Source organism: Excalfactoria chinensis, chromosome 1 (assembly GCF_039878825.1).
Source record: "Excalfactoria chinensis isolate bCotChi1 chromosome 1, bCotChi1.hap2, whole genome shotgun sequence".
Classification (NCBI taxonomy): Eukaryota; Metazoa; Chordata; class Aves; order Galliformes; family Phasianidae; genus Excalfactoria; species Excalfactoria chinensis.
In genome coordinates, this window is record NC_092825.1 from 140,823,987 (window position 1) to 140,896,075 (window position 72,089).

General features: G+C 36.5%; 1 protein-coding gene across 1 annotated transcript; it reads right to left on the reverse strand.

Annotated features, from left to right (window-relative positions):
- Window positions 1-45,249: 45,249 nt before the first annotated feature.
- SLITRK5 (SLIT and NTRK like family member 5) lies at window positions 45,250-52,746 on the reverse strand. The gene is made up of 3 exons (XM_072350325.1): window positions 52,615-52,746; window positions 51,076-51,170; window positions 45,250-50,059 (listed from the first exon to the last, which is right to left on the reverse strand). The coding sequence occupies exon 3, from the start codon at window positions 50,049-50,051 to the stop codon at window positions 47,184-47,186; it is 2,868 nt and encodes a 955-aa protein (XP_072206426.1). The 5' UTR covers window positions 50,052-50,059; window positions 51,076-51,170; window positions 52,615-52,746; the 3' UTR covers window positions 45,250-47,183.
- Between the last annotated feature and the right edge of the window lie 19,343 nt (window positions 52,747-72,089).

Consider the following 72,089-nt stretch of genomic DNA (forward strand, 5'->3'; position numbering starts at 1 on the left):
GATTACATGTTTTCTTTTAATTTTTATGCATTGGAAACTGCAGGAAAATCCAAATGAAAGTAATTAAAGAATTCTAAGAATTGATGATGAAATTCTATTTGTTTCTGGGGAGAGACTGACTACCATTCCACTGGAAATAAGATTCATACTGACTTCATCAGAAGTATCAGTTATTTTACCTTTAGTCTTTTTCTGTGAACAAATGAACCAGAAGGAAGTAAAATAAACAACACTGGGGGAAACGTGTATATATATATATGTAATATATATATATAATATTATATATATATATATGTAAAAGAAACAAAACAGCAAAAAATATAGATATATATATGTGTATATATATACATTGCTTTATTTTGTTTCTTTTCATCTTCAGGATTTGGCTAGGTAGCAGAACTACATAGTTGACCACAGATAACTTTTGAGGGGGTTCCTCTATAGAATCATAGAATCCTTAGAGTTGGAAGGGACCTCTGAAGGCAATATAGTCTAGCTCCTCTGCAATTAATAGAGATATGCACAACTAGATCTGGTTGCCCAGATCCTAATCCAGCCTGGCCTTGAAAGTCTCCAGGGACAGGGCATCAAGTGCATCACTGTTCTACTGCCTCACCACCCTCACTCTAAATGATTTTTTCCTTATATCCAACCTAAATCTACCCTCATTTAATTTGAAAACAATTTCCCTTGTTCTATCACAACAGACCCTGCTAAAGAGTCTTTCCACTTCCTTCCTGTAGCTCCCCTTTAGATACTGAAAGATCACTATCAGGTTGCCATGCTCTTTTCCAGGCTGAACAGCCCCAGCACTCTCCACCTGTCTTTGTAGGAGAGGTCTCCCATCCCTTTGGATCATTTTTGTGTACATCTTCTGAACATGCAAAATGTCTTGGTGTTTAACAGTTTATGTTTAATATAGTTTAATAGTTCATGTTTTTTCTTCAGTGTCTGTGCTCAGTCAAGTTAGAGAGCTCTCTTAGTCTCTTGTAGCATCAAAATAGTGTGTTTTTATTGTGTTCAGCATACATCTTATATACCATTCACTTACAAGCAAGACATTCCTGTTCCTCAAACAGTTCCTCTAATCAATTAATTGGTCCTAGCTTTTTCCAAACAACAGTGATAAAGGATGAAAAGTTTCTTAAGAGTAATAGGATTAACAATGCATATCAATGGAACCTCCTGTCTACCCGTAGAAGCAAACAGACACTGCTTGCTCTTGTCTCACACTCTGGTCTTCCAGGGTTTCACAGTGATAAGGTCTACCAAAGAGTCTGATAAGCTCTTTGGTGACTTGCTCACAGTTACATCTACCCCCACACTTCAGCACTGTATAGAAAACAGCAAAGATTTCTGGCTGAAAGCTATTACATATCAAAGCCTTTTACACAACATGAAGCAAGGCTTTTGAATTCAAGTGCCAATTACCCTATTAGTGTGTTCAAGTGCCTGCTGTTAAAAGTTCAAAGGCAATGTTGCCCTTATCAATTAAAGTTTAGTATTCTGGAAAGAGGTGCAGTGGTGGTTAATCTCTGCCACTGGAAGATGACATTTATTTAATTCATATTTTATTCATACTTCTACCTGCTTTGCCATGATACTACAAGGTTTTACTTTGTATTACATTTACTCATCTACTTTATCCATCTGCTAACGTTTATCACTGTAGTTAGAAAATGTTTGCATTTGCTTTTTTGTTTTTGCTTCTCAACACAGACAGGAGAATAGATAAGATAAAATATGGATTTTTAGGACAACTATTCTACTGTACCTACATGCATGCTTAGATCTATCATATAATATAAGGGGTTGCTCATTTTGTTCTTTTAGTTCTCAATTTTTTTTAATGATTAATTACAGTTTATAAATATGTTTTTTGTTTGGTTTTGTTTGTTTGTTTGTTGTTTTTGTTTTCTTTTGTTTTTGTTTTGTTTTGGGGTTTTTTTGTAAGCTTCTTCTATAGCATAGGGCCAGGCCTTATTTTGTTACTTGCCAAAATGCGAGTGCAGCTCTATCAGCTTGCTAAGAATAGCATTCAAAAATCAAGAGGCATTTCTGCACTCATAATCACTCAGTACAAGTTATATTTGTCAACTTACTGGCTTAGCTACAATTACAAAGTGATTTCTTCTCCCTTTGTTCCTAAGTAGGTATTCAGTTTGATTAGTATAACCAGTAGAATTAATTGCCATGTAGGAAGAGCAATCACTGCAATAATGTGTTGGCCAGTTAACTCATTCATAATCATCTGTATTTATTCTCTCGTGAAACAAAATGCTAAAAGAGATGAGAAGTGAATCAGAATCCTAAAAATTAAATGCACCATTAAATTAACTTTAAGTGTTTTCGTATTTTTGACTAAAATATATAAGAAAATGTATAATCTTATTGTATCCTTTTGCTGTTTTCCTTCTAAACCAAACAAAATCCCTCAAAAGTGGTTATTTCATCCCCAGAATCAGTGTCTAATATCTTTCAGAGAATCATAGACTCATTATGTCCCTAAGGTTCGAAAAGACCTACAAGATTATCCAGTCCAACCATTCACATATCACCAGTAGTTCTCACTAAACCATGTCCCTCAACACAGCATCCAAACATTCCTTGAAAACCTCCAGGAACAGTGACTACACTGCCTCCCTGGAAAGCCCATTCCATAACTTGACCACCCTTTTGGAAAAGTAGAATTTACTAGTGTCCAGCCTGAATGTCTCCTGGCATGACTTGAGGCCATTCCCTCTAGTCCTGTCACTAATTACATGAGAGAAGAGGCCAACACCCAACACCCAGCTCACTAAAACATGCCTTTAGGTAGTTGTAGAGAGCTATAAGGTATCTACTGAGCCTCCTCTTCTCCAGACTGAACAATCTCAGCTCCCGCAGATGCTCCTTATGAGGCCAGTGCTTCAGACCCATCACCAGCTTCTTTACCCTTATCTGGACATGCTCCAAGGCCTCAATGTCTTTCTTGCAGTGAGGGGCCCAAAACTGAACAGAGTACTCAAGGTGTGGCCTCACCAGTGCTTATAAAGAGGGACAATTACTTCCCTTTTCCTGCTAGCAATACTATTTCTGATAAAATCCAGGATGCCACTGGCTTTCTTATCCACCTGTGCTGACTCAGGTTCAGCTGAGCATCAACCAATGCCCTGAGGTCTGTTTCCTCCACACAGTCTTCCAGCCACTCCGCCCCAAGCCTGTAGTGTTGCCTGGGGTTGTGGCCAAAGTACGGGATCTGACAATTGGTCTTGTTGAACCTCATCTCATTGGTTTCAACCCAGCTATCCAGCCTGTCCAGATCACTCTGTAGGGCCTGGCTATCCCCAGGCAGATTGACACTTCCTGCTAACTTGTTGTTATATGTAAACTTACTGAGGAGACACACAATGTCCTCACCCGGGTCATTAATAAAGATATTAAAGAGGACAGGCCCCAGCACCAACCCCTGGGGAACACCTCTCATGACTGGTCACCAACTGAGTTTAACTCAGGCCCTCCAGACAGCTTCTTAACCAGCAAGAGTGCACTTGTCCAAGACATGCGCTGTCTGCTTCTGCAGGAGAATACTGTGGGAGACAGTGTCAAAGGCTTTGATGAAATCTAGGTAGACCACACGAACAGCCTTTCCCTCATCCACCAGGCAGGTCACTAGATCATAGAAGAAGATCAGTTTGGTCAAGCAGGACCTGCCCTTCATGAACCCATACTGCCTGATCACACAGTTGTCCTGCAAATGCCATGTGATTGCCCTCAAGACAATCTGCTCCATAACCATCCTTGGCACTAAGGTCAGGCTGACAGGCCTCTAGATCCTCAGATCCTCCTTACAACCCTTCTTATAGATGGGAGTTCCACTGGCAGGTCTTCAGTTTTCTGGGACCTCTGCAAATGACCAGAAATGCTGATAAATGATCGAAAGTGGTTTGGCTACCAGCTCCACCAGTTCCCTCAGCACTCTCGGACAGATCTCATCTGGCCCCATGGACTTGTGGCAGTCCAAGCAGAAAAGAGTAGCTCTCTGACTGTTTCCTCTTGAATCACGGGGAGTTTATTCCATTTCATATCTGAGACTTCCTGGTCAGAGTGTAGAGTAGCCTGAGGATAACTGGCCTGACTTTAAAAGATAGGCATAAAGAAGGCATTCAGAACCTCAGACTTTTCTTTATGTGTTTCCAGCCACATCCAATAAAGGATAGCGATTCTCCTTGGTCCTCTTTGTAAAAGAGTTTCTTGTTCCCTTTTTCCCCAGTGGCCAAATTGATTTCAAGCTGGGCTATTGCCTTTCTAATTCTCCCCCTGCACATCATAATAACTTCTTTGTACTCTACCTGAGTTGCCCATCCTGTCTTCCACAGGAGGTAGATTCTGTTTTTCTCCTGGAGTCTCAGGAAGAGCTCCTTGTTCATCCACACTGGTCTTCTTCCATGCCAGTTTATCTTGTGACTCAGGGGGATAGCCTGTTCCTGCACCTTTAAAAGACTTCCTTCTTGAGGAGCAACCAGTCTTCCTGGACCCCTTTACCCTTCAGTACTGAATCCCAAGGGACCCTCACTACTAGTCCCCTGAACAACTCATGTCCACCCCTCGGAATTCTAAGGTAGTAGTTCTGCTGTCCCCTCTCCTGGCTCCACAAAGGATCAACAACTTTACCATTTCATGGTCACACTGTCCAAGATGGCCCCTGACCTCCACATCTCCTACCAGACCTTCTCTGTGAATAGCAAGTCTACCAGGGCACCTCCCCTGGTAGGCTCTCTCACCAGCTGCAAAAGAAAGTTATCTTCCATATGCTCCAGAACCCTCCAAGACTTCTTCTGCACTGTGTTGTATTCCCCACATATGTCAGGGCAGTTTATGTTCCCTATTAGGATAAGGGTTGATGTTAACACAACTTCTGTTGTTTGCTCATAGAACACCTCATCCACCTCTTCATCCTGGTTAGGCGGTCTATAACAGACTCCCACCAGGATGTTTGCCATGTCAGCCCTTTTCATGATCTTTACCCATAGAGATTCAGCCTTATCATCCACAGCTGCAAGCTCAATTGCATCAAAACCCTCTCTAACATAGAGGGCCACACAACCACCCCTCCTTCCTTGCCTATGCTTTCTGAAGGGCTTGTAGACATCCATTTCAGTACTCCAGTCATGGGAGCAATCCCTGGAATGGCAACTAAATCATCATTTGCCTGCCACACCATGGCTTTCAGCTCCTCTTGTTTGTTGCCCATGCTGTGTGTACTGGTGTAGATGCACTTCCGCTGAGCCCCTTGTTTCACCCCTGGTGAAACACTACCTTAGGTTCACCTCTAGAAGACCTGGTTTTATTCCCTTCCCCCTTCTTATCTAGTTTAAAGTCCTCTCTACAAGGTCTGCAAGTTTGGTGTAGGTGCTGCTTAACTAAAACTTCTTTGTGCACATTTTAGACTGAATGATATCCCTCACAATTTCCTTTTTCCTTCATTGGAAATTGAACATTTCACATTGAAATACTGCAATATAAATGAGTCCCCCCAAAATTTTATTTTCCATGCTTCAATTAGAAGTTTCTGATAGTTGTTCATTACTTTACACTATATAATACTTATAAATTATGAGAGGTGAAATCATCTTATGCATGAAAATTTCCTATTAAGATTAAACAACAATGTGAACATGACCTGTACTTCTGATACTGATTTTTTACACTACATGATGACAGTTTTTATGAGCACAGCTGTGATTTTAATATCTTGTCACATCTCTATTTTAGGTTTTGGTTATTTTGGGCTTATTTTCAAAGGAATGTTTTGTTTATTTATTTATTTATTTATTGAAAAGCAAACAGCAAAACAAATAAAAACCCACATTCAAAAAAAAAAAAGATAAAATAAAGAAATAAAGATTAGTGAGAATTAGTGGAAAATTAAATACTAACCATATTCGGGACCAAGTGAACCTCATGAGGTTCAACAATTCCAGGTACAAGGTCTTGCACCTGTGTTGAGGCAACCCTCTTTATAAATACAAGCTAAGGAATGAAAGTATTGAGTATCCAGCACCTGACCACTCTCTGAAAGAAAAAGAACCCAGCACTTGGCCTTGGTGAACCTCATCCCATTCACCTCAGCCCAGCAATCCAGGCTATTCAGATCCTGGGCTACACTGAAAGAAGTATGGCCAGGGTGAAGGATGGTGATCCTTCCCCTCTATTCTGTGCCAGTGAGGCCTCATCTGGCATACCATATATAGGTTTGTAGTTCTCAGTACAGAAGTGACATAGACCTGTTTGAACACACCTGGAGGAGAGCCACAAAAATGATCCAAGTGATGGAAGACCTCTTCTACAAAGACAGGCCGAGAGTGCTGGAGCTGTTCAGCCTGGAAAAGAGAAGGCTGCAAGGTAACTTGATAGTAGCTTTTCAGTATCTAAAGGGGAGATACAGGAAAGAAGTGGATGGAATCTAACAGGGTCTGTTGTGATAGAACAGGGGAAAGAGTTTCAAGCTCAAACAGGGCCTACTTAGGGTGGGTGTAAGGAAAAACCCTTTTACAGTGAGGGAGGTGAGGCAATGGAACAGGTTGCCCAGAGATGTGTTGGATGTCATGCCTCTGGAGAGTTTCAAGGCCAGGATGAATTAGGACCTAGACAACCTGATCTAGCTGTGCATGTCCCTGTTCATTGCAAGGGAGATGGACTAGATGATCTTCAGTGGTCCCTTCCAACTGTGAGGATTCTATGATTCTGTGTTTACATTCCATTAGCCTACAAATGATCTGACATTTAATTAGCTGTAGTCCTTATGGCATAAGCATATCTTCATCTATGAATATTTTTTAAGAAATTGCTGTTACACAAATTCAAGTGAAACTTCAAATGATGGGGGAGTGTTGGAATGAAAATTGTGTTGGTAATTACTGAAGCATCTATGCATGACCTGCTTCTTTCTGTAGGTAGCTGAGAAGGGAAATCATAGAGAGATGTGGGTGGGTTTCTAAGGTTACAGTTAATCAACGTCTTACTACTTCATTTGCAGTGACTTGTGATATTAATAGCTCTGTGACTGGCTAAGTCTTTTTTGCACATATAGCCAAATAATTTATTTTCAACATTTTCTGTGAGTTCAAAATTTGGTTTTGATCAGTTGTTTCTATTTCTTTGTTTCCTTGTTGTTCCTCTAGCTAATCTGAAGTAATTTCAGTAGTTTTGGTACCACAGTACAAAATAAATACTAAAATAAATATAAAGATGAAAAAGAAAAAAAAAAAAAATAACAAATATGGAGCACTCAGTCAACTTAAGGAAGGTAATACAAGCATGTAAAACCAGCAATTATATTTTCTCTTAGAAATGAGTTCTGCATAAATTTATTATCGATTTAATTCCATACATTAATGGTTTACATTAAAAACATCAGTTTGATGTGTTCACCCTGTTACCTGTTATTCATTGATGTGTAATTCAAACTACTGAGGAGATCGGGGTTTTATTATTTGTTTGTTTGTTTGTTTGTTTTAGTTCTTGTTTGATTGTTGTTTGTTTTTTTTTTTTATCTTTGAGTGAGCAGACATAAAAGTATTTAAAGTTCTAAGGAAACTTACTTTCTTTTTTATTAGAAGTTGTATGTAATTGGTTCCTTTGTCACTAAAAGGCTATAAGCACAAACACTGTTTTCAACATCATTTTATAGTTCTGCTGAGAAAAATGCTGAAATATGTGAACAATTTTTCTGGTGGTTTTTTTTTTTTTTGTTTGTTTGTTTTGTTTGTTTGTTTGTTTTTGTTTTGTTTTTGTTTTGTTTTTAATATAGTACTAGGTAGCTTTAAATTTTGGAAATATTACACTTGAATTTACCTAACAATGTTACAACTTTCCTTGTACAGTTTGGCTATCTTTAGCAATATTGTTACTATATGTATTTTTACTGCTTACCTGTCACATGCCTAATAATATGCCTTGCTTCTTTCTAAATTTGGAATCTGTAGAAAATACCCAAAACCCAGGTTTAGTAAGTATATTGCTTAATTCAGAAGGTGATTGCAGAATAAATGCATGTCAAATAAACTTTTGACCCATATTCTTTTAAAAAATCATAGAAATAGAAAAATATCATTAGCAATATTATATCAACAATTTTATGTATTTTATTGCCTCTATGAACAATATATTTTACCATTTATTTTACCTCACTGATTTTTGGATTATGAAGAGACAAACCCTAACTGTTTTTTTAAGTTTATAATATCAAAAAAAAAAGGTTATAAAAAACACTGAGTGCACAGGCTGGAGAATGTAGTTCTAGATGTTTAGCAAGATTATGTTTAACAAAAAATATCACTTAAAGTAGAATTTCCTCTGAAGTTGCATTTCTTAAAGCAGATATACATATGTAATGTGGCGTGTTCAGGAACCTATATTAGAAATCTTTTCTTCCTTCTATTTACTGTAACTTCAAAGTTATAATCTGGCTCAGATCTTAAGGATGCAGAAGTACCTTGCTCCCAGGGAAATTAACATGTTTCTTTAAAGAACATTAATTTTCCTTTTTGGTAGGTTAGGCCATAAAAAATAAGAAAGGTGCATAATTAAAAATCCAATATTTAGTATTTAAAATTATTTTTTATTTCAGAGTATGTGAAACTTCACTACTCATTTAGTAGGCAGGATAACATAATTTTATTTCCATTTCCATGCTTTAATTTTACTGAGTACTAAGAAGTCGAAAACAAGAATGTATGACCTGTTATTCCCATATTCAATTTTCAGTTCCACTTAAAATATCTGTTAATTCACTTCTTGTAACATCCATAAATAAGTATTCTTCATTTCTCTTGCAGTGTGACTTGAATTTCCCACACTTCAGCTTGTTTCTGTTCATTTTCATCCAGTCACTGTGTGTCTCCAAGAGCACTCTACTACAACTGTCTTCCTGCCTTCACTTGTGAAGTGTAGAAAAAAATAATATTGTTAACTACCATTAGTTTTCCATTCTTGACAGAGAATTTGACCTCATTTTATTTGATTTGTGCTTCAGTCTCCTAGCCACCTTGATAGTCTTCCCCTGGACTCAAATCAGTATAGCAATGTCTTTGTTGTACTAAGGAACACCAAACCTTAACAGCACTGAAGACAAAACACACAAGTGCCAAAGAAAGGTGAAGAATCATTTCCTTCACCTGATCTTGTTAACACAAACCAGATGCTGTTGGACTGCTTTGCCACAAAGACTCACTGCTATCTCACATTCAACTCTGACCACCATGATCCTCCATCCCATTTCCTGGAAAAATGACTTTTTGCCAGTTCCCATAATGTACCACTGCATAGAATTATTTTTGGTTCAGGTGCAGGGTTTTGTATTTCCATTGGCTGAATGGCATAAGTTCTTGTCAGACCATTTTTTACGGGCTGTTGACAATGCCTTGCCTTTCAGGCTGTCCACTGTCAACTGGTATCATGAGCTGGTGAATTTGCTGATTGTACAGGCTGTCCTATTTTCTAGATGAATAATAAACCATTACTGGCCTCAACACATGACATCAGTAACAGACCACCAGCTAGATGTGGTAATATGCCCTTTTGATTTCAGTGGTGTTCATACTTTTCTCCTCACTTTATAGTCTACTTATATGTCAGGTCCATGTCACTGAGAATGAGTGGATTACCTGAGGGTTGATGGGGCACATGTTATTGAATATCTTTAAAGAACAGTAACAAAATTAATAAACAAAGCCAAGTTGTAGGCATACATAAAAAGATTTTTGACCAAGAAATTCCTTAAGAAGCTTAAGGACTAAATCAATGGAAATTTCCTTAAATTCTTCAAGGAAAATAACCATTTCCCACATACTGTGTGGAATAATCTCCAACACAAATGCATACTGACTACCACCTGGCTGAATGCCAGTTCAAATGAAAAGGACTTGCGAGTTAAAATGAATGGATAAAAAACATCACTAGTAAGGCACACTGTTACATAGGCAAAATTATACCCTACTACTCAGAGGAAAGTATTATCTTTTTCCATTCAGTGTCAGTGAGACTGCAGTTCAGACACTGCTGCTTTTCTTGCCATTCTTAATTCCAGGAAGATATGGAGAAAAGGGAAGGTGTCTAAAAATAACATTTATTTTAAAAGAAGTGAGAATGCTAAGAAGTGTTTTAAAAGCTGCATGAATCTTTTATTTCCTTAAAGTTTCAGGAAATCAAAGAGACACTGTCAATGAGACTGAATAAGTATAAAATATTAGAAAAAAACTGTTTATTAATTGATCACTAAGCACTAGAACAGGCTAACCAAAGAGGGTGTGGTAACCTCATGCTTACAGACTTTTAAGACTTGTCAAGACTAAGACTGCAAAAAAAAAGTAACGTTTTTATATGAGCTCCTTTCTTAAGCTAGAGAGAGGATGGTTTCCTAGGTATACCAAACTCATAGCTTTTGGTTCCATAACTCTAAAGAAATTATTGGATAAAATTCATAAATAATACAGGAAGCAGAAACTAGGTTCTACATTATTCCTCCTAATAAATTGTTACATTATATAGTACTGGTTACTGTCTATTTTCTATTCCTTTTAACAAATGTATATTGAACTAAATCACAGTGATGAACTTTACTATTAAAAACAACTTTAGCTTAATCAACTCTCATGGAGTTATCTAGAGAAAATCTATGCCCATGACAGGAGGCAGCAGGCCATAGGCTCCCCAGTCCAAAAATGGGAAGGGTAGGGAGATGGGAGCTGGGCCTAAAAAGAGAACAGCAGCAAAACTCTAAGGAGGAAACTTAGTTTTACTAAATATGGTATTGGAATGTAAGGTAACACAATATAATACAATATAATTGGAACTGAGGCTAATAAATCAAATAAAATGATAAAGAGAGTGTCCAGGACCAAAAATCTTACTTGAATTGAAGGTTCACAGCTGGGGAGTATACTCACACGCTACCAGGCAGTGAGTGAGAAAGAGCCTGAGAGCAAAATCCCATGACTCCTTCCTGTCTTCCTCTCTGAATTGGAAGTCCTCTGGTGTATGTAGTTCTTCTTCTCTTCTGAGAACCAGGTATCCAGAAAGTTGTCAGTCCACGGAACTGGAGTATGAACACTTTAATTTTCCATGCTTTACATTATGTTATGACATGCAATACCAATAACAAAATTATAAAACCATGACATCAACTAATATTCTAGCGATCAGAACACAAGCCCAAGATATTTGGATATAAATAATCCTATGCTAATAGGGAAACTAAGCAATTCTTAAAGAATTTAATTTGCTTTTATAAAACATGTGAAAATGTAGATGAATTAAATTATTATTCCAAGTACATTAGGGAGTTCTAACAGTAGTATTAGGGAAATTCTTACACTTTGAGCATTATTGGTCATCCTCTGAGAATACAAAGGCCTATGGCAATTTGTACACAAGTACTCATAAATTATTTAGGCATATCTAGCACTGATATGCTTGGTATCGTCAAAACAGGGACAGATGTCCAGTAATTAAATGTTTTGTGCTAAAAAACAGCATGGTGCCTGTCAGATTAGAAAGTTGTTGAGCTGTTCCCAGGCACATAGCCTGGAAGTTGGGCACATAGATTCAATTGCAATACCATGTTAGTAAAATAAAACATATATAGGTTTAAATATATACATGGTTTTGAGAATAGAGGTCCTTAATGGCTCCACTAAAAATTAAAAGAAAGCAGCAAAATTGAAAGCTGATAAACATATTCACACCATATGTTTTAGGAATCTAATTTTATACACTCGTGTCAGCAGCCTAAACTCTGTTCTGTTGCTTGAAAACACTTTCTGGAGGAGTCTCTACGTAGGCTGTTTCTTGTGCTTATATATGCTCTAACTTCAGTACTTACATGTAAAATCCTTTTTTATATATAGGATAAATAAATAAATAAATAAATAAAGATAAATGGCACAGACAGGAATAGACCAAGGTTTCAGGCTGTGCCTCTCTAGTTCCCCAGTCACTGAGCTGTATTATCGCTTGAGGATTTTTTCATCTACCTCAAGACTATATTTTTTATCTGCATTTTTATAAGAACAAAAGGATCTGTGTTGAACAAAGTAAGTCTGTACATAATGCTGACTACTGACTGAGAGGGACATAACTAAAAAAAGATGTTGCATCTGCTGTTTCTTATACTTCTTGTGTCCTCCCCTTTCCTCTGATCCCAACTCACTGGAGTTATTCACTCTATATTTTTCACATTGTGAAAAAGAGAATGAGATCAGAGTGATGTCTTTTTTTTTTTTTTTTTTTTTTTTTTTTTTTCCTATTTGAACACGGTATCAGTGAGACGCTGATGAAGATATGTTTTTGCCTTGCAAAAACTTCATTTAAGTTTAATTTGATGGGACAAGGGTAGGAATATCTATTACAGTCCATGGACTACAGGTGTCTACATGATTCATGCTCTGTCTGGCTTCTTGCCTTCCAGAATTGAGTGAGTTTTCTATGTGTTTTACAGAATATCTGAAGGTTAGATATCATACAGCTTTGTAAATGGTTTTGGGACATCATTCAGTCAGTTAGTGATGATGAGATGATTAGGGCAAAACTAAAGTTTGAACAACGGAATGCTGTCTGCTTTTAAGATCCTAATGGGAAGAGTTTGTCTGAATTTGCCTATTGATTTCCTGGGTAGTCCCACATGACTCCAAACTGTTTATCCAAAATAATCATGAAATCATAGAACATCATAATTTGGAATGTACTCACAAAGATCATCATTTCTAAATACTAATGCAACCTTGATGTCTTTCTAAACTGTACTGGTCATCCTGTCCAATGTTTGAATATTTTAAGACATAGCAGTTGGTACTAGATGTCTACACTTAGTCTTTGTGTCATCTGAGACATTGCATCTATAACAATTATCATGAAGCTGGCAATTCTCACACAGGCCTTAGGGAGGACTCACGTTTTTCCAGAATGGCATCTGAATACCAGCCAGGAGTACACTAAGGTCTCCTCAAATAAATTAAATCCTTCTACTTACAAAATAAATGATACGAATTCAGCTAAAAGGAACACAATCATTGGAAAGCTCTGAAGAATTCATTGCGTTGAGTAGAAATTTGACACAGTTGTCTATACGTAATGTATTTAGGGAAGATGATAGTTTTGATAGGGATTTACTTTAGAGGTGGTCTCTATCAGATCTGACCTGTGCCGATTGTATGTGGTTCCAGCTGGCTCAACTAAGCTGAACCCATAAGCCAATATGGTGGCACTTCTCTGAAAAATATATTTAAATTCAAAACACTGACTGCACAGTCAGTGAAGAGTGAGGGGGAAAAAAACAAGAAACAACCCTGGGAAAAAAAAAAAAAAAAAAAAAAAAATCAGGTCAGAGAAGAAGCAGAGGAAGAATACTCCAAACTACAGAGCAGATATTTTCCTCCAGCCCATGGAGAAGAACATTCCAGAGCAGGTACCTACATGACAGTCTTTGGAGGACTTTAAAGCAGGTGGCTATTTCCTGGAGGAACTGTGGGACAGGAACTGCTGCCCACAGAAATTACTTTCTTTGGAGCAGAGGAAAAGTTTAAGGGGGAAGGGGAAAATAAGAGAGCTGTTCTGTATTCATCATTATCACTCATTCTCCACCAGAGAGGTTGAGTCTTGGAAAAAAGGATGAGTAAGGCGAAAGTGTTCTGGTTTTGTCTTAATTTCTCAGTGTCCAAATCTATTTAACTAACTTTCTAGTCTCTAGATCTCACATGGACATTTTACATATCTATCACTTACATGTATCTATCTTGGATATGAAAATATGTCTGACTAAAATATGTCTGATGAATGCTATCCCTTGCAAGGGACAATAGAAAGGTATAGAAGCATTCCTTCTTGGAATCAGATTCAGTTGACCTACAAGGGCAAGACAGATAACCATTTTGAGAATCTAGAAATTAAGAATTTTATTAGGACTAGTGTCATTCATCATCTCTGCAGATGCATCTTCTGTAATGGTATGGCAAAAGTTGTATTAATATACTTCAACATATATTTTAAAAAAGTAAGAACATTTGTTTTGAAGATTTGATTTTGTTACAAAAGCATCAGTGAAACTGGGAGCAACTCCAATTCCCATATGAGTCCATACTCAAGCAGAAACACTTTCTTCAGGAACTTTTCCAAGCTGTCAAAATTTACCTAGCCAAGATTACACTATCAAGATGTCAGGTGAAGTTCTTAGGGGAGGGAAGGGGGGTGAAAAAAAAATGACTTGTTTGTAGCACATCTTTGAGTGATTAGACTCTTCAAATGACTGTGTACAAAATACTGCTGAAGAATTTTAATTGTATCAAAAGATAAACTGCAAAAGGTATCAGAGAAAAGAGAGACTTTGAGCTGTGTGAGAAAACAAAGGAAGTTCTTGTTCTCATTACACTTAACAGGAAATGAAAGAAAGTGCTGTCAATATTCTAAGAACAATTTATTTTATTTTATTTATTTATTTATTTATTTTTAAGAAAAGCAACGTGGATTACCTGTGCTGTAATGTACTGCAGTGCTGGTCTCACATGAAGAGAAGAGGAAGTGTAGTAGTCTTTTAGTATACCAGCACTGTTTTTGACTTGCAGAGGAACCTTTAACAAGAAAATGCCTGTCTGCTAATAAAGTCTCATGAGGACTTTGATTAACTTCCTTCTAGTTGAATTTTGGCATATCATTTCTTAAAACTGGAATACTAAGTAGCTGATATATTGTTTTCTCATCTTTTCCTCTGGTCTGTAGTCAATATAAGCTGTATACAAATTCCAGATTCAACAATTACAGAATAATTAACTTATAGGGAACATTAATTTACAATCCCATCAATTGGAGACTGATTTATAATTTAAAGTGCTTAAATAAAAAAATAAAAATAAAAATAAAAATAAAAATAAAAATAAAAATAAAAATAAAAATAAAAATAAAAATAAAAATAAAAATAAAAATAAAAATAAAAAGCTATGTGAAATTTAACAAGAAAGTAATTAAACCTGTCAGATTCGGTCTGATTAGGATGTAGATTAATATGATACTACAGCAATATTTTTTAAAACAAAAATATATCATTTTCAATAGAAGAAGAAATATAAGACATACAATTGTATACAGCATCCATAAAGTCATTATTTGAGTGCCTTTTGTTCATATTTTATGAAAGCTGCAAAGAATGAAATAACTTGAAATATTTAAAGCATTATTAGATGTCTTTCTGATATGTGTTTATTTAAGAAAAATCTATTGGCTAAGTACAGAAAGATATCAGTTTAGATAGTATAATCATGTAATGCCTACATAGTTTGAAAATCCTACTTTTATTTTATTTTTTCTCCTATTTTATTAGCCTAATCCAATGTCTTTTGAAATTGCAGAGTATTTCTACTATGTTCAGGCTATTGACTTGTCTCCAGTAAAAGTCATCCTTTCACATTTTGTAACACAATCAAAAGCACTGATACAAAAGCGATCATATGAAAAGATTTAAAAATATTTTTTATTTACAGGATCCAATGATTCTTAGAGTTACTTCAGATCCAATCTTCTAGTACCAATGTGCTACTTCTTTACTATCAATTTCTGACTAGTTTAACTAGGTAACATTATTTCAGTAATGTTATTTGCTGATAAATTGTTGCTTCAATAACATCTGAAGCAACTGAACTGTGTGTGCCCTGGAGAGCTCTTATTATTGCTTGGTGGGTTTTTGTGTTGTTTTGTTTGTTTGTTTGTTTGTTTTGTTTTTTTCTCCACTGTGTGGGTTGTTTTTTCTATCAGAAAATATCGGGAGATACTTTTTTCTCTCTTTCTGCACAGTTTTCAGTGTTAGCTACGATGACTATGAAGACTATTTTGATGTGAAACAGTTAAACATAGACTGGTCTGGCATACTACAGCATAGACCTAGGAACCTGCTTCAGGTCCAGATCTCATTCAGCTTGTAGAAATAAGAAAAAACTGTGTGTGTCCTGGAGAGCTCTTATTATTGCTTGGTGTTTGTTTGTTTGTTTGTTTGTTTAGATCTGTCTATTTTACCTGCTACATTATTTTCTAAAATAATATCATTAATGTGTCCAAAGTGGTGTACTGAGAACCAATTTCAAGTTCTTGCCACAGTTTTCCATAGGTACTCCATGTGATAACATCAGGAGCTGGGACGGCTGCTAAGAAACTACAGTTCCCAGTACTAATGGGAAATGCAGTTTCCAGTGTGCTCCAGTCCTTCCTGTGTGGTTTCCAGGATTAAATGTTGTAGCAATGTGAGAGCATCCCTTTTATCTGCTCTTTCCCAAGCTTTCACAGCATTTAGGAGATATCTCTCCCATTTGTTTGATTTGTCACTCTTTTTTGTTGGTGGTGGTGGTTGTGTTTTGGTTTTTTTCTTTGTTTTGTTTTTTGTTTTCTTTTGTTTGTTTTCTTTTAGATACTGTATTATATCACATTCCTTTTCCATTTTTAGCAAAATAGTATCTCTTAATCAATTGACTCCTCATGTCTCTTGCATCTTCCCACAAGGGAAGGGGTAGGGAGGGTCTAGATTCCCTGTCATGGCCCAAAAGGTTCTCAACTCATGGCAGGGATGTTGTCTTCCTTTGTCCCAAGTTCATTTTAGAGAAAAAGCCAAATGTGCAGCAGCTTCTAGATATGCAAACAAAAAATATGCCACCTATAGGAGTGAAATTCTGGCAGCGTAAAAATGGCTGGTGTAATAGAAACCTGGAATACACTGCAAATATTTTCACACAGTTTAGTTACAGCTTCTAACAGCTACATCACTCAGCATTTTGACTGTACACAAGTTATATCAACAGCATTTTAACACTGATTTTACTAGAATAAAGCTTGAATCTGAAGTTGACTACATTGCTTAATAGAAGAAATAGTGAAGCCTATTAGCCATCTACACAGTTTAGAGTTTATTCTGGACAAGTTGTGCTTGGAGAGGATCAAAATGTCAATAGAGCAGGAAATAGAAGTTAACCAGAGTGGGATGTCAAGCACCGGATCTTACTGGTACTTTTTCATTTGGTGGTATAAGGGCTCCCCTCAGTCTCCTTGTCCCCAGAATAAACAGCCCCAGCTTCCTTAGCCTCTCCTCATAGGGTTGTTCTCCAAGCCCTTCATGAGCCTCATTGCCCTTCTCTGGATCTGCTCCAGTACCTCCATGTCTTTCCTGTGCTGAGGTGCCCAAAACTGAATGCAGTACTCGAGGTGAGGCCTCACCAATGCCGAGTACAGGGGCAGGATGACTTCCCTTGTCCTGCTCACCACACCATTTCTGATACAAGCCAGGATGCCATTGGCCTTCTTGGTCACCTGGGCACACTGCTGGCTCATATTCAGCCAACTGTGCATCTTTACACCAAGGTCCCTTTCCGTCTGGGAGCTTTCCAGCCACACCTCCCAAAGCCTGGGGTTGTTGTGACTAAAATGCAGGACCTGAGACTTGTTCTTATTGAAACTCATACCATTAACCTTGGCCCATCGATCAAGTTTATCCGGATCCCTCTGTAGTGCCCTTCTCCCCTCGGGCAGATAGCACTCCCTTGGAAGATATGGAAGTTTGTTCAAATAAGCCTTTTCTCTATGGAGAAACAGGCACACAGCAGTGTAATATAACAGTAGACTAGACAGTGATTGCATATCCTCAAGCAAATCAATTAACTTCTCCAAGTGTCAGTGTTCCATCTATAAAAAGGATTACTAGTCAATTCCAGCAGCATAACTGAGTATGTATCATGGAGACTCACCTATACTAAAACAAAATTGACATGGCAAAATACACACACTTCTACAGGTCCTTCCTTCAACTGTGTCCACACTAGACAAGTAGTCTAAACAAACAAGAAAAAATGTTAAATTGAAGTTATTTGCAGTCAGTTCTACAAATCAATTAAATACCCAAATACATTATGTTAACAATAAAATATTATCCGCTGATACAGTTATGGTATCATTGAAGGCCACTAGGTTGATCAGACAGGGTTTGCACTTTGTGAAGCCCTGCTGGCTGTCCTGTATCACATCCCCATCTTCCATGGGCATTTAGCATAGCCTCTAACAAGATGTGCACCATGATCTTCTCTAGCACAGGGATGAAGTTGAATGTTTGGTAATCATCGTTTCTTCCTTTCTTAAAAATGAGTGCAATATTGACTTTTCTCCAGTCACAAGAGAATTCATCTGATTGTCACGGCTTTTCAGATACCATTGAGAGTCACTTGGTGACCACATCAGCCAATTTCCTCAGGACTTTGGATGCTTAGATTTCTCAGGTGGTCACAAACCTGATCTTCACTTACAGTGGGATTAACTTTGCTTCCCCCAACCTCACTTTCCAAACCATTCTCTTGAGGCTGTGTGAAGAGTAGTTGCCAGTGTAGACTGAGGTAAAAGCATCGTTGAGTCTCTCAGCCTTCTACTCATCCATTGTTAGCAGCCTTTCTGTATTGCTCATTATGTGAGTTTGCCTTCTTGGACATTCCTTTTCTGGTTGAGGTACCTCTAGAAACCTTTCTTGTTATTCTTGGTGTGTTTACTTCAAGCTGGGCCTTGGCTTTACTGACTCCATCCTTACATGGTCTAGAAGAACCCTTATACTCTTCCCAGGGTACTGGTCCCTGTTCTCTTTTGCATTTTCTTCTTGTTCTTCAGTTTGTCCAGCAAATCCCAGTTCATTTATGCCAGTCTCTTGCCGTCCTTTTCTGGCTTCCTCCACGTGGGGATGGAGAGATTTTATGCCCTAAGGAAAGTTTCCTTTAAAGTATGCCAGCTCTGCCCCATTCACTTGTCCTTAAGTATGGATTATCCTTAAGTACTAGGTGGTTTTGATGAGCAGAGAGATGATCATCCCTCTGTACTCAGCCCTGGTGAGGCCACATCTTGAATACCGTATTCAGTTTTGGGCTCCTCACTACAAGAAAGACATTGAGGCCCTGGAACGTGTCCAGAAAAGGGCAACGAAACTTGTGAGGGGTCTGGATCACAAGTCTTATGAGGAACGGCTCAGGGAGCTGGGATTGTTTAGCCTGGAGAAGAGGAGGCTCAGGGGAGACCTCACTGCACTTTACAACTTCCTGAAGGGAGGTTGTGATGAGGAGGGACTTGGCCTCTTCTGCCAGGCAACAAACAGGACCCGAGGAAATGGCCGCAAGTTGTATCAGATGAGGTTTAGACTGGACACAAGAAGGAACTTTTTCTCTCAGAGAGTGGTCAGGCACTGGAATAGCCTGCCCAGGGAGGTGGTGGAGTCGCCATCCCTGACAGTGTTCAAGAAGCGTCTGGATAGGGAGCTAGGAGATATGTTTTAGTGGTTTTCTGTTGGTATGGTAAAGGAAGGACAGTAGGACTAGATGATCTTGTAGATCCTTTCCACCCTTGTGATTCTATGATTCTATGATTCTGTGACTAACTCCTTGATGAGCTGAAATTTGGCTTTTCTAAAATTCCATATCTTGATTTTACTCTTTGTCTGATATGCCTTAGAAGTGTGAACTCCACCACTGCATGGTCACTACAGTCCAGGCATCCTCCATTCATTATTTCACCAATGAGTTCACTTATGTTGGTGAGCAGCAAGTCCAGTGCTGCATATCCCCCTGGTGGGGCTGTCTGCCACTCAGCTCAAGATTCATAGAATCATAGATCCACCAAGATTGGAAAAGACATCTAACTTCAACTAATTCAAACTTTCACCTATCAACAGTATTTCCCACTAAATTATGTTGCTCATTACAACATCTAAAAGTCTCTTGAACACCTCCAGGGATGGTGACTCCACCACTTCCCTGGGCAGCCTGTTCCAGTGCCACACCACTGCCTTGGAGAAGTAGTATTTCCTAATGTCTGTAGTTCCCTGAATCCTCTTTATGATCTTCCTTGTAAATGGGAGTGACCTTTGCAAGCTTTCCATCCTCTATGACCATTCTGTTTTACCAGGAATGCTAGATGATGGTGGAAAATGACTTGGCTATCACCTCTGCCAGCTCCCTTCACACCCTCAAGTGGATCCCATACAACCCCATGGACTTGTCCAGGTAGAGAAGTATGTCTCTAGCAATTTCCACCTGCATTCTGGGGGGTTTATCCTGGTCCCCATTCCAGACTTCCAGGTCAGAGGGTAGGGTACCCTGAGGGTAACTGGTCTGACTTTTAGAGACAGATCAAAAGAAGGCATTAAGAACCTAAGATTTCTCCTTATCCTCAATAATCATATTCCCTGTTGCATCCAGTAAAAGATGGAGATTCTCCTTAACTCTCCTCTTACTTTTAATATATTTTTAAAATGTGTTTTGTTCTCTTTAGCTACAGTGGTCAGATAAAGTTCAAGCTGGGCTTTTGTGTCCATGGTTTATGTGCTGGTTCGGCCTGGTTGTCTGACTAGCGGGGTGGAGGGATTTCACAAAATCCGCACCTCTGGGAAAGGGAAACAGGGGACCCCAAAATAATTAAAAATAGCAGCAATGATCAGGGGAGAAACAAACTAATTTACTAAATATGGTATCAAAATGCAAGATAACACATCACAATACAATATAATTAGAACTTAAGTTAATAAATCAAGTATAATGAGAGAGTATCTAAAAACTGTAGGCCTTAAAGTAATACTGAAGTGATGCACACAGTCGGGATGGGCAGCAGTGAGGAGAGACAACGGAGAAGAGCGACAAAGGGAAAAGCCCAATCAGGTGACCTTGCCAGGAGCTATATCTCCTCTCTTACTGCAAAGCCCCCTGGGGAATGTAGTTCTTCTCTTCCAGACAGGTACCCGGAACTGGAGTATTAACACTTTAACTCCTAGTGCACTACATGATATTATGATGTGGAATAGCAATAACCAAAAATCTTAAAACCATGACACCATTCCTCTCAGAAGGGAGTTGCCTATGACAGCCACCCTTCTTTCCTTCCTGGTGAAGGCAGTCTTGAGGCATGGAGTTGTCTGCTTTGCTCTAGACAGCCTCCTGGGAGGACCTTCCATGGCAACACAATCTATTTAACTCAGTCCTTTTATTTTTGGTTTTGCAGCTAATTCCAAGGGCTAAAATTATTTCCTTGTACTTTGATGTTTAGTCTTCTAACATACCCTTTAATATACTATTTATTTTCCAGTGGGTTGTTCAGAAGCCCTTTGGTCAATCTGCCAGTCTCAGGCAGATCATCTCAGATAATGCTGAAGGCATATGTTTATGCAATCGATCCCAATCACTAAAGTTTCCTCTGTGGATTTCTCAAAAAAGAATTTATCAGATATTTCCTCTTTTGATTTAGTTGGTGGAAAGAAGAAGTTGTTTTATAGTCTGACTCATTTCATCCCACGATAGATATCTAGCATCAAATGAATTTTGCCCTTTAAAAATGTATTTCTCTCAATTGACTATAAAAGAACATGAGTAACTGTGCCATACTGGCATTGTGGTTTCTTAGAAATGTAGAGAAGAATCTCATAATAAATTCTTTATTGAATCTGGCTTTTCAGTCTCTACTTATGATTCAAAAGTAATTTCTAATGCTAATGTATAATAAGAAAGATGGAACCATACTTGAAAATTTTGTTTTAAAACTAAGGTTAAATATATTTAAATGATAAAAAAAATATAGTTGATTGATGTTTCTTTTTTCTTCCTGATTTTCGGTGCAGATTCTTCCTGATTTTCAGTTTTGCATTTTCCAAAAGCTGAACATATATGACTTTTCATGGTCTGTCAGCACTACAGCACAGAAACTAACAAATACTGACATTCAAATTAGACCATCTGGCAAATCCAAGTTAGATGCATGATTAAATATTTTGAATTTCATGCAGTTTTCTATCTTAGACCCTTCAACAAGGTGACTAAAATTAGATGGCAGGAATCCATCAGCAATTTGCTTCAAAATTCTGATAAGAAAATAATTACATTCTATAGTAAAAAGGGAACAAAATCTTGAAAATGAAACATATGCCTTAAGTAGTGCAAAAAGTCCAGATTTTACTTTGAGAGCGTTTCCCTTTAAATATTACCTTCTTAACAATTCTTACAAAGAATAAATCAGATTTGGTCCAAACTTAAATCCCTGTATGCTGTCAAAAAATAAAATAAAATAAAATAAAATAAAATAAAATAAAATAAAATAAAATAAAATAAAATAAAATAAAATACAATAAAATAAAATATTCTTATAGCTCTGAAAGATTGGATTAAATTTAGCTTTTTCAATGTAATGAAGTATTCTAATTCTTTCATATGTATGTCTAGCTGGACGTAAAGAACAGTCATCTTGCCTGCTGTAGTTAATTCTGGTAAAACCTTCCATACTTTTGCAATTAAAAAAAAATATATAGTTCTTAAAATAATTGTTCAACTTTTACAGCCTTCATATCTTTACTTCCTGTATAGATATAATTAAAATATTTATTCATATTAAATACAAATAATTTTATTATTTGCATTTTTATATCAAACTGATGAAGAGTTTCAGGATTTTTGAAATCTCCCCAGCGTACCCACAGATAATACTTTACATGATTCTTCCCCCTACTTTCAAGGGAGTAAATAAATAACTTAAAATACATGAGGATTCTTTACTTTCATTTTTACAGTGCAGAATAGTAGAACCATAGAACCATGACTTGTGTTGGAACAACCATCTAGTTCCAACCTCCTGCTATGGACAAGGTTGCCAACCACTAGTTCAGGATACCCAGGACCCCATCCAAACCAGCCTTGGAAATCAAGAGATGATGCATCCTAAACTTCTCTGGGTATCCTGTTTTATTGTGTCACCATCCTCTTTATAAATAATTTCTTCCTAATGTCTAAATCTCCTCTTTTAATTCAAAACCATTCCACCTTATTGCTATCAGACTGCATAAAAATTCAATTTCCATCTTGTTTATAACCTCCCTTTAAATATGGAAAGGCTGTAACATAACATAAATGCTGTCTGACTTTGATCAACTCTACTAATTTGCTGAAAACATCTATTATGAAAATAATGTATAACTTGTGCTTTGGTGTTATGAGGTTATTATCATTTTAAAAGACAGTCTTTTGTACGATATAGGACTGATGTATAACAGGTCTTTATATAGCGTTATAACAGAGAGCTCAGCTGGTTAATTTTCACCTGTGAAAAATTACTTTTTCCTTTCTTAATCTACACAGAGAAATATCAGTTTAGACATTTACAAAAATATCTTTCAAGGATCTATTTTCAAAACACAGAATATACTAATTGCTTTATTCACTTCTCTTGCAAGGACTGAACATTTGGAGGGAATAAACAATTTCATCCTATTTATTTAAGTGGTGAAAAGTGTTTTAGAGTGGTAGTTGAGTGATAGCTTCAAATCAAAAAGTTAGTGAGTGATTCACATATAAATGCTCTGCAAAATGACTTTTTTGTCCTATGTAATTTAAAGTAAAACCAGAAGTTACTTCGATTATACTGTTGCGAACAAATTAGCGTGCTTCAGTATTTGAATAACATGAATTTAAAATACTGAAAGAAACCTCTCTTCCCAATGCCTAAATATTTTTTCCAGTAAATCTGTTAAAAACAAAAAATGGGGACTAAATGCACAGTGTGTCTTGATCACTCCAAGATGCTCTGCTGATGAAATTTATCTATAGCTATTTAGACATCACATTTCTGGTCAGCCTTCTCCGAGCCCTTGTCATGTTGCTATGAAGTAACAAGGAACACTGAGGTAAACCAGAATTTTAAAGTAAGATTAAGAGCTGATGATACCCTTCTAACTCTGTACTGAAACTGTTACTTTTAGTTTTGGTGTTTGCATATTGAGTGTTTTAATGAAGAAAAAGAAGGAAAAGCTGCATCAAAATATAAAACTAGGCAATGATGTTGAGCAGTTTTTTATGTTGTTTTGGTTTTGCTGTTTGTTTTTTTGTTTTGTTTTGTTTTGTTTCTTAAATATATATAAAATAAAGGATAATGTGAGGGACAATATCAAGTACCTTAGTGAAATCCAGACAGATTACATCTGCTGGCTTGCCTTTACCCACCAAGCATTAGATCAGATTACTAAGGCAGAACTTTCCCTAGATAAGCCAGTTTGACTATGTCTGAAAGTAATTTGTTCTTTAATGATCTTCCAGTATGCAAAAGGATAATTTTTTCTATATGTTTTCCATGGACAGAAGTTAGACTAACAGATCAGTAGTTTCTTGAGTCTTCTCTCAAGACTTTTGTGTTAATTGCAGTCAATTGCAAAGTCATAAATGTTTAACTTGACTTTACCTGAATTGTCTGGGAAACACCATTGTTCTAGATCTTCTATAGCTCTCTACTTTGTTGTGGTGTTTTGCTTTAATACTGAATTAATATCTCTTTCTTTTGACAGTTACTGTTGTTTTGAACTGATGATGATTTTTCTTTATTGTTGTTTGTTTGTTTGTTTGTTTTTTAAATGTAATTTTGAGGATAATTTTGTCACTCAGAAGGTCTGGAAAACATGTAAGCCAATCCCAGTACTATTATATAATGTAATAGTTACTTTTGAATATATATATATATCTATATATTCATATAGATATATATATAAATCACTCTGCCACTTGGTGTCCTGTCATATTTAATCATGACAAAACCACAACAATGACATGTTGTTGTCATTCAGTGTTTTGTGTGAAAATAATTTTAGATGAAATATTAGCTGAATAATGTTAATCCTTTGGTTTTGTGTAGAATCTTACCTTCTACACTAGTTGACTGCCTTGGAGCATGAAAACCAGAAGTAAATAGAGAAAGATGAGGCAGCAAGAACTCTTTTCATTTTTTTAAAAAATATAATAATAATAATAATATATAATAATAATATGTATACTTAGGGAACCATGAGTTGTGCATCATTGTATTAATATATATATCTGAAAATGTAAAAAGGCCAGTCTATGATACAGCAATTCAATGAATTAAAGTCATACAGATTAGCACCTTCAGTTGGTTGTACAGATCAAAGATCAGCTGAAAACTAGTATTTCTTGCTTAATGCAGACTGGTACATTTAGTAGAATGAGGTAAAGAAAGAGTGACATTTTAGTATTCCTACAATATATGTTTCATAATATATATATATATATATATAATTATTTATTTATTTATTGGTCTAAGAATTTAATATTACTGCTAGTGAATTGCTGAAGTAAGTACATATTATTTTCTTATTTTTAGCCAAATAAGATGTAAGATGAGAAGGACTAAAACAGAAGCAAAATAGATTATAAAAAGGAAGGGCAGAGGAGGGCAGGGGCAGGGTGGGACGGGGCGGAAAGGAAAGTTTCTCCATCTTGGGCTTCATCAGATGTTAATCTTTTTTTTCATCTTCTCATTGGAAAATAAAATAATGACCACAGGGATATCAAACTTAGTTAATTTAAAAGCAGTGAAGACTTACAAAAACTGGGAGAATAAAAATAGTCAGCTTATCAGCCAGGAGATTTATGAGTTGGGAGACTGTCCTGGTTTCAATTTTCCAAAATTAACTATTGCAGCTGAAACCAGGATGAAGACTAAACTCGGGGTATTAGGAAATTAAATACAGTTCAGAATTTTCTAACTCTGGACATCAAGATCTATTATGTGTTCTTAAAACATATAGCAGTGACAGCACTCCATGAAATACAAAAGATTTTTTTGAACCTAAGTTACCATGTAATGAAACTTAAGACTTTTTAAAATGAAACTAACAATATAAAACAAAAGATTATCTTAAGAATTGTTTCTTTAACCTGCTTCTGAATCCAGAAGAAGAGAAAAAAAAAAAAAAAAAAAAAAAAAAATTCCTTAAAAGTCATTAGAATTACCGAAGTTAACGTTTAACTGTTTTAGGGTAAGACATCTTCCTGGAGATACAGATCACCAGTAATGGAACTTGTTCTTATTGTATAAGTGAAGGTTCTTTTTATTTTGTTTTGTTTTGTTTGTTTTTGTTTTTGTTGGCTTTTTTTAGATTATTTAAACACTATGATATATTAGAAAAAAAACAGATAATGTAGGGAAGAATCTGAAAAAAATGATGTAGACACTGAAATAAGAAAAGGATATCCGATTCTCATATTTGATTAGATTTGAAAGTTTGTGGAAGATCCCATATGTTGTCAGCTGACAAATGATATTAACGAACACTTCTAATTTTTTCTTTTTCCTTTTCATTTTCATATTCCTTGTCCTTCAGCTTTCCTAAGTATTCAATTATTTTTCTGTGGAAATAATATTTAGTTGCAGAGGTGGCATATTTCGCATTATCCTAGATTCTTATTTCTGAGTGAAGAGTGTATCAAGTTTCTTTAGTCTTTCATAAAAGGCTGGCATTAATGTCAAATGGAAAGTGATCATATTTGACATCAGCCTGTATTTAATATAAATGAAACTTCATACATTTTTGCAAAAATGCTACACAGTTAAACACTTTTCTGTACTTCTGTAAGTAAATTCATTTTTCTGAATACTGTAGTTTGTAAATAATCCTTTTTCCAATAGCCATCATTTTCGATTAAAAAAAAAAAAAAAAAAAAGATTACTTTTTAAATATTTTTTGCATTAAAAAAGGCTTTTTTTGTGAATATGTATACTTATGGGGAAATAAAAAAAAAAAAAAAAGAAGAAGAAAAATGGCAAAAACATTCAGTGAAACATTGCTACTGGCAGACAGTATAGTATAAATTTCATTTGGCTGCTACATACAGTTAGATAATTCTGTATTTACAAAATTTCCCTCATTACCAAGGCAAACATTATCTTGCATCTTTGTTATGCATGCCTTTTCAAAAAGGTTTACTGGAGACTGGTTGAATCTAGTTCCCTAAAATGTATACAATCTCCACTTTTATAATTGATTCCAGCTTCCAGATGATATAAAGAAACTAATCTTGTATAAAAAATTGACAAGTTGGTCTATATGAATAAACTATGAGTAATGAAAGTAAACAATAATTTCACTATTTTTCAGATATAAACAATACCTAGGAATTATATGAAAGAGAGAATTTTAATATAATTGAAGAAAGTTTACATGGTCTGAAAAGCAGTCCTGTAATTTCAGGAAATATTTTGTAGATGACTGCAAAAGTAATGCCTCCTATTTATTTCCATGGAAATTACAATAGAAATAAAGAGTATGATCACACTATTTGACAGAGCAATTGTCAACTATAAAACAATATTTTTCAATATACAGTCACTACCATTAAATCTGAATTTCCACCAGCAATGAGCAAATACCTGCAATGCTGTGCTTATAAAAATCTGCATGGCCATTTGGATTGTGGTTTGTTTGTCATATCAGTGTTACCATTCCTTAATTTCAGTACCCACTGACTCACTGAGCTCACATATCTGCTTGTTCTACATAAATGTTCAGCAGTCATAGATAAATGTCATTGGGTACTATTTTTTCCACATGAAGATCTTCAGCGACACAACTTTCCTTCATATGCACTGCCATGTCAGACACCATTTTGTCAGATTACTCCTCTGCTGCCCTCATCACACAGCAACAAAATATAATGGAATATTGACAGCAAAGGTCAGCTTCTACTGCCTCTGACTTTGTGGGCTGACATAATGAAACAGGAGGCATTAGTTTCAGAGCAGCCCTTGTATTCTATGCATTATTGTCATCACAACTGTATTGACTAATCCCAGCCACTGCAAAGTAATTCTGTATTCTTCCCTGGAATATGTATATATGCATTTTTATGTAACACCTATTCTTTTTGAAAACAGTGAGTCATGCTATATCAAAGACTAAATTATTCACTATGCCCACAGAAGTGTCTCAAACCAGACTATAAATACTTAGAGACATCAATTTGAATGTAATTTAAATGTCTCTCAGGTGATGGTGTTGTGACAGCAACACCTAAGCAAATTGGCATAGAACATATATCAACAGAACTATCAAAAGGAAAATTAAACTTTATTTAAAGGTCTCCTGGTTATTATATACATTTTAAAATAGTTCCATACATTTGAAATAGCCAAATATATGCAACCATTCATGAAAGATGTATTTTTAATGTGATTTGAAGTATGCAGAATACTTTTTTTCCTTTAATAAATTGAGATTTTTAACAGTCTTTCTGTACATCAGTGTCTAGACCTCTGGATTAAAAGTAAAATTTTCATTCTTGTTTGTGTGGGGTTTTTTTGTTTTGTTGTTTGTTGTTGTTGTTGTTGTTGTTTGTTGTTGTTTGTTTGTTTTAAAAAAGGCAGTACTTGACTGTATACACATATATATATTTTATATATATATATAAAGAAATGGCACACTACTTTTTTTGTTTGCTTGCTTCTGTCAATAGGGGTGTATGCTTATGTGCGTGTGTGTGTGTGTACATGTGTGGGAGAAAAAGGGAGAGAAGTTTCATCACCAGGGATATTTCTCTTCTCCAGTCTCCATAGTGACTGGCTGCTAGTTATTTCAACAGAGAGTAGGGATCACTATTATTCACAAACCCTTACACACAAAACAAAGGCATTTTAACATGTGATTGATGATACAGACAATACCTAGAGATAATCACTCATTGTGAATAGAATAATATAAGAAATCCAGAACAGGAATAGATCTATTGCTGAATTTTACATAAATGGATTTTGCATATCCGAAATAATTCCTGACATACTGACCACTAAGTAAAAGGCACAGTGTGACTGCCACAAGTATTTTTTTGCCTTGGAAAGAAAAAGAAAATATCTGGTTTATCGGATTTTTACCAAATTTAAACCATTTTTAGTATTTTTTTTCGTATTACTTGAACTGATTCAAAGATGTCACACTCCAAAAGTCTCCAAAAACACTGTCTTTGTTAACATTCAATGTCTATGCACTCCTTTGGGATTTGAAGAATAGTTATACAAATTAAAAAAGGAAACCTTGCTATCATTGTCCTAAAATAAATTGAAAGTCTTTTTAAGTCTTTAGTTTAAGGTAAAACCTTCAGGTTTCTTAAGAAAATACTTTTATTTGCAGTGTAGAGCAAGCTTAGTGCAATCTTTTCTGCTTAATAGAGTAAGATTACTAACATAGTTTTAAAATAAGAAGGAATTGAACTCATGCATTAAGTCTAGATAGTCTTTACACTGGATAGTGAATAACCTCAACAAGGCTTCAAATTCAGTTCTAATCTATGACTCTAAACAGCATATGTTGATCAGCACAAATTATTTGTCTTGGAATTAATAAAAACATAAAATACATTTTTTTTCACTTAAAACATCATAAAAAGTATCATATGTGATCAAAAAAAAATCATACAGAGCATGGTGTGTAACTGTTAATCTTTCCAAATTCAGTATGAATTCTCTTGCCACTCTTTCTTCAGAACAGTGTTATTTGTATCTGTACTTTACCTATGCTACAACTATTTAATGTATGAAACTGTAATGCAACACAGGTACGGTAAGTTTAATGAGATCAAATTTTCTTTTCTTTCAGCAATGACCGAATTATAAAGGGATAGTAACAATGTTTTAGGACATACTGGCAAAAAGGAAATTGCAATATACATGTAAGAGAAGGATACATTGTTGTTGCACTTTTAGAATCATAGCATCATTAAGGCCAAAAAAGGCCTTTAAGTCCATCAAGTCCAACTGTCAGCACATTCCCACCATGCTCACTAACCACATCATTCACTGCCCCATTCACCCTTCTCTTGAAAACCTCCAGGCACAGTGACTCCACCAACCGCCTGTGCAGCCTGTTCCAATACCTCACCACTCTTTCTGAGAAGAAACTTCTCTCAGTATCCAACTCAAACCTCCTTTGGCACAGCTTAAGGACATTAATTCGTTTCTGCCAATGATACAAATAAAATTTTGAAAGCAATAGACATACTGTGTAAGAGGAAAAAAAGATTGTGATTTGCTGAAGATCATTGTGTTATGTCATTGAAACCGACATTCAGGCCCTGGAACATGTTCAGAAAAGGGCAATGATGAGGAGTGGCTGAGGGACCTGGGATTATTCAGTCTGGAGAAAAAGAAGTGTAGGGGTTACCTTATCGCTTTCTGTAACTACCTGAGGGGAGGTTGTGGAGAGGTGGGAGTTGGTCTCTTCTCCCATTAACTATCAATAGGACTAGAGAAAATGGCCTCAAGTTGCACCTGGGGAGATTCAGTGTGGATGTTAGGGAAATACTTCTCCAAAAGTATGTCCAGGTGTTGGAACAGTCTGCCCAGGGAGATGCTGGAGTCATCATTTCTGGAGGTTTTCAAGAAATATTTAGTTGTTGTACTGAGGGACTTACTTGTTTTAGTGGGAAATACTGGTGTTAGATGAACTGGATGATCTTGGAGACCTTTTCCAGTCTTGTGGATTCTATGTATGATTTTATTATGTATCAAGATAAGAAGTGAAGGCCACAGTTTGAATTCCAAACTTCACAGAAAATTCTTATGCATATAATTTGTAGATTACACAGTCTGGACAATACATCTATCTTTTTTTTTTTTTTTTTTTTTTTTTTTTTCCCCTGTATTGCATTTTAGCATGAAAATTTAAAATTACTGTATAAAAAATAAATATGGAGAAATGTGGAAAAAACTACATGCCTTCTTTTTTTGCCTACGTGTATGCATACACAGAAATAAAAAGATACTCTACTAATCACATAAGTAAAACCTGTAAGTAAAACACACCTACTAAAATCAAGGGAGTTATACGTATGTAATTAAGGACTAACATTTGGTCCAATAAGAATAGTTAATGTCATTCCTATATCAGTTTCTCTCTTTGTCATCCCAATTTCCAGCTCTATCCTTGAAGATTAGATGCCACTGTTTCTAAACTTAATAATCATTTTACAATTCCACCATTGCAGATTTCTCTTGTGTCACTTCCATATTCATGGGCATAAAAATATGTATATGCATCTCCCTTCAAAAAATATCACTTTTTTGGTATGTTTTCAGGTTGTTTGATTGTCGTCTCTTTCATCCTTCTCATTATGTTTTTTTAAGCACGCTAATTGTTATTTGGTGGTCTTATGCTCAGTTCTGGATAATCTTTAACTGAAGAGCAAAAGAGAGAACAATGAAAAAGTAGAATCCCCATGAAGCAGTACATGACAAAATGCAAGTTGCCTGATACAGCGGACTCCTATGAAGAGGGAAGAGGACAGGAGAGTGAAGATAAAATGAAATGCTGTCTTGAGATTCTAAAACCTTGAAAGAAAAGAGCATCCTGCTGCTGCCTTTAATAGTTCATAACAACAACTGTCTTCCCCTTATAAATGTTTCCTATGATGCAGCATTCCTTCATATGGCATTCTTTGGTTCCAGCTACCTCTTGTATTGCTTCATGTCTCACTGCACCACAGGAGACACAATATTGCAAAAAATTTCTTCTCCTGTGTAATGCTTGAGTAGCATAGGGATAGAGCTTCTCTGTCACAATGAAAAGAGTTTTCATTATGTAATCCAAGTGTTTTGTTTTGTTTTCCAGAAATATACTAGTAACAGTGAAAAGTATCTGTCATCATTTAATAAATTATCACTGTAACAGAATCCAGTGAAAATATCAACTGCATTATGGTAGCACTTTGTTGCATAATTTAAGTCTAATATGCTTTAAATTACCTGAGATTTATACATGTTTAAGAACAAACATATATGTGACAGTTGTATAAATGTGAATGAAAATATATATAGCAATATGTGACTGTACTTATATGTTATAAAATTATGTATACATGATGTTTTCTAAAATTTAGTAATACAAGTATAATTATTAACTGTGCAAAATACTGGTTTATTATTTTAAACTATTTCACTACATTTGAGGTATTAATATTATTTGATATTTGTTTTTTTATACTATTTATTGAAGTATAATTTACAAAATTAGGAGAGATACTTTTTCATTTATATAGAAGCTTTCAGACAAAATTACAAGACATTTTTATGATGTTGAATAAGTGAATAGTCAGTGGATTTTTTTTTTTTTTTTTCCAATTGATCAATCAAAAATTGAACCCTCAGTTCTGTAAGCGCTTAGACATACAAACAACTTTACCTCCATTAGTAGCTTGTGGTAATAGTATAAATTACTGAAAGTAAAATTACTTATATGGCTCAGAGCTTGCAAGCTTAAGTCTAAATATCAGGTACATATTAACCATTTAAAGCAGTGTTGGGGGAGGGGGGGTATTTTTGATGTTTTCTTTTCTTTTTCACTTTTTCTCTTTAGCGTTAGAAATTTGTTTGTAGTATCTTATAATAATAAAGTTAATACCATTAAGTGAAATGACTTGACCAATTACTTTTTTTTTTTTTTTTTTTTGAGTACAGCTTTTTAAAGCAAGTCTTAAGAGGCAATTAGTTCTTAATCATTTTGAAATTTGCGAAATACAATGAAACAGTATAAAATAACTGATATAGTCTGCAATTCTAATCATGTATGAGAACGCACTTTACTGTGTACTCTAAATTATTACAGTACAATAATTAAACTTAAGACTATCAAGTGTTATATTCTGTAACTAAGCTAAAATATAGGAATGCTGTAAGAAAAAGAAAAACAAGAAGAAAAAGAAAAAGAAGAGGATGAAGAAAAAGAGGAAGAAAAATAAAATAAAATAAAAAATCCTTTCCTTTAATAGTTACAGATATGACAATAAAAACAAGTTTATTGCAAGTGCATGAAAAGAAAACAGTATTGTGATACCCAGTAAAGTCTTATAAAATATTTATTAGTTAGTGATTATACACAATACAAAAGATTTAAATGGTTGGATCCTTTGCTGAGAAAGATGGAAGTTAGCAAAGAATGCAAAATTTCACTATAGCTGATTTATTTCTAGTACATATGAATATGTGATCTTAGTATTGAATTAGTCATTTTGACTCAGCTCCCAAAGACATAAGACGTTGTTTCTTAAGTAACTGTCATTTAGCCCTTTATTTATTAAATATTTTATCGTGATTTAAATAATATGAAGTCTAAAGATAAATTTGAGAAATTCTTTACTAAACATGCTGATTTTGTTGAATGTTTTGCGTTATTAAGAATTTACAAATCAAAGCCTTATGTAGAGAAGATCTAATTGGAAACACAGGAAGGGACCATGAGATCACACACTAATCCGATCCTAAGGTTAAAACTCATTCTAATTTTTGACTGAAGTACTGAATTGCTTCTGGCCTAAGTTACTGGACAGCTAGGTCTTTCTTGCTTTCATTTTATGCTTGAAGCTCAGTATCAAAGTTAATATGTTTTTCATTAAAGTTTAACTTATAAAATGCATTTATGACATAGTAATGACTTAATGACTTAATTGCAAGCATTAAGAATTCAATTATTTTATTGAAACAAAAAAGTAATCAGCTGTTAAATTTAATTATTGTTTTCCATATTGCTGACTATAGCTTTCTGGAACAGTTCTGTCAGTTTATTTTTACTTCTATGAAATTCTGACTGGGAAATGCATGAGTTTTCTAGACAAAATTGTAGGTAAGAAAATATGGCATTTGTTCATTTCATATCAATTTCATTTTCTTTTACTCGTATTTATAGAATCTTATTTTTACATAAAGCTGTAAAATATTACATTTCTAGTGAATAAAGAAATTTGGATCTGTTGATTTAATTCCTAACATAATATCTTTCTCTAACACATAACAAAATTGCTTGATAGAAACTTCTATACAATAGGTGCGTACAATACACTGTGATTTCTACGTAAACTTCTTTTACAAACATTCCATCTTCCACTGCAGGATGATCAAGTGAATTTAACTACCCTGTCCTTGTGCAACATGTTAAAAAAAAAAATAATCTTTAAAAATGGAGGTTCTCTCTGTCTCACTTTCTCTTTCCCTTTCTCTCTCTCTTTTTAATAAGGTAAATGTAGTACTTCAATGAATTATACAGTGTTTTCATCTTGAACATGTCAAACATACAGTGCCGCCTCTGGTGATTTTGCCAGAGGATTTAATAAAATTTTACTCAATAAGATTAGAAGGAAAGTGTTGAAATGATCTATCCTCTTAAATACAATAAATAAATAAGTAATCTTTTTGAATATACAGGAAGTATATTCAAAATACAGAATTCCGGTGATAGACATTCTACTAGATAAATTACTTTGGATCTTAGATTGAGCTGCTTGTTTTTCAGTCCAGCCTTGTGACATCTAACAAACAAAACTGTCAAACAGCTAACAGTTTTGAAAGTTGTTCTCTTTCATTTGTTATATTTTAATCATTTTAAGATTTAATAATAATTTAATTCATCATTCACCAGTAGGAATGGTTAAGAAGAAAATGCTGAGAATTCAAATATTTTTATAGTACAACAAATACCTAAATTACATCCCCCTTGTTTTCACCACGTGTCATTTAGTGTTTTTGTAGAGACAAATTTTCCATGAAAGGTCCCATATTAATCACAAATAAAAATATTTGAATGTATGGAGTAAGACTATAGGTACAGTAAATAAATAAATAAATATTATACCACTCTCAAACAATTCTTAATATGCAAAACAAAAAAGTATGGAAATATATATTTATACTTATTGCAACCCGAAACTTTTCTCAGGAATCAATTGAAAAATAATCAACAGATTCTTACAATATGTATAGAAGATTCCCTGGATTTCTGTGATAGATTTATATATATATATGTGTGTGTGTGTGTGTGTGTGTGTGTGTGTGTGTCACTAAAAAAAAAGCAAATCTTAGTGAGCCTCAAAATATGTGTGCAACACATGAACAGTGAAAAAGAATGTCAGTCAATAACACTATTAAAATTAATGTTCAGATCTGAAAAAATACTAGCTGAAGTCTCAAACAGAGATGTTTACCAAAATTTTGGACATTAGCATTAATATTTGGACAATGTACCCACTTGAAATTGTGTTTATTTTCTTAACATTTGTTATCTGCATATGATAATACTTCCTGTTTTGAAACACTCGGGAATATTGCTGTATAAGTTGGTTAGTTACACATTTTAATGGTAGGGGATGTGATATTTGAATGCAATTTTTATTAACTTCTTAAGTGCCTGACGATGTTCCCATTGGCAGTGTTCCCATTGGCAGTGTTCCTACTGACTTCAGTCAGGACAAGAATAGACCTTAGTTTTGCAAGGTGCTTTAGGATCCTTTGGGAAGAAAAGTGTTAGAGAAACGCAAGCTGTAATTGTCAATTAGTTTTCTACAAAGCACTCACAAATATCTCCCATGGTCACAGAACATCATATCTTAATTTCAAGTTTCAGTTTGCTGTAGCAATTTTAACACTGCTTAATAATTATTGTCCAGGCACAAAGACATTTTATGACACCATACCTTCCAGTTTTGACATGCAGAATTTTAATTCCTATGTAATTAACAATAAAGTCACCTGATAAAAAAAATTGTTTAAAGTTATTTAAAATTAGATAAAAATAACTGCCTTTATTCTGACTTTATGCTGTCCTAACAGTAGTTACAATGTCTTTTATGGGGAAGAATCCTATATAAAGGGTTAAAAGACTGTGTGTGTGCGTATATATATATACGTATATATATATATACATATATATACGTATATATGTATATATATATATATACGCACACACATGTATAAAAAGATGCTTCATAAATATTTAATATTGTATTTGCCTGCTGTATGTTTTTACTTTTCAGTGCATATATTTGACAATAAAAAATGAAATGTTCTTTCCACTTCTAGTAGCAGCCATCTTTGTTTTCACATACTATGCCCTGCAAACAAATAGTTTATTTTTGAATACTAAGAAATGATATTGACAACATTTCCATTTATCGTTTAGATATTTAAAATTAGATAAATATAAATTGACATGTTCCCGTAACATGGATTTTTTTAAAGGGCTTCTATTCCATCATTGACTTAATTCAGCTAGCTGTAATTCAGAGAGGTATAAGGATGTTAGCCTCCTAAAAACACGGTTAGTGCTAAAAATAAATATAGTCAGATTTTTCAAAGTTCAACATCAACAGTGACAAGAATAACAGTGATTCTTACTGAATACTTTGGTTAATGGCTATTACATGTTTTTCTATTTCATTTAAAATCTATATTTTTTAAATAAATAAATAAATAAAAGTTCTTTAGAAAACAAGACTAGATGAACAAATTTTAAACTTAGAGCTATTTGCATATGACTTCAGAGTTTGGATCTCTTGAATAAATAAAAATATTTTGTAACCTTTCCAAAATGTTTCTCCTTAGGCTTAAGCAGTATTATGAGTAACCTTTTCAAGCCAGTGGCATTCAATTAGAAACAAAATAGATAAAAACAGAATACAAATCTTTCAGAAACTGAACTAGCATTAAGTTTTGAGCTCTTTTGCCTTTCTGAGCATACCAAAATTCTGTGTTTTACAATACAGAAAAATCAAATATTGACTAAATTATTATACAGTTCTGATGAGATTTTGCACCCTTTTCAGAGAAAGAAAAACTTTGGTTACAACAATCATTATCCTAATATATTCAGAAACACCTAATTCTCAGTAAAGCAAACCAGAACTTAAGTCTGTATGCATCAGAAATATATGAGGAATGATCCAAAGGTAATGCCTCCTATTACTATTTTAGCCCGCAAGAGGGAATTTGTTGAGGGTATGACAGTAGATGCTGAACATTCCAGCCACTACTGAATTAAACAGATGGCAGCTGAGGAGTAGTCTGAAAAAAAAAATGGCATCTCACTTGGAAGTGTATATGAAGCAAAGATCAGCAACTGAAATCCTCCATTTGGAGAAAATTGCATCCATTTACACTCATCAGTGCTCTCTGAATGTTGATAGAGACCTATCAGTGGATGTTTGTATGGTGAGATGGTGGATGATGAGATTCAGCATTGATGACAGTAACATAAAACAAGCCACTTCCAAACAGCCATGCATAGTTTTCAAACCACCAAATGAAGAGAGTCTTGGTCAGCTAATCTTCAGAAATCAGCAGATTATGACAAGGGAACTGTGTATGAAGCTGAAAATCAGCTTCAGTGTTTTGTATAACATGGAATATTTAAAAGTTTGTGCCACATGGATAACACAAATGTTTAAGCAGGACAGAAATAACATGTTAAGCAAGTTTGTCTGGAATTATTGAACGAATACTAGGCTGAAAGTAATGGTTTCCTAGATCACATCTTTACTTGTGACAAGACTTGGTATCACCACTATGAACCAGAGTCACATAGCAGTCCATGGAGTGGCAACACGTGAATACCCAGTCGAAGTATATTGTCAAGACACATTCTTTATCTGATAAAGTGATGTACACTGTCTTTTGGGATAGAAAAGAGATGATCCATCCAGATAAACCATCAACGCTGACTGCTACATCTGATGACAATGATGATACTGTAGGCTTAAACTGCTAGGGACAGGCTAGAGAAGAAAACAACCTTCCTACCACAACATGTTAATATCTGGTCTCATACCAACTGGAAGATTGTGAAACACACTGAAACTCTTGGTTGAACTCTACTTCAAAAACCATTGAAACATTCAGATTTAGCACCTTCTGACTTCTATCTGTTTGGGTTGATGAAAGATCAATTGTCTAGGCAACATTTTCCTAGCAACAGTGCCACCACAGCAGCAGTGAAACACTGGGTCATGTACATTGGTGCAGATCTTTTCCAAGCTTGGCATGCAGTCTCCTGTTTATTGTTGGTGAAAATGCATATCTAGTGGTGGTGACTATGTTGAGAAATAGTGTTCTGCAGCAAGGTTCTATATAGTTCTCTCTCTATATATATATGTTCTATAAAGTAGTGTTATTGTGCTCTTTGTATGTGTTGTAGTTTCCATGGAAATAAATAGGAGGAATTACTTCTGGAGCAACATATGTATTTGCATCGGTTTTCTCCAGACATTAAAATATACTACACAAAAAATCCAACTAAATGTGGTGAGTTTGATAACAATAATTGTATTATTCCCATGTGAAAGTAGTCAGAGAATGAAAATCTACGTTTGATTTTTTCTCCTCATTATTGGGTTACATTATATTTCTGTTAGGGTTATGTAGTGGCACCAAGGTTTAATGACTGAACAATTATTTGTCAGGCTTACATCAACACACAGAGCATGAGGTAAGGATAACTAAATATAAGAGAAACATAGGAGAAAAGTAACTTCACTATCTAATCGTATCTTGAACTTATACAATACTGATCAAATTTTAACTGTGTATGATTAGTTGTAGTAGTAACTAATTCTCAAACATTCAAACAGCATATTAAGTAAAGTTAAAATATGCAAGTCATAATAATAATAAAAAAAAATAAAACAACAACAAGAACCATTACCATTTGGATACATGATAAATAGAAGACAAAATGATGAGAAGACATCTTTTTGTCCTCCATAATTAAGCCTCTGATTCTAATAAAATCTAACCAAAACCTATCTGTAATCATAGAATTCTTAATGCATATTCAGTTAAATAAAGTATTCAGTATCTAAAATATACTGAAAAACATGGGACATAGTATTCAAAGGCATGTATGGGTGAAAAAAGAAATATATATATTAACCATTATTAATACTATGATTTTTCTAGAAATAGCTGAATGTATAATTATTTTCATTACCTTTCATATATATAGAAACAAATTTTCTCAACAGAGTAGCAACTTAGCCTTTATGAAAAAAAAAAAAAAAAATTAAAAAAAAAAATCAGAGCTTATCTAAGTTAGTACAAAGTGAATTAATAGACATTAAAATTAATATACTGCACCAATAGATTTTACTCTTCAATGTGATGTTATGGTAGCTTGACACTTATCTTTGCTAGTTTCCACCTGTGTTGCCAATAAGGCAAAAATCATCACTTCAGTCCTGATCAGAATTTGTCAATGAAGCATTAATTTCACCAATTAAATTGTTGTGCTGAATAGTTTCATTATATTATATAAGCATAACATGCTTAAAAGATAATCCCTCTTCTTGAGATATTTTAAAAAAATAAAATTAAAAAAAATAATAATAAAAAATCTTCATTCTTCACTGGTGTCCTAGATAGAAAACATAAACCTATATGTTTGTGTATGTCTGTGTGCATATTAAAGGGTTACAGTAATGATGCTACAATCAGAGTTGAATAAGAAAAATTCCTACCTAAAACATAATTTCCAGTCACACTGATAAACATTTCGTCTAAGGTTTTACTCCAGCTACTGGACTTCCTATACAGGGACACACTTGCGCCTCTTCACTGCCTCCCAGTGTAAAAATTGAGATGTAGGGAATCCATGAGAATATGCTTAGAAAATCAGTATCTATCTCAAGAATATCATGTTTTTTCTTTGAAATAAAATACGCACATTAAGAGTAATAGGTTAGATCCTTCTGCATACAACTGTGCTCTGTGCAAAATAAAATAAAAAACAAGCTACAAAATAAAGGTAAGCAGCAATGTACATAATCCATGTAATGTGTTGGGGAAAAAAAAAAAAAAAAGAAAAAAAAAAGAAAAAAGTGTAAGGCAAAAATAAAAAACAAAAAGTAAAATCGAGAATGCATAAATGTTAACTCCAATTTATACAGCTAGGATGTTTTTAAAACATTAATACCATAAACTGTATGAAGTTATCAACATAGAGTATTTTTAAAACATTTCCATGAGAACTGACTACATTGCACACAATATTTGGATGAAGATAAACTAAAAATCTCCATCCTCAAAAAGACCAGACATCACCAAATTAAATCACCAAAGACAATAACCCTTAGAACCAATCAAAGTTTTAACTCATTGAAATGTAAGAACTCAATGAAATGATTTAACTATGTGAGACTTGATACATGTATTATCCCTGTGCAATGTAAATAAATAAAGTTTCTAATATTGCAGCAAGACACAAAAACTTAGGTCAAACTACAAAGATATTTCATCCTAATACATATATATATATATATTAAATAAGTGTGAGAATTTTTTTTTTTCTTCAGAAACATCAAATGTACTAATAGTCACTTTTTCCTTTGATGCAATTTTCATCACAGCTCAGCAAGATATTTATATTTGGAAAGAAAAGATTGAGCAGAACATTCATTCTTGGGAAGTATGTGGTTCAAGTTATTTGATCTTAATATAGGCATTTCTTATAAATTTGAAATTAGAAAAGTGTACATATTCTTGAAATTTTAGTTTAGTTTGAGTTATATCATAAGTCATATATTAGATTTTGGTTCATATTATCTAATAAAATACAAATGAATGTGCAACACTTTATATAACCAAAGGCTCACTAACCACTTGAATCACCAATAGTAATTCTATAACTGAATTAAAACAAACAAACAGAAAAACAAACAAACAAAAACAAACAAACCAAACACCTTAAAATTATATTATAGGAAAATTTAAAAGAAATTTAATGTTATATTTGATTCAACTAAAGAATTTGCCAACCTGAAAAAAATTCATTTAAATTGATTATAAAGTTTGAATTAAAATTTGCAATGAGAAAACTGAAGAATATCACTATTTTGAATAGTTCCACTTTAATTCTAGTAAAAAGAAACTGGAATAACAGTTTTACTATATTTATGACTAAAAAAAGTGGAAATTTCAGTTAAGATAATTTACAAAGAGAACAAAACTATCATGCAATAATTACTGACTTATTAAATACAGTTATGTACTTATTATTTTATAACTGAATATATGTACCTGGTATTGAGAGATTTGTAAGAACTGTTTTAATTTTCACAGATACATTCGATATGTGTTTATTTATGTACTTCACTGCTATTAATTACTATTATTGTAACAATACTTCAAATGTAAAAACTAGAGTCACCCAGAATGCTGTCGTGATATACAAGGGTTAATCATGTGTACAAACAGAAAAACAAAAATAAAAACAAAGCAACAATCACAATTAAAAGAAAGCAAAACAAAAACTTCACCTTCATTTAGTTTGGTATGGTCTACAGTTGTCTGCAGAAAATATATATAAATATTTTAAATACAAGGCTGCAAATGTGGTTGCATGTTCCACAGGAAAATAAACAGCAAAAATAAATAAACACAAAAACTCCACAACAAATAAAATAATTAAAAAAAAATCAAATTAAAAAAAGAAAAAATCAACCCCCTTTCAAGGTTTCAGTAACCAAAGTTACAGAATTAAATAAAATACACTGTGACTTCATATGGTTCATCATACTCAAAGGCCACACCTGTATAGGTAGATGTAAACTGAACATCCACATGTAAGTGGGACACAACAGTACCAAGATAAATTTTAAAGTGCTATGCTACATAAATACTTAGTTGATTTGTCAGCACACTGGAAACAGATAGATGTAATTCATTTTGGGGGGTACATAGCAGAACAACAAATGTTTACCCCTACTGTATCCAATTTTCTTGCTTTACAGAATAATTATGTCAAGAGAATGGTTTATTTCAATGACTTAAAGCCAAACTCATAAGAGAAAGGTAGATGTTTTGTTACTTCCTTAAGTCTGTGGAATCTGGTTTTACACTAAAGTAAAATGTGGCCCACTAGCTGTAGGTTGATTTGATCACCATTTCATTAGAAACTTCATTAGACTTTATTTCTTTGTATATTCAAAGACTTTAATGCCTCTGGTTTCTAGGACCAAAATGTATCTCTTTGTGCTTCCTAACTCTGTTCTGCTCCATTTTTTAAGAATTAAAGAAAACATTCCAAAAAATAATTGTGCATAGTATTTCTCAAGTGATATCTTAGTACTAGGTATTATGAGATGTAGATGAAGAATGAAAAACAAGCAAACAACTAACAAACAACAACAACAAAAACACAACATAAATTGTAAATATTTGTGATATTTATATTAGGATAATATTTACACGTAGATGGAGAAGCACAAATCCAAAAGACGGTATTGCTTGACTGCAAGGAGATTTATGTCCTCCCATTCCAGCAGAGCACATTACAAAGCTTCTTTAAAAGTTTGAGAAATTATGCAAATGTTCTCACAGAACCACCTTATTCATCTTCTTCTTCATTCTTTGGTTTGAAGTTATGCATTTTTCCAGAGTAAAAGGATGTCGAAGAAAGGAGGTACAAGTTCCCTATAACCAAATAATATATACAAAAATGATCACTTGAAGACTGATGGCCATGGAATTGCACCTGCCACACTCCCAACTCCCTACATTTTTTCTTGTTTAATGTCAGTAGTGCCAATAACATTCTTGAATCTGTGTGAGACAACCAAAGATTCAGCCCAGCTTTGTTAGAGACTTTTTCAGAGATTTTTCATTTTGCTATGCCAGTTTTTATTCACATGAATGTCTGTTTAGACTCCCCAGAGATACTGGGCAATATGAAGAACCTGCCCTCTAAAAATGAAGAAGTTCTTGTTTACGCTGTCATCAAGTCATATCCTTCAGGATGTGCCTTAACAGACTGCCTCTGTATTAAGTTTCTGTAAGAAACACACTACGCACTGGTCAGGCATTTGAGCTCCATCTAAATAGAAGTCTAAATAATCTACAAAATCAGGATGTTGCTTTCATATGTTACCAACAACCATGACTGCCTACTAGTGCCTTTTCAGATATATTTTCTCATACATGTTTTCAGTAGGTCAGAGGCTCATTTTTAATAGTACTTTAGCATGATTTTTGTTAGATTACTTTTATTATTATGTGATATTAGAAAAACGCCACTTCATCTAATATGTAAAGGAACATACCTAAGAATAGACTACATTATGGGGAAAAAAAAAAAAAAAAAAAAAAAAAAAAAAGCAGGAAAACGTAAGAAAATTAAACACAGCAGCATAGAGAATCATCCACACCTTCTACAAACATAAGTAACCATACCATTAGTAGACAAATCTAAAAAATAAAATAAATAAATAATTTGGGCCCTAGGAGTATTGGAGAGGAGAGGTTACAGTGAGAAATCAGGATTCTCTTTCAACTTTAAATTTTATCATAGAATTCCAAGCTTCTCTTTCCACTTCTGGAAAAAAAATATAAAAAATAATAATGATAAATAAATAAAAATAATAAAAAAAGAAATGAGGCCACATGAGTGATTCAGTTGGCTCAATACAACTTGTAAAATTGTTTCTTTGATATATATTAAAAAAAAAAAAAAAAAAAAAAAAAAAAAAAAAGGGTGAGGGACAGAGAAAGAGGAATATATATGACAGCCAGTCCAAAGCAAACTGATAACAACGCTAAAACAAACTGGAATAATATTCAGAAATCTCAAAATAAGAATATATATTTCTTTCTCTTCTGACACTTTTACCCCTTTGGTCAGCACTAACTCAGCAGATCATCACACAAAAGGTTTCACTCATCTTTCTAACAAAACAGAGGTCAAATTTACATTCAGCAGTTTTCTTCAAACAGCTTATCCTATATTTTTAAATCAGAAGCACATCTTCTTTTGTCAAGTGGCATATTCAGCTGCATTTTCATACTATAATTTTCCACAGATGATACATCATTGCAGTTACCGAGTGGGAAAGCCTACTTCCAGTAAAGCCTTCATTCACAAGTTGTCCTTTCAGGTGTATTTCAAGATAATTACGTGTTGCAGAATATCTTGCACTCTGCATCCTTTTTTAAGAATCTGTCTTTAAGAACACACATTCTGAAGGTAACTGATGTTATTTTTTCCTCCAGTAATGGAACTGATAATATATTTCTCTACTGAAGATAAGAAGTCAAAGGGATTTAAATTAACTGTTCTCATTTTAGCACAGATGCTAAGAAAAAAATCAAAACCAGTTATTAAATGTTTGCAGAAAACTTGGAAGCAGCAGTACTACTGGCCTTAGAAATGGCAGCATCAGGATGCAAGAATAAACAGACTGATGAGGAATTTTTATCAGCTATTTCTTATAAATTCAAGCAACTCCTGTTCATTTACTCATTTGTGGATGCTGCCTCTTTGTGGCAGAATGCCATGTAAAATATACCTTTCACATTAGAAACCCAATACTACATTTGTATTGACTCCTGTGCAAATTCCTCTCTATAAGTTTAAACTAAAAGGAAAAAAAAAAAAAAAAAAAAAAAAAAAAAAAAAATACACTCGAAAGGATACACACTGTTAGCAGTACGGTCATATTCAGTCCTTACTGAATAAGCCTCCCTCTTATCAATGACAAATCAGTGAGACTGAAAATTTCCTTACTTATACCCACCTAACAACAGTGCGCTTTAACCGAGCCTAAATGTAAGGAGAATGAGGCCACCAGACTCAGCAATAGTTAGAAAAAGTATAATTCAAAATTAGGGCTCCAGAGCTGCACCTCAGGTGGCAATACTCACATTTCTCACTACTGACAAAAGAAGTCTGAAGGAAATCAAGAGCAGTACAGAGAATAGCTGAGTTGTTTCTCTTGTGGCAAAAGAATACTACTAGTATCTGCATTTCAAACTGAAACAATACTGCACATTCTAATCTGTCCCAGCTAAACATAGTCATGCAGGTTTGGGGTGAGTTGTTTGTTTTTGCTTTTGGTCTGTCTGCATGTCATAGAGGGAAGAACACATGGCAACAAAGCATTCTTCTTGAATTCTTGAGTTCCACTTAAAATACTTTCTTTTTTTTTTGTTTTGTTTTGTTGTTTGTTTTTTTTAGAAAATGACATACTGCACATGGACAGGAAAAGCACAACAGAACAGAGACCATTTGCACGAAAAGATGCATTAATGAGCAACTCTGCAAACAATAGCAAACATGATAACCTGTTCAAGAAAGAGAAAACTCCATGTGAAATATACCATTCCATATATTTAAGAACATTTCGTCGAAGAAACAAAATGTAAGTACGAAACTTAATATCCTACTCAATATGTTTGTGAAACACATCTATGTGTCGCTCTGACCCATGTTATGTATGCTGGTATTCATCATATATTGTGTTTTCATAGAATCACAGATTCATAGTACTGTAGACTTATCATAGAATCACAGAATGACTTGGGTTGGAAGGGACCTTCAAGATAATCAAGTATCAATTCTCTTGCCTTGGGCAGGGTTGCCACCTATATGTTCAGGTTTAAATACCAGATTTTTAAAATAAAAAAGACATGTTATGCCTAAACAGTGTTATAACTTTCTGATGAAGCATAACTGCTAGTAAAAAGAATCCAATACAGAAACAGACGATTTTGGCAAGAAATTTTAAACTTCAGATACTCAATATTTCATGTTCTTACATTTGAAATATTTATCAAGTGTTTATTCAGAAACTATTAAAAAAATCACATGTGCTGGGATACATACGAGAGAAATTTCTTGTCCCATCTTACAGTGACACTGTGTTTATCAATATCTTTGCCATTGCCTGCTGCCCAAAGGGGTAAAGATGTTGGGAACAGTTGTGTACAGTCCATCATATGGTCTTTCAGAATGCCAGTAAACATGAGGATCTGTACAAGTGCAATTGTACTTTACTAAACAATCAGAAACTGGCTACAACCTTTATCAAATCATTACATATTTTTAAATTAAAAAAAAAAAAAAAAAAAGAGAGAGAGAGAGAGAGAGAAAGAAAGAAAGCACAAAACTGACGAAACAAAGTTAAAACACTTTTCCCCATTAAAATGAATTCATTTTACATGTCCCTCATGAGTTGTCTCGCCATAACGCCTGAGCAGGTTGCTGCTAAAAGGTACATTTTTAAATAGAAAAAAAAAATATATATATATATATATATATGCTTTTTCCTATTGCCATCAGATTACATGTGTTAGATTGTCTGTTAAGATTTGGTCATAATTGACTTTGCAATGATTTAAAAGGCTCTCCTTGTACTACATCAGCTCTGGGAAGAAAAACAGAAAACCTCTCAGCATAATGAATCACTTCAGAACAACCCATAGACTTTGGACCCTAGCCTGAAAAAATAATAAAAAAAAAAGAAAAATACAAAAAAAGAAAAAAAAAATAGTAAGAAAGAAAAAATACAAACATGCCAGTAATTTTACTCGTAAGAATAGCTCTGCATTCTTTACCTTAATCTTACAGTCCTTGGGGCATTTGACCAACTTTGCTCAATGAGTGCGTCTACAGGACTACACAGATGAGTAAAGTTGTTTATACGGTTAAGTGCCTGCAGGATGAAGGTCTAAGCTGGGACATCTTTCACAAGTAATGATAGTCAAGTGAGTAAGAATTTGCAGGATTAGGTCTTAAAATAGTGAAGGAAAGAGAAATGCTAATGTGCATATAAAAATAGGTGCTACAATAAAATATTTCTTTTCATATTTCATCAATAAGTTACTTTCACTAACCAGTTATGGATCATATACCTCTGCACTCTTTAATTAATTTGTCCACATCTACAGTGATCCTTTTAAAGATCATAATATATATATATAATTTTTTTATTTTTTTTTAAATTCAAAAGTCCGGAAAGCATACAAACACATCCTTAAAAAAAGGAAACCTTGTATTAAAGTCGGGGTGTGCTAATCTCTCCATAAAAGCCATTTAGACTCACCCATGGCTAAAAGGGGAAAACGTGCGCTGTACTCTCCAACCAGAAAGAAAATAAAATTGAATGACATTGCTCAAAAAGAGAAAAAGAAAGGAAAGGAAAGGAAAGGAAAGGAAAGGAAAGGAAAGGAAAGGAAAGGAAAGGAAAGGAAAGGAAAGGAAAGGAAAGGAAAGGAAAGGAAAGGAAAGGAAAGGAAAGGAAAGGAAAGGAAAGGAAAGGAAAGGAAAGGAAAGGAAAGGAAAGGAATAGAAGAAATCGACTGAGACTTTTGTACTTGTAATCTGAATATGAACTGACAAGACCCTCTTGTTACCTTCCCCAAGCACACATGGACACATATACAATGCCAGTACTGTGTCCATTTTATACAATAGGTGGTTTTCTATTTCCTAACAGAGTAAAAGACAAAGTAAAAGAAGGAAGAAAAAGAAAATGAAAAAAATAAATAAATCTGGAAATAAAGAAAAAAAAGTAAAAAGAATACCCAACAAAACAGCACACTGTTTCAGAATCATTCTCCAAAGCTGAAAAATCCTGTGCCAAGGCACTTCACCCTACAATAAAATGAATTAAAGGGAGAAAAAAGAGGGTCGAGGCGGGGCAAGGGGAGGTCAGCATTTACGTTTCTTTGTTTTGCATGTGGTTATTAAATACAAATACTCTAGAGAAGGAGCTGCTATGGTTGGCAGGGAAGGGGAGGAGCACTGTTTCTCAGAACTGGCTGAATGTGGTCTGTTTTTCCAGCACTTCGAGGTAGTCCGGTTCTGCATTTAGTTTTGCTTTTAGCTCCAGGTACTCGTTCCTGTTGGGCTCTACATAGACAGTACTTGGGGGGCTGTAGAGCACCGTCTCCCGGAGCCTACTGTCCCCCGGCCCCGGGTGCAAGTACTGGTGGGCACGCCTAAGGTCATAGTTGGGGGAATAGGTATAGGCAGCGGGGAGCTTGGGGAAGTCGGGGAGGGTGGAGCCGGGTGTGCCCAGCGCGGAGGAGGACGAGTGTTTGTCGGGCTCCAAAATGCCCCTGTAAAAGCGGTCGGCGTCTTGCACCGGGGAGAGCAGCTCCTCCCGCGGCTCGATGGTGCTCACGCTGTACGCGGGGCTGCGCCCGGGCGCGTCCTCCCCGCTTGGAGCTGGTGGGGGCGGTGGAGGCGGCGGCGCTCCCCCCGCAGGGGTCAGGGGGTGGCTGCTGTAGGTGACTTTGAGCTCGTGGAGGTCTTTGTAATCCTCGCCTGCGTTGCCCTCCCGGGAGCGGTAGATGGGGTTCTTGCACATGTGGCCCAGCGGGTGCGGGATGTACTCGTAAACGTGGCCAGCCGGCGTCTTCACTTTGGGCAGCGCCGCACCCCCCCCGACCCCGCCGCCGCCGCGGGGTGGGTGCTGCTGGAGGTGCGGGTGGTGGTGGTGCTGGTGGTGGCCGCCGCTGTAGACGCTGTACTGCATGTTGAAAGAGCTGACGTCGGAGTTGTTGGCGCTGGCGTGGTCGCCCTGGCCCTTCTTGCGGCGCTTCATCACCAGCACGAAGAGCCCCGCCGCCACGAAGACGGACATGATGAAAACCAGCAGCAAGCTGAGGATCAGCACCGAGAGCGGCACCGAGGAGCCGCCCCCGCCGCCCGCCGCCGCCGCGCCGCCCGCCGCCGCCGTGCCGTTGAGGCGCACGGTGGAGGAGGAAGGTGTGGTCCTGGCCGGCAGTTGGCCCGGGGACGGCGTGGGCGTGGAGACGACGATGTCGGAGTAGTCGGGGCACAGCAGCTCAGCCCGAACGGCTCGCATGTCGCTCTGGGAAAACTTCTTCGGGGACTCGCAGATGACCTGGTCCACCAGGACACCGGTGTTGAGCTGCTCCAGCCACAGCTTCATGCCGACCACGTCGCAGGTGCAGTCCCAGGGGTTCTCGTGCAGATCGATCTGCAGCAGGGATTTCAGCTGGTCCAGCACCCCGCTCACTGGCAGGTAGGAGAAGTGGTTGCTCCGTAGGCTCAGCCTGTAGAGAGAAAGACCAGAAAAAATGTTCCCAGGCAAAGATCTGAGGAGGTTGTTGTTCAAAAATAAGAGCTGAAGGTTGGGTACAGGCTCAAAGGTGCCTGCCTCTATCTCCCGGATGACATTGTACTGCAGGAAGAGGTACTGCAGACTTTGCAGCCCGTAGAACAGCTCTGGGCTCAGCCGCTCAATTCGGTTCCCATTCAGGTACAGCCTTCGCAAATTAGTTAAATCCCCAAAAGCTCGGTCCTGAATGACCGAGATCCGATTATTGCCCAAGTGCAGCAAATCCAGCCCAGTGGCATCCACAAAATCTGCCCTGCGTACCAGGGCAATGTAGTTTTCTGTCAGGTACATCTTCTTAGGATTGTAGGGCTTGGGTTGTAGCTCAGAAATGCTCTCTATCTTTCTCTCCTGACAGTTGACATTGAGGCCCAGGTCAGAAATCTGCAAGTTGCAAGTGCAGGCAGTGGGGCACTCCAAAGGCACCGGGGATTTGGTCTGGTAGGCGATGCTGGGGCCGTAGTTGCTGTATCCCAGGTCTTTTGAGGGCAGACGGGAGGTGGGTCGCACCCTCGTCTTGTTGGGTTGGCGCGTCCCTTTGGGGGGCTTCAGAGGGGATTTGTAAACAGCTGAAGAAGAAGTGGCCACAGAGTTGACTGAGGCTGGCGTGGTATGGAAATACCCTGTAGTGCTCAGTGGTGTCTGTGGCCTCATTTCATAATCCGAGATGAGTCTCCTGGGACAAAGCTCCTGTTTGGAGACTTCATCCAAGTCTCGACCATGCAGGCGGAAAGGAGTCTCACAAACCACATCTCCCACCAGTGCAGAGTAGGAGATGCTGTCCAGCCAATCCTTTAGAGCAATCAGCTCACAAGAACAATTCCACGGGTTTTCCTCCAGCTGCAACTCCACCACTTTATCCATGTGCTGCAGGAGGCCCATATAGGGCAATAGCTTCAGCCGGTTACCCCTCAGGTCCAGGTGAGTTAAGGGCACAAAACGGAAAATGTTGTTGGGCAAACTGGAGAGGAGGTTGTCATTGAGGATCAGCACCTGCAGCAAGTGCAGTTTGCTGAAGGCATTAGGTTCAATGATACTAATATAATTGTAATCAACCTGTAGGTATTCCAAACTCTCTAGCCCAAGGAAGGTGTCATCCCGTAGAAGTTCCAGCTTGTTGTTGTTCAAATGCAGTCTCCTCAAACCTCTCAGACCATGAAAGGCCCCGGTTTCAATGTCTTGAATATCATTGCTCCCTAGGTGCAAAATTGTAGCCCCTGTGTAATTGACAAACTGGTTTGGGTATAACCTGTTCAAAAGGTTTCCAGACAACAAGAGGTGGTAGACAGGGAACCTTGGTGGACTGATCTCAAAAAGGCTGATAATCCCTCTGTTTTCACAACTCACTGTTAAGATGCCGTCCTTCTCCTCACAAGGACATGCGTTATCACAGATTTCCCCATAATACTCGATGCTTTCTGCCCACGAAAGGACTAGCGATGTTAAAGCAAACACAATTGTCTGCAGCATCCAGATATGCATTTTTTTGTTGAGGTCCTGTTCCAAAGTTACTGTGGAGCAGCAAGCGTACATTTTACTTCCTGTACAGGTAAGGAGAAAAAAAGAAAGCAACATAATAGCGTAACCTCATAAAATTCAAAGTGGACACAAAGTTTACATCCACCTTCACTGGGGTGGAGAATAGATTGTTAATGAAACAAACAAACAAAATTTCCCTGTCCCTTCTAATTCCCACACTTGTGAAAACTGAGTGACGTGCATTGATTAGAAGGTTGATGGGCAACTCTCGTGAGTCAAATGCCCGTGGTGCTTAAAAAGGTGAGGTTGCAGTAGGAATTGCTCTGGTTCTACTCGTGTGTGGTAGATCTCAGTGTTTCAGTGGATTTCTTTTTCACAATCAGCCCCATAAATATACATAAAATGGCTGTCAGTTCAGTTTCACAGTTCTAATTTAAGAGAAATGAAGCACCATTTTACGAGGTTTCCCACCTCCTCTATTACCCAGCTCCCCCTTCCCTTCAGAACCTCCACGGTGAACAGCGCACTGAGGTCTTCCCTGTTTCTACAGAGTCTAAGTGCTACCTCGATTTTTAACCAGTGGTGGAAAAGCCATGGTAGGAAGCCAAAGAAAAATGCTCAGTGCTGAAAACAGCAGCCTGCTTCAACAGAGAGGATACTGACAGTTTCTCCAAATCACCTCTTTCTTTACTCTTTTATGTGGTTTTATTTTATCTATATATTTACCAAACATAGATGCACACACCCATCCATGCACACAGATACATACACACACACACACAGATACACACACAGAGAGAGATACACACACACACACACACACACCGAAGAGGACTTTTGTGGCAGAATTCTTCAGTAATGAGATTAAACACATTAACCTCCTACTCAATCCACCTAACAGATCTTTTCAGTGAGAGAAATTTTTATCTTTATATAAATAAATCACCTTAATTTATTGGAATTGAGTAATACACTATGTAACAGAGCTGGCTAACAAGCAGAGGTCTTAATTTCTTACACATGCAGTCACACACACACTCATACATTCACACTTAAAGGAAATGTTTTAACCACTCACCCCAAATTTGTGAAAAACGTAAAACATGCAGATCATCTTCGGAGCCTCAGCCATATCTGACATACCGCTTATTCCCAGTGTTCTGCAAAACCAGCCTGGTAGAAGTGGAGAGATCTAAATAGGTCTCATGGAAATATCTCATTGCCAACACTCCAAGCATCAGAGTTACTGATCATAAGCAGCAATGGCTGTCAGTGTTCTTTATCCTTTAGGGGAGAAGACACCCAGGCTGATTAAAAGCCAAGGAGAACTAGGGGGAAACCCTACCAGTGACCTACGTTACTGATTTAATACCCAAATTGCATCTAGCTGGAAACAAATCCTATTTAGATTCCGTCTTGCAGTCTTTCTGACTACTTGTGGCTTTCTTCTAGTTCTGCTAGACTAAAAGCAACATGAACAGGGAAAATATATGCATCGTGTGTGTTGGTAAGGGAAGACTAATAAATCATCTGGGCTTAAATGCTGGGGTAGTGAAGCAAGCTTGCGTTTTCTATCGTCCACCTCAGAGCTCCATTTCTCATGCCACAACTCTGGTTTGGAGGAACGCATCTTAAAAACCAGTAAGTCTCGTCACTGTAAGCCATCTCCTGTGGCTCCAGGTTCAAGGCTGCAAATCTAGCACTTGCAGCAAAGGCAGTCATGCAGCAAGGAATCGGAAGTCTCGGCGAATCTCTCTAATTCTGACCAGACGTCAGCAGGATGGGAATTACTCAAAGCAAAAGGCTTCACTGCAAAAAGGCAGCAAAAATCTCACTCAAAGGCATGTATCTAGCATATTTTTTCTCATCTCGATCAGATCCATTCATCCATTAACTGGCAGCTCTTCGTAGGGGAAAAAAAAAAAAAAAAAAAAGACACTGAAAACCTGCCTGGTCAGTGTTAAACTCCCAGGCATTTTACAAGTTTAATTCAATTATGGCTAGCAAAGGAGGCAAATACAATCTTCCCACCCTCCTCCTTTCTCCCTTTTCTTGAAAGAAAAAAAAAAAAGGGGGGTGGGGGGGGTGGGGGAAAGGGGGGGATGGGATGGGAGGTAGAGAAGATAAAGTTGTAGCTGGCTGTGTGCAAGGTTGCAATCCCGCCCTGGAAACCCCTCTGTGATGACTGCATGCTGCTGCTCGCCAGCTCCCTACAGAGGTTCATATCGGAGGGGGGGATGCGGGGGGGGGGGGGGGGGGAGAAGCAAGGGGGGAGGAATGGGGGGAGGGGGGAGGGGAGAAGAGGAATGGGGTTGCGTTGGGATTTTTCTCGTGTGTATGGCTTTTCCCCCAAAGAGTTCAGCCCTCGGAATACCGCACCGCAGAGGCGGCTAGAGACAGCGTTCAGTATCGCCGACAGCAGCAACGAGCAGACGGCCCCGCCGGACATCGCCACTCCACTGAGCGCCCCTCGAGTTGGGGGAAATGGCTTTAGGGGTGGTCGGGGGCGGCTAGAGACAGAGAGGACAGACCCGGTGGGGAAGGGGCGGGGGGGGGAAGGGTAGATAGGAAGAGAAGAGAGAAGGGGAGCACGAGAAAAGTCAACCCCGGTACTTACTTGGCCCGAAATCTCCAGGGCGCGGGCATGGTGGCAGCCCATGGAGATGACTGCTCGATGCGCGGAGCCGCCGGGGCGGCGGAGGACGAGGCGGCGGGGATGGCAGCCGGGGCGGCTTCGGTGAGCGACGCGCACACGGCACCCCGCGCGCGGGCGGCGCCGAGACACCAGTGCTCGCACAGGGGCGCACGAACACACACGCGTGCACACACACACACACACACACACACACTCGCGCGCGCGCGCGCAAGCACACTCGAGCGGGTGAGCGCGTGCCCGGGAAACCGCGGGGGCGCGCGACCCTCAAGCGCACTCCGGGTGCGCGCCCGCACGGCGGGGGCGGGGAAGGGGGGGGGGGGGGGGTTGGCCGGCGGAGCTCTGCGCACTGCTCAGCGCCGTGGAGCGCAGCGGATGGGGGGACGGGGAGAGGGCGGGGCGGCGGCGGGCGGGGGCTGCGTGGGGAGCGGGGTGCGGGGCGCTGCGGGGAGGAGAGTGACGGGTGGGGGGTGGGAGGGGAGTGCGGGGTGAGGACGCGGGGAGGGGCGGGTGTCCCCGGCTGGCAGCACCGTGGGCGCCCAGCGCCGCGCACGCAGCACGCGCGCTCACACAGGCCGCACACGCCGCCTGGCACACGCGCAAGCACACGCACACGCACACATGCCGATACAACCGCCGCGCCACCGCCCCCGCCACACCCCCGCCCCGCACACCCTGCGACCGCCCTCGCACTTTCCACCGCACCGGTCAACTTTCTCCGCGCTCCGCCACCTCCTCACGCCGCAGCCCGGCGGCCGCAGGCAGCGGCCCGAGGGAAGAGGAGCGGTGCGGGGTCCCCTCCCTCAGCCTGCGGCGCCCGCTGACAGCGGCCCGGCTCTGATTAATGAGCTGGAGCCGCCGCTGCGCCCGCACCTCGGCGTGGGGGATTGGGTGGCCGCGGTGATGGGAAACAAGCGGGTTTGGCTGCGCGCATCCTCTGGAAGGGGTGCTGCGGAGGGGTGTGCGGGGGTCGCCTGTGTTATCTTTCCCCTCTGTCCATTCGAACCTCGGGGCTCGGGACACATCGTGGGGTAGATCCAGCAGCAGCAGCCCGCGTTAGGGAGGCAGGGAGGGGGACAGGCAGCGATCCCCGGGCTCCCTTCGGGCGGCCGCCGCCGCGGGGCCGCCCCGGGCTGCAGACTCCGTACACTGTGGTGCTGTTCCTCCTGCTGCCGCCAGGTGGCAGCGCAGGGTGGCGGATGTGCCGCGCCGCGCGGGGCCGCCGCGGGCGCGCTAAGTCCCGGCCGCCAGGAGCAGCTCAGGCGCCAGGAGGGCACCGCGGGGATTGCCTCGCTGAGTAGGCTGGTGGAGGCTGGGTGTGGGCGGCACTGTACTAGATGACTGCCGTTCTCTCTTGCCGATTGACAACTGCGGTTCTGCCGCTTGAATGCGTAACATGGGGATTCTTAAATTTAGTTCGTTTCATTTCTCGCAAATTTAGGTGTTTGGCTGACCTTGAAATATATATATATATATGTATTTAAGTATGTTTGTTTGCATGCATGCAAATATGCATGCATTTGCACTTACGTATTCTTTATTCTTTGTGCTGTGTACACTCTAGTTTGTCAATCAAATAGATATTATGCCTACAATTACATGTAAAATACATCTTATGTGCACAGAACAGAGGTTGACCTCTAACTTTAACTCTACTTCATCCCTGTTACATTCAGTGGTACCTCCACAGGTTTTCATGTGTGAGTCAAAGCATTAAAGACCCTACACATCGTATGAGAATTAATTACATTTGCATCTTCAGCAGACCTCTGCCAGCTTATATTTGAATATGTAAGCATGATAAGTACAGCAGTAGTTGTAAATGATCACCTTTTTCTCTATGTATGTTCACTCTTCCTCAAAAGGTGTTCTCTTCTCTGCAAATGTAAAAGGAGCATGAATACTTAGGCCTGAAATAAACACGACCCATTGTTGGATAAAAGACAATACATTCTAATACAGTCATATGTGAATCAAAAGCATCTTTGGTTCTTATGTGAACCAACATTATTTTTCATTTAGATGCTCACAGGCAGTGCACCTGATCTTATAGAACTCTTTGGAAAGCTTCTTGGAAGGACAATATACTTTGAATTTTAAAGGATCTACAGAATTTATATTCTGACGCAAAAACCATTTGACTCAGTGAAAGGTTTTAAATGGCTTTAGAAAGAGCTCAAAGGTGTTATTTTTAGTTATGGAAAGCATACAAAAACAAAACAAAACAAAAAGAACCCACAATAAACACTTTCCTGCCATACTTCTTATTTAAGATTTTAATATTCCACATGGAATACATAATAACTGATGAAATGAAAATAATTCATAGATGTCAACTAGGGATGTTGTACAGTTTTCTATGAGCTCACAATTCCTAAAATACATTTTTGTTTTAAATTCATAGAATCATAGAATTACCCAGGTTGGAAAAGACCTTGAAGATCATCAAGTTCAACCGCAGCCTAACCAGTACCCTACCTCTAACAGCCCTCCTCTAAATCATGTCCCTGAGCACCACATCCAAACAGCTCTTAAACACATCCAGGGATGGCAATTCAACCACTTCCCTGGGGAGCCTATTCCAGTACTTAACTACCCTTTCATAAGTTCATAAATTCATAAGTATTTGCATTGAATAGATGGGGTTTTGTGTATATGTGCTTCAGTTCTTAAGCCCTGTCATACATATAGCATTGGTCTGTGTTTCTATCTGTGATATTTTTCTCTCTGACACACAAAGTCATAAATAAATACTTATTATTATTGTTCATAAGAGAGAACACCATTTTAAATAACCTTGGCAGTCAGACTCAGCTTTACATTTTTAATGGAACCATTTCAGAAAAGCTGACATTTCATAAACCTGAAATAGTGTTAAAAATATTATGTAAAAGTGAGTAGTATACATATGTTTCAGTTAAATTATTCTGATCCTGTGCTAATGAGATATTAAAAAGTATAATGAATAGAAAATCCTATTTAACCAAATCTTACTTTCAACTTGTTAGACTGTTAGATAAATTTTAGTAGCTCTTATGAGGTTTAAATAGTTATTAATGCAGAACTATCATGTTGCTGTTCCATTCATTCTTATTATGATTAATATTTCTAGTAAAAACCTTCTGTAGAGTTTTCCAGAACGCTTATTTTAATGTGCACAAGTAACACGAGAGAGCACAGCTCTAATATTCCTTACCAAAATCACCTATTTGGATGGAATCTGCATAGCCTGGAAGTATTCCATATAGTGGAAAGTGGTATCTAAATATTTTAACTAAAATTATCATTATAAGCCTAAACACAAGGAGACAAGTAAAATGTTGATAAAGTTATAAAAAAGAAAGAGGTCTTTATTAGTATTGAAGTGTGTTGCCTCTTGCTATTCTAATTTTCATCTGTTTTTTGTTAAACCAGAAGATTCTAAAAACCTTTGACCTCTGGAGGAAATTTGAAAGTTACTTCTGCAGATTTCACATGAAATACAAATGGAGAGGAGTGAACTAGAATGGAACAACTGGTGAGAGAGATAAAAGAATGTGAAGAGTACGTGTATTAGAACTACAGCAACTGCTTACTGTAATGGGTATACTCTGTATGTGATCTACAAGAGTATCAGGAACTGCTGATAGAGCACATGGAACCAGATGTTATGGGAAAACAGAAAAACAGATATCAGAGTTGTAAGTGAAATTATTAGAGCTGCAGAACCCAACTCTTTAGAAAGAGAAGAAAATGTGGAATAACTTCGTGTTAATGCACTAAAATCTATAAAGAAATAAATATTATTAAGCAATAGTGCAAAGAAGAAGTTAAATTTGATGGGAAAGGTGAGAGAGTGTCATGAAATGAAAAGGATAGGGTAGGAAAAAATCTTCATAGTGACATGGTATGTTATGAATCTCCTGGTACATATTTGAACTCAGTAATAATATCTGTGAATACTGGAAGAATAAATAAACTAAAAGTGGATGTTGTGTGATTACATTAATTTTCAGTGGTTAAGTGCCAGAAAACAAAAACAAACAAAAAAACCCTCAAACTGTGTAGGGCAAAATATAAATTTGTACATAGCAGTGAGTAACTTATTTTAGGAGCCAACATGAGGCAAGGCCATCTTAAACTTTGTAGTAGTGAACAACAGGATTCAAGGATGAACTGATTACATTAAAAAACCAAAACCAGAACAAAAGTCCACTAGAATATCTTAGGCCTGCTTATGTTGAGATTTCCCATTTACTGTGAACATACAAGAATGAAAAATAAAATGTGGTTCTGTAACTCCTGTCCAAGTGTTTCAGGAAGACAACCTGAGAAGCAAATAAAAAATTCAATGAGATAATCTTGAGGGGCACTAGAATTAAAGTTCAGATAAGGCTCAATACTACCCTAAGTAAAAATAATAATAATAATAAAAATGCATACACAATATGTTCATTTAAAGCATGAGGGGAAAAGTAGAGGGATAAAAAAGAATTCCAGGAAATAAAATCCTTGAACAGAAGCACTTAGGACTGATTTCAGGGTGTGAAGTGAGTGTGTCTCGATAGTTTATAGACAACACAAAACTGGGGGGGTGGCCAAGGAGAAGCAGATGATCAGATGACATGAATTACACCTACATGTATATTTAAGCAGATATACTCTGTCTGTATACGTATGTGTGTCCAGGTATTATATACATATTTATAAATATTTTAATCAGTATTTTAATCTTTTAATCTTTGGAAACTTAATTAACATGCATCATACACACACACACACACACACACACACACATATATATTTATATGTATAGCAATAAACGTAACATGCATTCTTTTGTCCTGGATTGATAGGAATTATGTGAATTGAATAACACAGTCTACAAAGTTATGGATGAAAACTTTTGCTATAAACTTGGGTGAAGCAATTTTAGACAGTATTCTAAAAGTCTGAAGGTACTGATAAAACAGAAAGTGAGTACGTGTTGCCATTATGATGGAATTACTGACATAACAGGAAAAGATAAATACAATTATATGGTGTATTAGGCAGTGAGGAGTGTTAATAAGGTTGTACAGGACTAAAGTTTGGATGCTTTTTGATGAGTTTCTATTGTATTATGCATTATTCCAGCCATACATTCAAAGGTCTTACCGTGAAAGAAGCTAGGGTAATTAAAGAATGGAAAACATGCCTTCAGAAGAAAGATTATGTTATTTTACTATTATTATTTTTGAGAAATAGGTAGCCAAACAGATATTGGAGGGGGATGTGATTGCTTTCAAATATATTTTTAGTTAAATACTAGAAAGAGACATCGTTTTTGAACTAGAGAATGATGCTGGCATGCCATCAAACACTCATGTATTGATTATTTTTTACCATAGACTAGAAAAGTAAAGAAATTTACTGACTGTCTAGGAAGTGAGAGACAGAGAAGGACATCCAAATAGGTAATCAGGCCAACAAACCAAGGTTTATTTACTCATTTATTTATTTATTTTAAGAGAGTGCTTGAAAGGCTTACAGAAAACATTGTGTAATTGAATGGGACAGTTCCTGGAGGACAGTTACATTTATGCTTACTTGGGAAAGAAAGGACATTTTGAAGAAGATGGAATATGGTTGTTCTACATTTATATAGTATCTTTTCCCTGCCTCAGGGTTTATTGCCAGCCCTCAGGTCATGAAGGATATTTTCTCCCTTATTGTTATAATTTAGATTCTGAGTTCTGTTCATTCCTTTCATTCCTGATTCTTTTGTTCTTCATTATAATGTGGGACATGTTTTAACTCCTTGAACATTCTGCATACATTTTCTAGTGTCCTCATATTCCTTTGTAGATGACTGGCGAGGTCCTTGTTCCCTTTCTTCTCCCCTTTCTTCATCTTCTCCATAGAGTGTTAGAGATCTAGCTTTTGGCCTTTACTGCAAAAATTAGGATTTTACTTAAGCATTTGAAAGTACCATCTGAAGTAAACGTTCTAGCCATCTAGTATATGGCTACCCATATCTGTGAGGATTTAGAAATTTAGATAGTCTTCCAGCTACTTGTTCCTACGTTAGCTATTATTTATGAAAATCATATTCAGCTTTTTTTCCATTCTCTCAAAGATTCTGGCCAAGCTTTCATCTGTTTCAGTAGGATGTGGTATGGATTAAGTGATATATAAGAAAAGCTGGATTCACATTCCTACTCCAGATTAATTAGCAGAAATTTTAATACAATAAATTTACAGACACAGAGACTGCTCAATCTGGGGCATTTAGGTATCCCTCAAAAATTTCTGTTGGACTGGTTCTTACAAGCAAAACAAGCAAGGAAAGTTAGATCCATAGTCACATGGTCTTATCTTTGAGTGATCCTGTGTGGAGACAGGATTTGGACTTAATGATCCTTAGGGTTTCATTCCAACTCAGGATATTCTATGATTCTATGATTCTATGTGTAAACTAGACAACTGAAACAGTCAGTAGAAAGAACAATAACATGATTCCCGATTTATAGGGAAAAAAGAAACCAAACATGTAAAGTGATGAGGAATGAAGTTCTTTGAGACACACGAAGGGACCCAACAGGAATTTTAGCAGTATCAGTGAATGACAGGTAAGGTAATATGCATTTTTGTAAACTTATACCTGTGTGACTACATGTTGCTTAGGTGCTTAACTTTATCATTCAAACATATATATATTTGAATATATATGTATATATACATTTTTTTTTCCTGAGTATAATCTGATTTTTAGTTGCAGTTTTTTTGTTTGTTTCTTTGTTTGTTTTGTTTTGATAGTTGTTGGTTTGTTTGCTTGGTTGGTTGGTTTGGTTTTACTTTAATTTGGCAGTGTTATTTAAGACAACCTATCTGTACAGACAGCAGTTTATAAAAAGTAGAGATTACACTAAAATCTCACATTGATTTTTAGATATTCAATTCAGTCATACGAATTTCTACCTTTACTTAAAGGATATATATGTAAGATAAAAACATAATATATGTTTTTTTCATGCATTTATAGATATATATTATTGAATGAGGATAAATAGTAGGATGACTCTTAATCAGATAGTTTGGTCTTTATTTAAAATAAATATAAGGTTTATTTACACAGTGATATTTAAGAAACAAACCATTATTTAATCATTCTGCCAAACAGCCAAGGTAGTTGTTATTTTGAATTAAGAAGAAGTGAGGACTGCTGTTTGTTGTTTTTAGTGGTTTCATTAAAAACAAAATGAGAGCCTTGCAATGAACTGGTGTTGCATGTAATGGCTATTTAGTATGGTGTTCAGGATTTCTCACCAAAGGTGTCATCTCTCTATCTTCTGACTGGGAAATTTTCATCAATTGCTTCACTCGGTTTCTGTATATGCACCTACGTATAGGAATCTGATTAATGGAAACAGTAAGTAATGAAGCATATCTCCTAGTTGGACTCACAAGGATCTTTGAATCCAACTTCTGGCTCCACACAGGACCACCCCAAAATCAAAGCCTTTGTCTGAGAGCATTGTTCAATTTTTTTTTGAACTCCACCAGCCTTGGTGCACATCCATGCCATTCCCTTGGGTCCTGTTGCTGTAATCAGAAAGAAGAGAGGAGATCAGTTCTGCCCCTCCACGCCCCTTGTGAAGAGCTGTAGACCAGCATGAGGTCTCACCTCAGTCTCCGTTTCTCTAGGCTGAATAAACCCAGGGACCTCAGCTAGTCCTCATATCTTTCATCCTCTAGACCCTTCACCATCTTCCATCACCCCACATGAACAGGATGAATAGAAAACCCAATATTAAACTTTCTTCATGATGGTTAGCATCAGCTATCATTACTGGAGAAAACATAATAAAGTTTCCATGATTGTACAATTAAATTTAAAACAACCATTTTAAAAATGGATATTAATGTGCTCTTAGTGTGGTCTTTCTGATATTATGCATACATAAAAAGAAATATACAGAAAGAAATCCTCAGAAAATTGGGTCAATTAAAGTTTTCTATTTGGTAAATGTATTGTAATGTTTAAATTATTCAAACGGGTTAGTATAAAACTGAATTTTCAGATAGCAAAGTCTTGTAATTAATTATAAGTTTAAGACTGAAGGAGAAACATTATTGTGAATAACTTCTCAATAACATCTTGGTAAATGGGATATTTCAAGAATTACAGTCCTTTAATAGATTGTCCAGGTATCTGATCTTTAAGTAGGTGACTGGTAATGTAAAATAATTGGTGCCATAATTATTTTCAGAAGAAAGCTATTATTAAATATTTTGGAAGAGGTCTTCTAGTAGGACAGTTGTTACATTTAAGTCAGAAGCCAGGGAGAACATGAGAGCTTTTTTCTAATTTTTTAATTAATAACACAATTTTCTATAAGAACAGGAAAAACACAAGGTTATTTGATATTATACACTTTCAAATATAATAAGAAAGATACCTGAACAGACATCTCAGAGGATTAAAAAATTATTTCCTATAATGTACAAAGGTGGCATGTAGAACATTGAAAACTGGATTATACTGATATTATCTGAAAAATGAAACCAGGAGTTATTTAGCAGCTTTTCTGAACCTGCAGTCAGTAATCCTTAAACTATAACTTTGAGTGTATTTGCTTCAACTTTGTGGAGAACAACACTTTTTCAGAGATGCCAGCACTGTTGAATGTTTTGATGCTGAATGTTTCTCACATAGTCTAACAATTTGGGGTTAGAGATTTTATTTGTTTTGTTTGTTTGTTTTTTTAAGCTTTTTACTAACTTGACAGACTTGACAGTTTTTTGTTTGTTTGTTTGTTTGTTTGTTTGTTTTTTCTTTAATGTCTCTACTGGTCTTATAACATTTGAACATATCGTCTCTTAACCCACATGTGGCCGGACACAGTTTTCAATGTGGTTGCTCCCTACCTCTACCTCATGCTATCATGGCAGCGACTCTTACCTGCCAGCTGAAAATGCGTAGCTAATAGAGGTGACTATGTTGAAAAGTAGTATTTTGTAGTTGAAAATTTGCTCTATCAAATAGTGTTATTGTGCTCTTTGTATCAGTTGTATTTTCCATGGAAATAAATGCAAGTCATTGCTTTCAGAGAAACCTTTGTAGATGCATCCCTATACAATTCTTCTTCTCTCAGTGTGCCCCCAGTAAGCCAAAATGTTGGACACTCATGTAATACACCTTAGTTAAGAATTTCCAAGTACTCTGTAAATATAACTAAGTCTTTTCCTGGTTATACTACTCCAAGCACCTTTTCAAATTCTCTGTTAAAGAAGACAATCATCAGAGGAAAAATTGTTTATGAGCTGTTTATTTCTGCATAAAAGTGGTGTGAAATTTATGATTTAGTATAGTTTAAGCTCTAGATTTCTCTCTGTGGAACATGAACAACCTACAAAACTTAAGTAAGGCCACAAAGGATATTGATATTATGTAACCCAGTAATTGCAAATAGCATTTGGATTCTCCGTTAGACATCTCTAATCAAACAATTGTGAAATTGCCATGACTTAAAGAAGAAAGAAAAAGTAGGAGTTAGAGTGTCAGTCCTTTGGAAATCTAGTGGTAGCTGAGTAGATTGAAATTGCTTAAATCTACTTGGCTACCTGGAAATTTGCAGCCAAAGAAAATGCATATGGAGGAGAGCTGAAAGGAAATATCATCTCTAAACTTCCTTTGAGGTACTAAAATGAGATCAGCTAACTGAAATGTTGCATCTTGAATATGGAATGTTTTATTGAATTAATTCAGATTGTTTCTCAGAATTGCACTTCCAGTACCGTAAACAGAAAATGAATCTAACTCTTAATATAGCAAAATACTGGTTATATTTAATGTCCATTTATGTATTGCTTCAGTTCAAAATTTTCCTGCAAATGAATTGCTGAATTGAACAGTGACTGAGAAGTTTAATAAATAATACTATCAGTCTCTATATCATGAACTCTTTTCTTGCCTGAGAGATTCTTTAACATTTTAAAGCCTACATAGGGTCTTCAAGCTTCCAGCTTTATTAGGAAGCTGTTCTCCATTACCAAATGCTACCTACTCCTGAAATGCATCTATGAAATTCTAAATTAAATTATTTCCTTCCACTTAAACAATTTCCCAGCTCTTGTAGGAAAGACAAGAAACATTCTATTTATTTTTATTTAAAAGTAGGCAGGCACAATGTTTTCAAATAGTCTTACTAAGCAACCGACCATGATGTTTAAATTATGGTCAATTAATCTTAAATACAGATGATGATACAAAATGGACATCTTGAAAGATCTGAAGTTTACTTTAAATATATGTCACACACCACTGATATGAATGTTCAAACAATATATTAAAAAGAGTGAGAGTGAAATAGAACTGTAAAGAGAATGCAATATATTAACTGTTTATGTAATCCATGTTCCTACGGACCCAAGCAGGACTTTATGGGAAATTCAGCGCTACTCATCATGAGGCAGATATTTTGTCAAAATCCAGGCATCTATTACCAAAAGCACTTTAAAAATAAATAAATAAATAAGTAAGTAAATAAATAAATAAATAAATAAAATCTCTTTTTAAAAAAAGTATTTCTACCGTTATCAGTAAATGCACAAGAAAATTTATGTATGGTCTAAGATTTTTATATATCTGTACTTCTAATCACATGTCCTCTCCTCTCCTCTCCTCTCCTCTCCTCTCCTCTCCTCTCCTCTCCTCTCCTCTCCTCTCCTCTCCTCTCCTCTCCTCTCCTCTCCTCTCCTCTCCTCTCCTCTCCTCTCCTCTCCTCTCCTCTCCTCTCCTCTCCTCTCCTCTCCTCTCCTCTCCTCTCTTCTCCTCTCCTCTCCTCTCCTCTCCTCCGCTCTCCTTTATGTGGGTATTTGATAGGATTCTTCACTCCATATTCTTAGCTAGAGAAATCTGTTTCTACCATGAAAAAGCTTTTGATGCTTGTAGCTCTCACAGGTATGAAAAATTTTGCCATTGTATGCTGCTGCTTACAGCATAATCTTTCAAACGGAGAGTTCATTTTTAAACATCTAGTATATAATAAAATATATTTTTATCTTGTGAAGAATTTTTTATCATGGATTGATGTCACATTATCATATAGTTGTTAAACAGTAAAATAATAAGCTCTTGCATTTATCTTATACTATTTTGATATGTCTTCATCTGGTTTTAGTCTCTTTTTTCTAATCTTTACTAAACTGAAATGATCTATATATTTTATATTATTAGTATTCTATTTATTTATTTGTTTGTTTGTTTGTTTATTTGAGATATAGCCCCATTACAATTTTATTTATTTTTTTTGCCATTTTTCTTCTCTTTCTGTTTACTCTTTTGGCCTTTATATTTTTATTGGTTTTTTTGTTGTTGTTTTGTTTTGTTTTTTTCTTGTTTTGTTTTTATTGTCTTATTTTAAATAAAATACCTTTGAGTTTTCATGCAAAGTTTCCCAACTTACATAGACGTACATAGACTTATATAAATGTTTGGCCATTCTGGACCAATTTATGACATTGTTGGTACATTTTATTCTACTGAAAACATTAGTTCCTAGAAATGGTAGTATATGCTTTGTGAGCAGAGACACCTTATTTACCATTATAGTACATCTCATAAGCTTGAGAAGTATATTTTTACTGTTGGAAAGTAGTCATAATGGGTGACATCCTTCCTGTTGCCCAAATCCTTGTCCATGATAATATAACCTGTATATGTGCAGAGTAAAATCTAAAACTAAACATTCTCACTTACAAGTCCGTTTCTCTTTCTGAGTTGTACCTTGCAAAATTTGTTGTCAGTGAACAGGCAAATCAGTAACTTGGAACATCTGAACCGTTTCAAGATACTGAAAATATATTAAAAAATAAAATAAAATAAAATAAAATAAAATAAAATAAAATAAAATAAAATAAAATAAAATAAAATAAAATCTGTCACTCTTAAAATCTTCCTTATATTTGTTTATTTATGCATGTATTCATTATTTTTAAAGTAGGAATAAAATTTGCACACCTAATTATTAAAAAAAAAAAAAAAAAAATCCCTCTGGAAATCCCATGCACTTTCTCCTCAGCATTTGCACACTTGCACCAGTTACTTATTGCCTTCAGTAATCTTCCAATATCTGTAGTATCCTTTCAATGTTTCCATGTATAAAACAGTTAATTAAAGCTGTTAATTTATGAAGTGTCAATGCTTTAAAGTGTTTGCTCAGATATCTGACATTTACATTAGATATATTAGCACCTGAGAAAATACATCACGCCATGTTTATTATTAGCATTATTGTTTAATCTCTGTTGTGACATACATTTCTGTAAGTTCATTGATAGCAACTGACTACAAAGTTCACACTGACTACTTCAGTAACCTAAGAAGTACAACACCATGTAACAACTTGAATTGAACAGTGTTTATGTTCAGGGACTTGTATACTGAAGGGAGACTGTGAAGTCCAAACAGTTCCTTTTAAAAGAGCCCTTCTGTGACAGCTAACCCTGAAGAGTCAGGAAATCACTACGAGAGGATTCTAGTTCTTACTGGAAAATTAATAAAATAAAATAAAATAAAATAAAATAAAATAAAATAAAATAAAATAAAATAAAATAAAATAAAATAAAATAAAATAAAATAAAATAAAATAAAATAAAATAAAATATCAAGCACTAACAATAGGTACTGGAGCCTGGTTTAAAGGAGCTTTAATTGCTCAAGGCTGCCTCTGTACTTAATGATTAAACAGGTGCTAAAAGCCTTCTGAAATGAGTCATGCTGTCAAGGTAGCTACTATTTATTTATTTATTTATTTATTTATTTATTTATTTATTTATTTATTTTTCATCTATGTTCCATAGTCCCTTGGGAAAATAATGTTTTAAGATAATTTAAAATCTTGTTTAAGTAAGTTCTGAAAAGTGAATGAAAGAATCACACGTTCAAGAGTCTATTCTTTTGCTATGACAGAATTCACTAAAATGGATGTTTTTAACTGCAGTTCTGGAAACTAAGAGAAACGGTTTACATGAAAGACCTAAACTAATACATTATGCTCTTTAAGTTTAGTCATAAGAGATCTGAGTTTGAGATTGTGACTATGGGAAGTCTTTAATCATCAGACAGATGAATTAAATGATATGAGCGACAAAAGATTCTAAGGCAGACAAGACATCCAATAGGAAGTTTTCTATTACAAGTCTGTATCAAAATGTTACATGATGTGTTATAATTCAACACAAGCTTGTTCAGGAGTTAATTATCCTTACATTCCCCCTTAATGTCTACCAAAAAGAAAACAATGTGCTTCAGAGTCATAATCAGTTGATCTTAGAATAACCAATGACTATGAATCTCTTTCAGTGCATTTCTGAGTTTTTTTGTTTTGTTTTGTTTTGTTTTTTCTGTAGCCTACTTCCTTTTCCATAATTCATTTGTTTTTGGAGCATAGAATATCAGAAGCCTTCCTTTGTCACGCAGTTAACAAAGCACTTCTATGATTAGTAGCATGCCACTAATATATCACCTACATCCTAACACAACAGCACTGTTTGTAATAAGCATTCCTTGCCATGTCCTTCAACATATATATACCAACCAGAAAGTACTAGTCAGGATGAGGAGGACCAATTATAATGCTTGTATCAATTCTAGGAGTGAAAACTGTCTCTTCATTTCAGCCTTGATGTTATGACCAACATACCTATCTGGATCTCTGCCATCAACAACTTAACCAGATAATAACCTCAACTTCAGGCCTGTACTTTTCTAGCATACTCTTTGTAAAACGTCAGCACAAGGTGATGGAACTACAGGTCCCACTCAGAAGTGGAAACCTGAATTAAATCCATAACTGAGCCCATCTCTCTTAGTCTCTTAGCCTTTGTATTTTTTCCTAAAGCTTATGAGCTTTACTACAGGGTGAAGTTGTCCCATAGGCATTCATTATGTGGCCTTGCACTTAGCACGTTTAGTCCCTTTTGTTTACACTCTTGGCCCAGGGAACATAAGAAAGACTTTTAATCCCATTACATATCTCACACATAACTTGGAGCTCTGTTTCTATTTCCCTTGAGAGAACTTGCATGTGTAGGCTTAATCCCTCATTAGCACCCAATAAAAGGGACCAGATAAAACTTCCAGTGTTTCTGGATGTGTGTCTATGCGAATGCAGTTAGGGGAGTGTTAAGCACAACGTACTAGGATGGGAATGCTGAGGATATTGGAAATATCTAGCATTAGGTTAGCTCTATGTTTTTGTCAGGTATAGTTAGTTATTGAAAAATACAATGAAGGGCAACTACTTTATGAAGGGCTTGCATAGATTGACTTTACTGCTGGCTCATACTATTTTCCATCTCAGTTCTATAAGACACTGTCAAGGAGCTTTATCCAGATTATTCTGTTTGTCCTGAATACGTTACAGTATGCTGAAAATTGTAAACTGGCCTTTTACTTCACTTCTCACTTGTTACCCTGATCAGGAAGTTTGTTAGTCTGTTAGTGGTGTTTCTGCCTTTTGTATAAAATATCAGAAATTACTTGATTTTTTTCCCCAAATTCTATATTTATTTTATTGTATGAAAACCTACTAATTTAATACCTTGTATTCTTTCTTTTTTCTTCTTCAAATCTGTATCTCTGAAACCCAGTGTAATTTCATACTAAATTACTGTTTTTACACACCATTAGAAGCAGAGTATTTGGCTCAGCTGTCCCAAATATATTTCTCAAGGAACGTTCCAGCAAAAAATATATTCCTCGCAGTATGCACTTTTATTGCAAAATATTTTGAGACTATCTGTTTCATATAGATGTTCAGGGATAAATTTTAACCAGTGAGTTGATAATATGAACTTACTGGCATTTCCGAATTGATTCAAACTCAATTCTTTACAGTCATAAGGAAGTTCTGAGCTTAACAGGCTAGGTTTTTATATCTTATATTTTGACAGTTTCATTTAGCTTTTCTATACATCCATTTTTATTGTTTACATTAATCAATTATTAATCTTTCAAATGATTGGAACAGCAGTAGGCTTGGCATTACAATTCAAAATGCCTTTCTGGTCGCTGGCTTTTTGTAGTTCCAGTTAATTCATAGAGAAGTTTATGTCCTTTTAATTTTTTATTTATTTATTTTTTTAAGCAAATAAGGGCAGTGACTTTCTCAGTGATTTAAATTACTATTTACATATAAATTACTTATAATTAATTATAAATTATTATAAAACAATTATTTAAATAAGCTAGAATGCTTACAGTATTGATTACCAGTGTTGGCTAGATCCTCTACATACCGACAACACATTTAAAATAAATAAATAAATAAAATAATAATAATTATATATATATGTGTGTGTATATATATATATATATATATAAAATTTCAGTTGGTGAATTTTTCACAAATCATAGAATCATAGAATCATAGAATCATAGAATTAGTTTGGAAAAGACCTCTAAGATCATCAGTTCCAATCACAGTCTAACCATAGTACCCTAACTCTAACAACCCTCTGCTAAATCATATATCTGAGCACCACATCCAAATGGCTCTTATACACATCCAGGGACGGTGACTCAACCACCTCCCTGGGGAGCCTATTCCAGTGTCTTTCTGTAAAGAAGTGTTTCCTAATGTCCAGCCTAAACTACCTTGGCGTAACTTGAGGCCATTTCCCCTTGTTAGGTCACCTGTCACTAGTGAGAAGAGATTTGCCCCACTCTCACTATAAGCACCTTTCAGATACTGGAAGAGATATATAAGGTCTCCCTTCAGCTTCCTTTTTGCCAGACTAAACAGCCCCAGCTCCCTCAGCCTTTTCTCATAGGGTTGATTTTTCAAGCCCTTCATAAGCCTAGTTGCCCTTCTCTGGACCTGCTCCAGTACCTCCATGTCTTTTTTATACTGAGATGCCCAGAACTGAACACAGTACTTGAGGTGAGGCCTCACCAATGCCAAGTACAGGGGCAAGATGACTTCACTAGTCCTGCTCACCACACCATTCTTGATACAAACCAGGATGCCATTGGCCTTCTTGGCTGCCTGGGCACACTGCTGGCTCATATTCAGCTGTCTGTCCATCTGCACACCAAGGTCCCTTTCCATCAGACAGCTTTCCAGCCACTCCTACCAAAGCCTGTATTGTTGCCTGAGGTTGATGTGAACAAAATGCAGGACCTGACACTTGGCCCTATTGAAACTCATGCCATTAACCTTGCCCCATTGACCCAGTCTGTCCAGGTCCCTTTGTAATGCCCTGCTTCACTCTGGCAGATCAACACTGCCTCCCAGCTTGGTGTTATCTGCAAACTTACAGATAGAGGGTGTACTCTATCCCCTCATCAAGATCATCAGTGAAGATGTTAAACAGAAGCAGCCCCAGCACTGAGCCCTGGGGTACACTGCTTGTGACCAGCTGCCAACTGGCTTCCACTCCACTGACCACAACTCTTTGGGCCCAACCATCCAGCAATGCTTCACCTACACCCATCCAGACCATGGGCAGCCAGCTTCTCCACGAGAATGTTACAGGGGACATTGTCAAAGGCCTTGCTGAAGTCCAGGTAGACCACATCAATGATGTGAAATGATTTCATCAGTGATGTGAAATGATTCAGTAACAATTCAATTTTCAAGTTTTAAAATACATTTTTTAAAGAGCGTGGAGTTTACAAAAATCTGGGAAAGAACAATCTGCAATCCACTGAAGAATCCTCCTCAGTACTACTTGAAGAAAAAGTGCAGGTATTATTTTATTTCCTTCTGCCCTACACTCACATGTTACTTTTTCGGTGGAGAGTGAAAGATTGTAGCTACCATACTCTTGAATATACACATGTAAATGGAAACGGATTCCAGATAATCTAAGGATTGATGTGAAGGAAGTTTGAGATCCCAGTGAAGTTTGCTGCATGGCATTATGTGTTTCCAACTGATCACCTGTTTTACAAAATATATATTTGGACATAGTATATGCAGTGTAAAGATGAAATAATATATATAAAACTAAGTCAGATTTCAGAACTCAATTTTGAAGCATAGTATTTGCAATAGCTTCATGAACTAACTTTGTGATATTTGAAATCAGCTTGTTATTACATACTGAAAAATTCTGAATACTTTCTGGAATACATACTACGTATGTACAGGTGGAGACCAGTCATGGGTAGTTTCCCCTGGGATTCTGACTTGGGACTGGTGCTCTTCAACATCTTTATCAGTAACATAGATAATGGGATTGAGTTCATTTTCAGCAAGCATGCAGATGATACCAAGCTGCATGATACAGTTGATATTGTAGAAGGAATGGATGCCTTTCTGAGGAACATGGACAGACTTGAAAAGTGGGCTCACAGGAACATAATGAGGCTCAACAAGGCCAAGTCCAGTGTTACAGTTGGATTGGAACAATCCCAGGTACAAGTACAGACTGAGAAAAGGATTCACTGAGAGCAGCCCTGGACAGAAGGATGTGGGAGATATACAAAAAGTTGGACATGAACAAGCAGTGTCCTCTTGCAGTTCAGAAGGCCAAAGATATCCTGGATGGCGTCAAAAGAGAGGTAGCCACAGGGAGAGTTAGGTGATTGTTCTCTGCCCTTTTGAGGACCCATTTGGAATACTGTGTCCAGGCCTGGTGCCCTCTGTGCAGAAAGGATGTGGAGTTGTTGGAGCAGGTCCAGAGGAGGGCCAGAAAGATGATCAGAGAGCTGGAGCACCTCTTCTCTGAAGAAAGGTTGAGGGAGGCTTGCAGGCTTGTTTAGCCTGAAGAAGAGAAGACTCCAGGGAGACCTCACTGTGACCTCCCAGTACTTTAAAGGGTGCTTATTAGCAGGAAGGGGAACAGCTTTTTACATAGTCTAGTGGTGATAGAACAAGTGAGAGCAGTTTTAAACTAAAAGAGGGGAGGTTTAGGTTAGATGTTAGGAGGAATTGCTTGACTCAGAGGGTAGTGAGACACTGACACAGGCTGCCAGAGAAGCTGTAAATGCCTCATCCCTGGAGATGTTCAAGGCCAGGCTGGATGGGACTATGGCAGCCTGTTTTAGAGGGTGGCAGTCCAGGCCATGGTTGGGGGCTGGGGGGGCAAAAGCTTTCAGAATCCATTATATGATTCTGTGATCTAGACCTGTAACTGTCCTTTTTTTTTTTTTTTTGGAGGATGCACCTTATTACCCAGGAATAATGCATCACTTGCATCACTCCTCACTCATCTACTTTCTCTGAGATACTGCACAACCAGAGAGGAAAGTTAAGGAAGAGAAGAGTTCCCCAAGACCCTTAACCTACCTGCAAGGTAATCAAGTCTAGATGGAAGATTTTTACACTCTCCACTGCTAATTTGACTCCATAACAGTAAAGAAAAGTCTGCTTTTTGAGATGAGCTTTTTCAGATGTGTATCAGACAGGAGTGTATGCTTAGTCAGTTTGGATGTTTTCATAATTCTGTAAGTTACATACAATAAAAGTTGAATGTATGGTTTAACTGCAAGTGGAATGTCACGTGCCATTTTGTGACACTGTCTAGATAAAACAGAGGGATTTTAAAAGGAGCTAAGCACTGAGCGCAATGGTTAAGCATGTAACAGCTTTTTGAAAGCATCCTTGAAATCCAAAGGAAGTTCAGTGTATAAATACCATGGCTAATAATCTAAGTGTTCAATCTGCCTAAGTAATATCTGAGGTGGCAGTATGACAATAACTGCTAAAATTGTTGTGTGTCATTTTCAAAATAGTGAAAATTAATTCAGTGCATATGATCTTTCCTAAGCTGAAAGGACATAAGTTTAAAAAAAGGAAAATTCAGGATGAAGAACAGTTTTTGAAATTAACTCTGTATCAAGAAAAGAAAGCAGATAAAAACTCATCAATTTTAATAAGGATTTAGTAAATAATTATATACAAGGATGCTGTTGAAACAAATTCTATTTCAGCTGAATTAATCATGATGTTATAAAAGTTATTTTTGTTCATAAAATCTTTAATTTTTCTGAGGTTATTTCTTGAACAAGTTTCTTGAAAGTTATCTTTTACATTAATAGTGCTATATTGCACCATGTTTCTGAATTCTTATTTGTATGATACTACTTACAGCTACCGAGGTTCATCAGTTTTAGGTATACATGAAATGCAAAACAGAAAACTTGCAATCTCTATACAAGGAAAGATAGAGCACTGGCAGATTTTGCACGCTTTTAGATATGCCTAGTCTGCCATGCCATCTCCTAGCATGCATTTAGAGTGTTTTTCAGCCACACAAGTGAATGAGTTTTGGAGCTTTTCCAGAAGCTCTGCTTTGATTCAAAGAGAGAAGTCTACATTTACAAAGAACCATTCACAGCTGTCAGAAGTTAGCTGTCTGTGGGACTCAAAGTACAGCTGCAGTTTTTCCAGAATAGTGACAACTTCTGTGGCAACGAGGATCTGTTCAGTAGTATTAGGAGTTCTGAAGCTTTATCAGAAAAAAAA

Coding starts and splice junctions, on each gene's coding strand:
- SLITRK5 (XM_072350325.1), bottom strand. CDS start 50,051: ATGTACGCTTGCTGCTCCACAGTAACTTTGGAACAGGACCTCAACAAA.